At 35.9% G+C, this 72089-nt stretch overlaps 1 protein-coding gene across 1 annotated transcript; it reads left to right on the plus strand.

Annotated features, from left to right (window-relative positions):
• The first annotated feature begins 8026 nt into the window (after positions 1-8026).
• Positions 8027-55811, plus strand: LOC141665898 (uncharacterized). Its single transcript, XM_074471882.1, has 8 exons — positions 8027-8518; positions 8740-8965; positions 9353-9484; positions 9528-9719; positions 9890-10143; positions 10386-10625; positions 12295-12360; positions 55485-55811. Exons 1-8 carry the CDS (start codon positions 8027-8029, stop codon positions 55809-55811), a joined length of 1929 nt encoding a protein of 642 aa, XP_074327983.1.
• Positions 55812-72089: the final 16278 nt, after the last annotated feature.

Here is a 72089-nt window from a genome sequence, read left to right on the forward strand (position 1 = left end):
TGCATTAGATGAGTTAAAGTTAACTAGATACATATTTCCTTTTCTCACTCCAGTGAGAACCACTTTATTGCTCCTTTTATTTGTCACAACACAGGCTTCTGAATTGAAGGTTACTGAGGTACCCTTATCACAAAGCTGGCTGATACTTAACAAATTGTGCTTGAGACCATCCACTAGGGCAACCTCTTCAATGATGACATTGTCTTTTGAAATCAAGCCATATCCCACAGTATGACCCTTGCTGTCATCTCCAAAAGTAATACATGGGCAGCTCTCTCCTTGAACTCTGTGAGCAGGGTAGAATCTCCAGTCATGTGCCTTGAGCAACCACTATCCAGATACCAAAGATTCTTTATGTTTCCCTGCACACATCAAAATCAAATCAAGTTGATTTTGGTACCCAAGTTTTCTCGGGTCCTGCCTTGTTAGCTTTCTTCTTTGGTTTCTTAGGTTTGATCTCATTTGACTTGGGAATTTCTGATTCATCCTTAGTCATTTGAGTTGGACCTTTGAAACCAGTCACTAAAACAGAATTGTCATGCACATTTTGATTAACAGGAAAAGGCATGCTATTTGCAAACATGTTATTCCAGTAAGGAATGCTAAATGGCATTTGAGGCATACTAAATGCAGCATAATAAGGATTAGGTGCAAATGGCATATTAGAAAATTGTGCATTCATATTCTGTGTAGACATAGCATTCACAGGCATGGGAGATATAGCAGTCATGTTGGGAAAAGAGGGAGGTACAGACATAGGAGTAGGCATGGCAAGTTTGCAATTGACAGACAAGTGATTAACACTACCACACTTAACACAGATTTTTCTTGGTGCATACTTATCAGCTGTGTAGTTGTTATATTTGTTAATTCCTATTTTCCCTTTTCTATTATTTTTCTTTTTAGTTTCTATTTTAACCTCAATCTTTTCTAATATGTCATTCAATTGCTTGATGGACAGATGACCAACATTGACTTTCTTCTCCTTCTTCACATGACTTGATTCTTCTGGAACAAAGTTTTTGAAAAATGATCCATATTTCTCATTCAGCTTGGCAAGCTTAGCTTTGCTCACAGGTTTACTCATAGCCGACGGATGTGGCTCTTTGTCACTCGACGGATAATCATTTTGATTATCCGACGGATGATTTTCATCATTCGGTGAGTCCACATCTGTCAACAATCCTTCAACCAAATTGGATTCCAGCTTCTCCTTACTCTTTTTTCAGGCTGCATCACAAAAGGACTCAATACCTTGAAATTTAGTGATTTGAGCATGGACATCTCTGGATGATTTCCATGCTTTAATCACTTTATGTTCTCATTCAAGCTGCTTCTTTAAAATCTCTTCTTTCTTCAAGGACTCAGTTAATTCATCCTTAGCAATCTTACACTCAATTCTCAATTTTTCAAATTCAATAGACTGAGACTCTAGCACATTATTCCTCTCACTTAAAAACAAATTGTTTTCTTTAATTTTAGCATTTTCCTTAGTGAGGGACTTAAGTGTAACACGCAAGTGATATAATTATGTGGACATGTCATTTATGGCATCACTACACTCAGCTTTATATAAATGTGCTAGGTTATTGGTGATTACCTGATTACTTGAATAACTTGTTTCTGTTTTATTAGAATTGGCCATCAGGGCTAGATTGACATAGTTTATTTCTTCATCTTCATCCAAACCATCTACAGCCCAGTCATTCTCCTGTGTGATGAAATCCCTTTCCTTTTACTTGAGCAACTCAAAGTATTTATATTTATAATCAACAGGCTCAAACTTCTTCTTTCTAGAATCAGACTTTCTACATTCACTTGCAAAATGCCCTGCCAAGCCACATTTGAAACATTTAAATTTGGATTTATCCACCACATTTCTACTTGGCTTGGCTGCTCCAAAATTCTTTTTGAATTTGAGCTTGGCAAATCTTCTGGATAGGAATGCTAGATGTTCGTCAATATCATCCATGTCATCTTGGCTCAAATGATCTTCATTTTCAGCTACCAGCCCTTTACCCTTGCTTTCACAGACCTTTGATATAGACTCAACAGCTTCTACCTTCATCTCTTTCTCCTTCTCTAATTCAGCAATCAGTGCTATGGACCCTCCTTTCTTCCTTCCCTTCTCCATCCTCTCATCTTGCTCTATTTCAAGATCATAAGTTTTAAGGATGCCATACAGTCTCTCCAAGGTGAACTCCTTGTAATCCTGAGAATTTCTCAATGAGACTGTCATTGGCTTCTACTCTTTTGGAAGAGATCTAAGGAACTTGAGGTTAGAGTCTTCTGTTTGATAAACTCTTCCATGAAACTTCAGAGCATTTAGTAGCTTTTGAAATCTACTAAAAATGTCAGTGAGTGACTCATTTTCTTCACAGTGGAAGTGCTCATATTGTTGAATTAGCAGCTGCATCTTATTTTCCCTTACTTGCTCAGTACCATCACAAATAATCTGGATTGTGTCCTAAACCTCTTTGGCTGTTTTGCAGTTAATGATGTTATCAAACATATCACCATCAACTCCATTGAACAATATATTCATGGCCTTCTTGTCTTTCCTGACTTGCTCAATATCAGGATCTGACCATTCATGCCTAGGCTTGGGAACAGATGGTTCATTACCTGTTGCAGCTCTCATTGGTACATGAGGACCTCTCTCTATACAATCCACATAGGCCTCATCTTGGAAAAGAAGATGTAGGTGCATTTTCACCTTCCAGTGGTGATAATTATCTTTGTCCAGAAATGGAATTTTGACTCCAATATCCTTCTTGTTCATGTTGATGTTTGTTGTGATCTTTACACTCTTTGTACTTCAAAAGCTTGCTCTGATACCAATTGTTATTCCCTAACAATACAACAAGAAGTAAAGAAGGGGGGTTGAATATAATTTTGGCTACTTTTTCAAGATTTTAAACAATTCTTACTCGATAATATATAAGTGTTTGATTTGCAGAGTGCGGAATGAATGATTTATATGAATCAAAACATAAAGTAATAAAAACACAAGCTTTTAAAACTTTCTGGTGGATTTGAAAGTATCCACCAGATATATATATATATATCAAATGAGAACCCTGTGAAGCTTGAATAGCTCACAGCTTCTTACAAGTAGAACAAACAAACTACAGAGAAATTCTTGACAAGTACAGCTTTTTCTATCTCTCTTTGAAATGTGTTTGCTTAGTTTAATGTTCTACTAGATACACTTGGTTTATATATCACCAAGTTTACATGACAATAAGATAAGATAATAAAACAAACATATCTAGTTTAACTCCATGCTGCTTCTCTATTCCAGCATCTTTGAATATCTTCATAATAGCATGAAAATGGTAATGCTTCTTTGTTCTCAAATTCCTGCTTAACAGGTTGCCACATTCTTTTTGCAAAAACCCAACGCATGTGACTGTGTTGTCATTGTCAACAAATATTTGAATTTAATCATCTGTCGGGTACATGCTTGTCATCCGTCGGGTAGCTTTGTTAATTATCCGTCGGGTAGCTTTGTTGATCATCCGTCGGGTAGCTATTTGTCACTTGACTCCATTTCACTTATACAGAATTACAAGACATCTTATATTTACACTTAATCAACCTATTATGCATATCCACTAGTAGTCAACATGACTCATATGCTCCTACAAAATCTACACAAAGTTGTTTGCATAAATGTGCTACATATCTTATTTTTACATAAGCTACTCACCCGGTGGATGTCAAATCGTCATCCGTCGGGACTATAATAAATCATCTGTCGGGACTATATTTGATTATCCGCCGAGTGCTACAAAATATACTAAGTTAAATCTACTAAGGTGTTTTGTTTAATTTATCATCAAGTTCACAATATATTCCTAACACTATTAACACCTTATTTAAGGTAAAATGCATCAGTTTTTTGTACATAATCGATGTGTAAAGTTGTCTTTTACAACGGCTAACACCTGATGTTAAAGAGGGGTACATTTCACTACACCCATGAAGACATAGGTTCTTTTTTTCACATCAGCTTAAAACCGATGTCTACTTACGTTTTTCTAGTAGTGTAAACTTAAGGTCTCTGACGACACACCTACAAACTCTCACACACCTCCGATTGGTAGTGAAAACATCGATAAACTCTAAACCTTAAGCTCAATTATGACATGTCTTTTTTATTTGTTGTTTGAACTCAATTCTATTTTATCATTATTAATTAGAATTAAACCCTAATTTCTGTTTTTTTTTGTTTTGCACACATTGGACTTGACTTCATTTTTTTGTTTTCCTCTTAATTAACTAATTGATTCTATGATGCATGCGAGGAAGTTAAAGTATAGATGTATGCATAATAACAGCTATTAGTGCATTAGTCCCGAAAGAATTTTATTTTAATAAATTATTATTTATATAATTATTAATATATTTATGTTGTTCAATTCTCACGTAAAACTTGGTTCAATATTTGAATTAGGATTAAAGCAATTTCAAATTTTGTATTTTAGCATAAATTTAATATTTGATATATAAGTTTTGTGATACTTTGTATTAGTTGTGATAAAGTAATTAAATTGATATGTGTTTTGATAAGGTAACTTTGTACCATCATTTATAAATATTTACTGTTGATGCCATAACTATGTTAATTAACTAGTATTACATATATGCATGTGTCAGTCAGGTTTATGAATTTGATTCCTAGGATGTGTTTCTTTTCTTCTTTTTTTATTTATTGTCACTATATAAATTTGGTTGATCATAAATGTTTAGGATTGGAGATATGCATCACTTATATTTAACAACGTTCCGATCAATATTTTATTTATTAAATTTAGGTATGTTATCCTAGCCTATGTCAAGTTTGGCAACCGAGTATGGTATAAATCAATTTAAAAATATTGCTGGATGTATCTCATCTTAATCTGCATAAGTTATAAATTAATAATATGATGTATTAGTTAACATATTAGGAGCACATGAATTGTTAATACATGACCATGCTAAATAAATGCGCTAATGTATGAATTGAATAATATAAAAAGAATTTATATTAAATATAAATTGTATTTTTGTATTTAGATCACGGGTTAGGAATTTAGCGGCTCTTTTTCAGATTTTGTTAGTGTTGTATTTGCTATATTCGAGGTACAGATTTTGTCCCCTTTTTATTCAGCCCTACTACTCATATAAATTAAATATCTCTGATTTGTTCAATTCCATATTTCAATCGTTCCCTTAATATTGTTTGATCGTTTTGACTTCCAAAAATTATTTTAAAAACTGATTTGGAAAGTTTTAAATATCGGTTTATGTAGTTTTCAGAATTTATTTATGACACCCTCTATTTTGGAAATATGAATTACTTGTGACTGGTGATGTTTAAAATTTTGCGAGAATAATTTATTTGAACCCTTAGCGATATAAGGTATACCGAGTTAACCAGCTGCAGGGGTACTACAACCATGTTATTACGACACTAATGACATGACACTTCCATGACAGTGTGCTTGGTCACGACATATCCTTCTGTTAACTCTTGGGATGAGCTTTTTGCGCATTTGATATTTGTTTTAGAATACGTGGGTACACCCAGAGTTTGATTTGTGATTTATTTACGGTGACGTATATGCGGTACACGTCATTCGTTTTGTTGCACGCATTAGGTACCATATGATGTGTGTATTTGTATTTGTTCTGATCTCGGTATGAAATATCCTAACCACTCTTTGCTTCAGCCTTATTTATTTTTAAAATTTTTGTTTTATTATAAATTACAGATTATTTATTTCTGACCTCTTGAGTTATAAACTGTATTCCAAATCTGTACTGGGCATTTGGCTCATCCGTATTTTTTTCTGGCAGGTGCTTAGGGGGACTTGGGGCCGTGTGATGGAGAGATTTCCATTTCGTTCTTAGGATTCAGACTTCTATTATTATTGAGACTTAATTTTTTATTAGAGATTTTGAAATTTATATTATTGGTTTGAAATGTTCAAAGATTTCAGTTATAACTTTGGAGGTCTTTGGACTGCTTAATTTTTATTTAGAAAATATGTTAGCGCTCTGTTTGTAGGTTTTTGGATTTTAAGTAATATCTCCCTTCTATTTTAAGAAGGTGGTGTTACATAGATGGTATCAGAGCTTAGGTTCTTTCTTGTAGAAAACCTACTTAGGTTGACATGTGAGTTTGGGTAGACGATAAGATGGGTGTTCTATTTAATTTCATTTCATCCTGCTCTTTATCATTTCATTCAGCTTCATCATTTTGAAATATATTTGTAACTGCTCCATCACATTTATTCTCGTAATCTTCATCCGTTCGCTATCTTATATTATAGATGCCTCCTAGACGTGATCATTTTCACATTGACCCTGTTGAGCTTACTGCGATGATAGGGTAAGCAGTGGCTCAGGCTGTACAATAGGCTTTGGCAAACCAAGGAAATCAGAATGGAGAGGGAAATCAGAATGGATAAGGAAATTAGAATGGCAATGAGAATCAGAATCAGAATAGTCAGGGCTATCAGTTGGAGCCGTTTGTGTGGTTGGAGAGGTTTGTGAAGCAGAAACCAGACTCTATTAGTTCAACACCGACTCCTATTGATGATGAAAATTAGATTGTTCATCTTGAGAAGATTTTTGATGCACTAGGTTGATGAGATTCAGAAGGTTAGGCTAATTGTATATAAGTTGGAGGGGGATGCTCAGAGGTGGTGGAGATGAGTGAAAGCTACTAGAGGGGAGCAGTATGTAGAGGCTTTGGAATGGCAGGGATTCAAGGAGGTATTCTATGAGCAGTACTTCTCTAATGCTGATAGGGAGGCTTATTTGAGGGAGTTTCATTCTATTGCGTAGCACCATGATGAGAGCATTACTGTTTATATGGCGAGGTTTATAAGGTTGGCTGGATTTACTGGGACAGTTGCAGGGACTGCTGCACAATAGGCTGATAGATTTAAATGGGGGTTGAAGTCTTATATGAGAGGTTCCATAATCTTTTTAAATTTGATAATATGGAAGAGGTGGCTGATGTAGCAAAGGATATTGAAAAAGAGCGTATTGATTTGAGGACTTCCAGGTTTAACAGTGGTAGTAAGAGGACTAAGGATGATCAAGGTTTAGTATAGGGTAGACAGTGGTATGGAGGTCAGAGTGGTCAGCAGGGACAGTGGCACGGACAAAATCAGAATAGGGGTGGTCAGTCATTCCATTGCCGAAATTTATATGTTGGGCAAAATTAGAATCAGCAGTTTTAGTGACAGAAGCAGCCTAGGCAGTGGTAGAATCATCAACAGTGGCAGAGTCGTTACTCAGCGTAAGGGGGAAACCCCAATATGATTTCAGTGGCTCCTTGTGCTACATGTGGTGGACATCATCCAGGTAGAGCTTGTTACAGACATATTGGGGCTTGTTTCTTGTGTGGTACCATATCCCATAGGGCGAAGGATTGTACAGTGTCAAGCAACACTGGTAGAGGAGGAGCTGGTGGTGGTAGTGGCAGCGATAGTCAGCAAAATCCTACAGCCAAAGTGTTTGCATTGACTGCAAATCAGGCAGCAACTAATTTAGGTACCATTTCAGGAACACTTCTTGTTGGTAGACATGATGCTTATGTGTTATTTGATACTGGTTCGACCCATTCTGTTGTGTCTTTATTGTTTGTTCGTCATCTTGATGTTGCACCTTCATAATATTATATCCTCATATGTCTAGAGCTACCCCGATGGGGAATTCTGTTGTTATTTCTAAAGTGTATTGAGAGTGTCTGATAGCTATTAGAGATAGAAATTGTAAGGTTAACTTGCTTCCGATGGAGATGCATAACTTTGACATTATTTTAGGCATAGATTGGTTGAGTGAACATCGCGCCAAAAATGATTGTCAAGTAAAAAAGGTGATCTTTGGGGATGTAGATAAACCAGAATTTGTATACCAAGGGTCTTAGCCGAAGGGGGAGGTAAAAATATTTTCTGCTCTAAAGGCCAGTAAACCGTTATATAAGGGTTGTGCTGGCTACCTTGCTTTTGTGAAGGATACATCAATGGATGAACTACACATCAAGGATTATCCATTTGTAAAAGAGTATGCAGATGTATTTCCTGATGAGCTACCAGGTTTGCCACCACATAGAGAGGTGGAGTTCACTATTGAACTTGTTACAGGTGCTGAGCCTATTTCCAAGGCGCCTTACCTAATGGCACCAATTGAGTTGCAAGAATTGAATGAGCAGTTGCAAGAGTTGTTAGATAGGGGATGTATCAGGCCAAACGTGTCTCCGTGGGGTGCTTCTGTGTTGTTTGTGAAGAAGAAGGATGGTTCCATGAGATTGTGTGTTGACTACATGGAGTTGAATAAGGTGACTATTAGAAACAGGTACCCTCTACCACGCATTGATGACTTGTTTGATCAGTTACAAGGGGCGAAATACTTCTCAAAGATAGATTTGAGATCTGGTTACCATCAGTTACGAGTAAGAGAAGAGGATATTCCGAAGACTGCATTTCACACTCGTTATAGTCATTATGAGTTTCTCGTGATGTCCTTTGGGTTGACGAATGCACCAGTGGTATTTATGGATTTGATGAATTGGGACTTTCATGATTATCTGGATAAATTTGTGGTGGTCTTCATTGATGATATCTTGATACACTCCAGGAGCAGAGAGGAGCATGAGGAGCATTTACGCATTATCCTTGACATCTTGAGGGAGAATAAAATTTTGTAAAATTTTTAAAGTGTGAATTCTGGTTGGAGGAAGTGGCATTTTTGGGATATATTATATCTGGTAGAGGCATTAAGCTAGATCTTGCGAAAGTCGAGGCTATTACTAATTGGCCGAGACCAAGCAATGTGACGGAGGTAAGGAGTTTCTTGGGTTTGGCAGGCTATTCCAAGCATTTTGTGGAAGGTTTTTCATCTATAGCTTTTTCATTGACTCAACTCATGAGAATGGGCATTAAGTTTGAGTGGAATGATGATCGTGAGAAGAGCTTCTAAGAGTTCAAGAAGAGGTTGGTGTTCACTCCAATACTTGTGTTGCCATCAGGGAGTGGAGGTTTTCAGGTTTATAGTGATGCTTCTAAGAGAGGATTGGGGTGTGTTCTTATGCAGCATGGGAAAGTGATTTTTTACGCTTCTAGGAAGCTTAAACCCTATGAAGTAAACTATCATACCCATGAATTGGTGTTAGCGGCTATGGTCTTTGCTTTGAAGATTTGGAGGCATTATTTGTATGGAGAGACTTGTGACATCTTCACTGATCACAAGAGTCTCAAATATATTTTTACTCAAAAGGAGCTTAATATGAGGCAACGAAGGTGGCTTGAACTTCTTAAGCATTATGATACTAATATTCAGTATAATCCAGGAAAGGCAAATATAGTTGCAGATGCTCTGATTAGAAAGAACTTGGGGAGTGTTGTATCGCTCATTACTCAGCCGCACCTTATTTCAGATTTAGAGCGATTGGGTGTTGAGTTATATGTTAGAGGGTCAGGAGGTAGCATTACAAGTTTAAAAGTGAAACTGAATCTTGTTTCAAGGGTTAGAAGCTCAGAAGAATGATGCAGGTTTGGATGTTATTAGATCTGAGGTGGAAAGTGGCAAGCAAAAACATTTTTGTGTTGATGATGAGGGTGTGATATGGTTGGGTAGTAAATTGTGTATTCCCGCCGACCCGATAATCCGTGAGAAAATTTTGAAGGAGGCTCTTTTCATCCAGGTTCCACCCAGATGTATAGGGATTTGAAGAATCATTTCCGGTGGATTGGAATGAAGGGAGATATAGCTGAATTTGTGGGGAAATGTCTTACATGTCAACAAGTGAAGATAGACCATCGGAGGCCAAGTGGATTATTACAGCAGCTAGATATTCCTGTTTGGAAGTGGGAAAACATTACTATAGATTTCGTGACTCATTTGTCGAGATTCTTCAGAAAGAATGATGTCATATGGGTGGTGGTTGATAGACTTACTAAGTCCGCTCACTTCTTACCTATTAGAGAGACTACTCATGTTCATGAGTTGGCAGAGATTTTTCAGCGAGATATTGTTAGACTTTATGGTGTTCCCGTTTTGATAGTTTCTGACTGGAATACGAGATTTACATCGCATGTTGGAAGGGGTTCTAACAAGCTTGGGGAACGAGGCTTAACTTTGGTACAGTTTATCATCCGCAGACTGATGGACAGTCAGAAAGGATGATTCAGACATTAGAAGATATGTTGAGGGCATGTTCTTTGGAGTGAACAGGTGATTGGGATTAATATTTGTATCTGGTTGAGTTTGCATACAATAATAGTTGGCATGCAATTATTCGTATGCCACCATTTGAGGCTTTGTATGGTAGGAGGTGTAGGGCACCATCTTGTTGGGATGAGGTTGGTGAGAGAATCATTAAGGGGCCAAAGCTGGTTAGAATCACTAATGAGAAGGTGGAGAAAGTTAAAGAAAGTTTAAAGGAAGCTCGATCTCATCAGAAGAGTTATGCGGATCAACATCGAAAGTTTGGTGGATTTGAGCCAGGTGATCATGTGTTCTTGAAGGTGTCTCCTTGTAATGGTGTGAAGTGTTTTGGTATGAAGGGGAAGCTCGGTTTGAGATATGTTGGACCTTTTGATGTTATGGAGAAAGTTGGGGAAGTATCTTATATACTCGCGTTGTCGCCACAACTATCGCATGTGCATAATGTGTTTCATGTGTCTGTTTTGAGGGGCTATAAATATCATCCATCACACGTAGTTCAGTATCCATTGCATAAGATTAGAGAGGATCTTTCTTGTGAGGAAGAAGTTGAGGCTATCTTAACTCGAGAGGAGTGACTTTTGAGGAATAACGTCATTCTGTTTGTGAAAGTTTTGTGGAAAAATCATCCAGCGAGAGAGGCTACTTGGGAATTAGAAGAATCTATTCGTGAGAAATATCTGCATTTATTCGATTCAGGTACGAGTATTTAGTTTCGTTAGATTTCAGGGACGGAATCCTCTTTAGTGGGGTATATATGTAATATACGTGAATTATTTTAATAATAATAATAATAATAATTTGTTTTGAATTAGAATTAGAATATGTGATTAAATGAAATAGTCAGTTAGAAAAGAAAAAGGGATAATATTAGTAATTTTAATTTATTAAAATTATATTAGTAGTAAGATATTTAACTTAATCATATATATTCACATAAGAAACATAGTTTTTATAATAAAACCCTAAAATAGAGCCGTTGTGGAGAGAGTTTGAAAATGGAGAGAAACAAACAGAGTATTTATGCCTAGATTGTTGTTTCGGCCTTAGACAAAGTCGAGTATTCATATTCTTAATTGTTATGAAATTTTAGCACATCACCTTGGTGTTAATACTATTATTTTAATAATTGTCGTGTATAGCATGTGCTTGTCTGTATTGATTAGGGTCAAATTAAGTTTTGAGTTTTATTACTACAGTAATAGGTACACACGTCACATCTCTGTATTTTGAATTATTGTTTTATAATATTCTTTAATATTAGATTTCTTTTTTTCCCTCTTCATCAACTACCTGATTCTATGATGCATGCGAGGAAGTTAAAGTATAGATGTATGCATAATAGCAGCTATTAGTGCATTAGTCCCGAAAGAATTTTATTTTAATAAATTATTATTTATATAATTATTAATATTTATGTTGTTCAATTCTCACGTAAAACTTGGTTCAATATTTGAATTTAAGGATTAAAGCAATTTCAAAATTTATATTTTAGCATAAATTTAATATTTGATATATAAGTTCTGTGATTTACTTTGTATTAGTTATGATTAATTAATTAAATTGATATGTGTTTTGATAAGGTAACTTTGTACCATCATTCATAAATATTTTATTGTTGATGCCATAACTATGTTAAATAACAAGTATTATATATATGCATGTGTCAGTCGGGTGTATGAATTTGATTCCTATGGTATGTTTCTTTTCTTTTTTTTTATTGTCACCATATAATTTTGGTTGATCATTAATGTTTAGGAATGGATATATGCATCACATAAGTTTAATAAAGGTCTGATCAATATTTTATTTATTAAATTTAGGTATGTTATCCTAGCCTATGTCAAGTCTGGCAACCGAGTATGGTATAAATCAATTTAAAAATATTGGTGGATGTATCATGGGTTAATCTGCATGAGTTATAAATTAATAATATGATGTATTAGTTAGCATATTATGAGCACATGAATTTTTAATACGTGATCATGCTAATTAAATGCGCTAATATATGAATTGGATAATATAAAAATAATTTATATTAATTATAAATTGTATTTGTGTATTTAGATCGCGGGTCAGGAATTTAGCGGCTCTTTTTCAGATTTTGTTAGTGTTTTAGTTGCTATATTCAAGGTACGGATTCTGTCCCCTTTTTGTTCAGCGCTACACCTCATATAAATTAAATATCTCTGATTTATTCAATTTCATATTTCATTCATTCCCTTAATATTGTTTGATCATTTTGACTTCCGAAAATTATTTTAAAAATTGATTTGGAAAGTTTTAAATATCGGTTTATGCAGTTTTCAAAACTTATTTATGATACCCTCTATTTTGGAAATATGAATTACTTGTGACATGTGATTTTAAAATTTTGCGAGAATATTTTTTTTTGAACCCTTAGAGATATAAGGTATACCGAGTTAACTAGTTGTAGGGGTACTACAACCATGTCATTGCGGCATCAGTGACATGACACTTCCATGATAGTGTGATTGGTAACAGTGTATCCTTCTGTTAGCTCTTAGGATGAGCTTTTTCCGCATTTAATATTTGTGTCAGGATACATGGGTGCACCCAGAATTTGATTTGTGATTTGTTTACAGTGACGTTGTATATGTTGTACACGTCATTCATTTTGTTGCACGCTGTTATGGATTAAAAACTAAGATATATAATTGATGTATTTATTACTAAGGAACGTGAGCTTCGAGGCTCGATTTGACCGCTCTTGTGTTTCGTGACTCAATCTGCCTTAACAAGATGCCTACGTACCTTGCTGATTTACAGTGACGTTGTATATGTTGTACACGTCATTCATTTTGTTGCACGCTGTTATGGATTAAAAACTAAGATATATAATTAATGTATTTATTACTAAGGAACGTGAGCTTCGAGGCTCGATTTGACTGCTCTTGTGTTTCGTGACTCAATCTGCCTTAACAAGATGCCTACGTACCTTGCTGATTGCCAAGGATCAAGTCAAAAAACGTAGTTCTTGGTGATACTTTCCCTCGGGGCTATGGCGGCGAGGGCTCACCAAGGACGTAGTGACTTTCATGTCCTCCATGGACTAAGTCTAAAATGTAGTTCTGATTGGTGGGGTGAGGCCCCTTATATAGATGTTGGGAGTCATTGAATTGGACTTGGGTTAGGAGACTTGGTGAGCAAGTCTCAGAATTAGAATGGACTTTGGAGTCCTAAGTGGTAGGAAACTGATTCCATATCCTTTTAGGTCCCTTAGAGGCTAATCTACTAGGATTTATGTCCTTATTGGGACTCTTCTTAATAGCTGATTTTTCACTTATTAATTAATTACGAAATTAATTAATAATCAGGGTCTTGGGCCTCTTCTAATGGGCTTAACTGTCAGCCCAATGTCAATACAATTAATGCGATATTAATTACGCAATCATGGTTTATTTTATTCCCTATCATTTGCCCCCCAACTTCTGGGAAACCGTAAAAGATTTCGCAGAAGTTGAGTTCATTCGTTCCCTTATAAGGTATCGTTTTGGCGTAAAGTGTGGAGCGACCTACACATTTACAACAATTTGCCTTGTACACTGCTTCAAGGTTATTTTTTAGAACTTCCCTATCATTTTCTTACCTTTTTCCCTTTCTTTAGGAATTTTCTGGTATTTTTCTGAAATTTTCTGCCCTTTTTCGACTAGGATCCTAGTCGAAATTTCGACCTGAATCCTAGTCGAATTTTGGGGCAGGATTTCAATCCTGGTCGAAGGATTTCGACTAGGATCCACGCCCTGGATTTCGACCAGGATCCTAGTCGAACCTTCGACCTGGATTTTGGTCGAAATCTATGTCCTTCTTTATTTCCTGGTCGTAAGGTTTCGACTAGGATTTACGACCAGGATTTCGACCAGGATCCTAGTCGAACCTTCGACCTGGATTTTGGTCAAAATCTATGTCCTTCTTTGTTTCCTGGTCGTAAGGTTTCGACTAGGATTTACGACCTGGATTTCGACCAGGATCCTAGTCGAACCCTCGACCTGAATTTTAGTCGAAATTTCTGGCCTTGTTCTCGAAAAATATTGTGCTTGATTCAGGAATTCAACCTCAATCCTGGTCTTATTTACCTGGACTTCGACCTCAATCCTGGTCTGGACTTCGACCTCAATCCCGGTCTGGACTTCGACCTCAATCCCGGTCTGGACTTCGACCTCAATCCTGGTCTTTTTTAACCGTAATTTTCGGGTGTCTGTTCAAAAGAATTCGAATAGAATTCACGACCTCAAATTCGACCTCAATCCTGATCTATGATCTTTGGATTGGGCTTATTTTTGGGCTAATTTTTCTAAATCCTATTTGGATTCAGGCCTCGTTTCTGGCCTTTACTTTTCCAAATCCTTTTTGGATTTGGGCCTCATTTTGGGCCTCTATATTTCCAAATCCATTAAGGATCAAAATAAATCTTCGAGGACATTCCGGAAGGTTCTGGAATGTGGGCTTTTTCTTATCATGGTGATTAACATAATCGTCCCTTAAGACTATCGATTTGGGTTTAGCCTCAGCCAGACTTTTCTGATTATTTTCTAGTGAACGTTCTATTCTTCATGAAACTTGTTTTCGTGGATGTCCTAGTCTTCACGAAATTTGTTCTCATGGACTCTTTAGCCTTTGCGGAACTTGTTCTCATGGATGTTCTTCTCTTCACGAAACTTATTCTCATGGACTCTTGGTAGGCCAGAATCTCACCTCCGTGAGCGTCTTACTCTTCATGAAGCTTATTTCCCTCCGTAAGGGTTCTAGTCTTCTTGAAACTTATTTCCGTGGAAGTTCTTGTCTTCACTAGGAGCATCTCTTGGCTCTAGTTCATGGTTTTCTTGAAACCTTCTCTTAGGGGCCATCCCTATTAGTTCCAGACGTCTGTAGACGTTCCTTCGAGGACGTCCTAGTCGGCTTAACCCTCCATGTGGAGGAGTCAGCTTCAAGGACTCTTGGTCGGCCATAGAGACCAAGCCCTTGAGGCCCTGGTCGGCCGTAACCTTAATGTCTAGAGCTTCTTGGCCCTTCGGGATCTTATTTTGTGGAAGTTCTTGAACTTCAATATTCTCAATGGCTACTCGGCCTCCTCTGGTCGGTCAAGGGGAAACATTTTTGCTTTCTTGGACAACATGTCTCGATGGAGCTGGAACATAAACTATCACGTTCATGTTCTTGATAGGTTCTCATAATTCAAAGGAACCTTGTTAAAGCTGGCCTAACCCCTCTTATTTTTCCATTGGTTAAGTTTATTTCAATTAGGCGAACAGCTTCCTGAGGCGGGGATGTGTGGGGCTCATGCCTTGTATTTGGTACACCTATTCTTTTTAGAACTTTCAATACTTCACAAATTAAAGGAGGAGCCTGGCTGGCTTAAGGCATCTCTTAGAGGCCGGTCTGCTGGAGTTTGTAATGTAAACTTCAATTGACCATATACATTTCGTGAAGTTAGCTTTCTAATATATTTTTCTTATTTGGCCAATGCCTACTTCGCAGCTTCTTTCACTAGGAGTGCAAAATGAAGGAGGGAGCATATGGCCTTGGAGGCATTTGATGAAGAAACTTGAGAGAAAGCTTCAGAACTGGGATTCTAGAGCTCTCTTAGCGTTTATTGACGGTCAAAAGACTTATTCAAGATGATGGACACCCATGATGATGAGGTGCGCTCCGTTAATATGTCCCTTGGCTCTGTTCATAGCTCTTACCCGAATATGGTAAATTTGCAGGGCTTTCCTAGCCTTTGGGTTGTTTCTGAGGTTGCCATTATTGGCCAATCATCTGATTTTGGACTATAGATTGTTCTTCAGTGTTTAGGCCTTGCATGGCTTTGTTTGCCGTGTGTGGCTTTTATCTACTTGCGGTCCTTCATGGACTTGAACATCTTCAGTGTTTAGGCCTTGCATGGCTTTGTTTGCTTTTTCTACTATTTCTTTCAAGTACTTGTACTATTTTATGGGAGTTAGTTTGCTAGCCTTTTCATAGCTTTCCCTTATTTTTCCTCGTACTTGTACTAAAATAGATAAGCAAACTCAATTATATATGGTAACAACCAAACAGTTCTAAAACAAGTTTATGAAAACTCTTGGGATTCATCCCTTACACAATTCTTAATAATCCTCAAACTAAAACATGTAAATCCTAAGCAAGCAAAGCTTCAAGGTGCTTTTCAACCTACTTGTCATCTTGACAAGTGAGAATCGTACTCGATCATTTTACACGTAGTAAACCTTCAGGTTTTGTACATGCCAAGTTCTCGGGATTTCAAAACCATCCCTAGTCTCTAGCTTGTAGGTTCCTCTTCCCTGAACACTTTTGACCTTGTATGGCCCTTCCCAATTTGGGGCAAGCTTCCCTTTCTGCCCTACACCAGAAGCTTCCACCTTCCTTAAGACTAAGTCACCATGTTTGAAGAAACCTTTCTTTAACCCTCCGGTTGTAGTAGAATGAAGCCTTTTTCTGATATTCCACTATCTTCGCATGTGCCTCATTTCGCACTACATCAATTAGATCCAGGGAAGAGGAACCTACAAGCTAGAGACTAGGGCAGAAAACCAGAATTGAAAGCTTCCTCATTTTCCTCAGCATTGAAAGCTTGAATCATGGGGGAGGAATGTGATATCTCTACAGGAACAACTGCTTCTGCACCATACGCTAACATGAAGGGAGTTGCTCCAGTCATGACTCTACAGGTATTCCTATAGGCCCATAGTATTGGGAGTATTTCATCCACCCAGTTATTCCTTGACTTCTCGATCCTCTTCTTTAGTCCATCCAGGATTATTCGATTCGCCACTTCTGCTTGCCCATTGGCTTGCGGGTGAGCCACAGAGGTGAATCACAACTCAATTTCATTCTCCTCACAATACTTCTTGAATTCCTCATTGTTGAATTGTGTTCCATTGTCAATGACTAGGATGCAGGGAATTCCATACCGGCACATGATATTTTCCCACAGGAATCGTGCAACTTGCTTAGTTGTGATTTTGGCCAAAGGCTTGGCTTCAATCCACTTAGTAAAATAATCAATGGCTATAATCAAGAACTTCCTTTGTGCCATGGCCATGGGGAAAGACCCCAGTATATCCATTCCCCACATAGCAAAGGGGATGGGTGAGTTGATGGAGGTCAGCATCTCGGGGGGTTGTCTAACGACTGGTGCGTGCTTCTGACAGTGGTCACACTTTTTTACATATTCTTTGGCATCAGCCATCATTTCTGGCCAATAGAAGCCTAAACGAGTTATCTTATGAGCTAAGGCCCTGCCCCCCAAGTGTTGCCCACATATGCCTTCATGTACTTCTTCAAGAGCCAAGTGAGCCTCATCGAGCCTGAGACACCTTAAGAAGGGAACCACGAAAGATCTTTTATACGGAATTCCATCTATCAAAGAGTATCTTCGTGCTCGAACAGCCAATTTTCATGCTTCAGTGGCATCATTTGGTAACCAACCGGTTTGAATGTGAGCCTTAATGGGATCAATCCATGATGTCCCCAGGCCTATAGGAGCCACATGCTTAACATCAATGCTCCGTGTTTTCAAAACGTGATAGTATACACTTCCAGAACTTTCTTCCATCTCAAATGAAGCAAACTTTGACAATGCATCTGCCTTAGCATTTTCCTCCCTTGGAATGTGCTCAACATGGCATTCATCGAATTGGGTCATCACAACCCTTACTAGGCGGACATACTTAGCCATCGTATCATCCCTTGCCTCAAACTCTCCCTTCACCTGGGATATGACCAACTTCGAGTCTCCACAGACTTTTAAGTTCTTGACTCTAAGTGTCCCTGCTAAGCCAAGACCAGCTATCAGAGCTTCATATTCTGCCTCATTGTTTGTGGTTGGGAAGTCTAACTTTATGGCATACTCAATTAAGAACCCATCAGGGCTTTGTAAAACCAATCCTACTCCACTTGAATTTGTTTTTGATGCTCCATCAAAATAGAGAACCCAATATTCTTTCTCCTTATCATCCTTCTCTTTGTCCCCCTTATTAACTTCCTTGTCTTGAGGTATGGTATCTTCCTGCCCCCGACTTCTTGGTTGAGTATGGTACATTCCACCACGAAGTCAGCTAATGTCTGGGCTTTTATTGCCGTCCGTGGCTTATACTTGATGTCGAACTCTCCCAGCTTTATTGCCCATTTGATCAACCTCTCACTAGCCTTAGGACTATGAATGATATTTCTCAGGGGCTGATTTGTTAGTACCTCAATTTGATGAGCCTGAAAGTAAGGACGTAACTTTCTTGAAGCCATTACCAAGGCTAGAGCAAATTTCTCAATAGTTGAATAATTCAACTCAGCACCATGCATACTGACATAGTATAAGGGTTTCTGGATTTTTAGTTCCTCCTTAACCAACACAGCGCTCAAGGCACTCTCTGAAACGGCCAAGTACAAGTATAAAACTTCATTCAAAGATGGTTTGGCCAATAACGGGGCCTGGGCCATATATTTCTTTAACTCCTCGAAAGCCTTCTGGTTTTCCTTACTCCATACAAAGTCCTTAATGTTTTTTAGTGACTTGAAGAATGATAAGCACTTGTCTCCTGATTTGGAGATGAATCGTCCCAGCGCAGCAACCCTTCCTGTGAGCTTTTGAACATCCTTGATAGTTTTTGGTGGTTCCATGTCAAGGATTGCCTTTATTTTATCAGGGTTGGCTTTGATCCCTCTCTTGGAGACCATCAATCCCAAAAAAATTCCAGATCCTACTCCGAAAGCACACTTTGTAGGATTTAATATCATCTTGTGGTACCTCAGGACCTCAAAAGCTTCCCTCAAATGGGTTATATGATCAGTCTTTACTAGACTCTTGACTAACATGTCATCAACATAGACTTCCATAGTCTTGTCAATAAGATCCTTAAAAATTTTATTTACCAACCTTTGATAGGCGGCTCCTGCATTCTTAAGACCAAATGCCTTAACAAGATAACAATAAACACCAAAGTCAGTGATGAATGATACCTTTGGAATGTCATCCGTGTGCATCTTAATCTGATTGTATCCACTAAATCCATCCATGAAGCTCAGCATTTCGTGCCCAGCAGTGGCATCTATCAAAGTATCAATCCTTGGTAACGGGAAACAGTCCTTTGGATATGCATCATTTAGATCAGTGAAGTCCACACACATCCTCCATTTTCCATTGGCCTTCTTCACCATTACAGGATTTGCTAACCATTCTGGAAATTGAATCTCCTTAATGAAACCAGCCTCTAAGAGCTTCTCTACTTCCTGTCTTATAGCTTCTGGCCTTTCTGGAGCAAAACTTTTTTTCTTTTGTTTCACTGTCTTCCGATTTGGGTTCATATTCAGCTTGTGAGTAATTAGTTCCGGGTCTATGCCTGGCATATCAGCTGCTGACCATGCGAATATGTCACTATTTTCTTGGAAAAATTTCACCAACTTCCCTCTAAGGGGCTCCTCGAGCGTTGCTCCAATAAAAGTCACCTTCTCAGGATCTTCAGGGGCTAAAGGAATTGAAACCAAGTCTTCTACTGGCTTTCCTCTTTTCTCATCATTCTCTCGGATATCTAGATCTTCAATAGGAAGAACCTGCCCCCCAACTCCATCTGCCCTCAAAGAGATCACATAACAGCTTCTAGCCATTTTGTGGTCTCCTCTCTCTTCTCCGATTCCATCCCGGGTAGGATACTTCATAACTGAATGGTAGGAAGAAGGGACTGCCTTGAAGGCGTGTATCCCTGTTCTTCCCATGATAGCGTTGTAAGTCGAACTAGCCTTCACCACCACGAAGTCCAACATCTGAGTTGTTTGCCTTGGTTCATGTCCTATGGTTGTTGGCAACTTAATTATCCCTTCTACGGGGCACTCCACTCCCGCAAACCCATATATTGGCATGTTGGTTGGGGTTAATTGGGAGTCATTATATCCCATCCTAAAAAAGGTGTCATGGAGCAAGATATCCACTGAAGCACCATTATCCACAAGGACCCTTCTCACTAGGCTGTTCCCTATTATCGGGGTTATAACCAACGGGTCGTCATGGGGAAATTTCACACCCTCCAGATCAGAATCATCAAAAGACATTGTTACTCCTGTCCTGGCCCTCTTCGGGGCTTCCCCAACAATATGCATAACTTCTCAGGAATACGCTTTCCTAGAGTTCTTGGATAACCCAACAGCAGTTGGTCCTCCAAAGATTGTGTTTATCACAGGCCCTCGGGGTCGTGGTCCTCTGAAGATTGTATTTATCACCGGTCCCCTAGGCTGGGGATTCCGCCCCTGATCGTCTTGGTCCCTCCTACGATCTTTAAAGTTCTTTCTTCCATTGTTACTCATATCCCCTCCATCTCCAGTTATTTGTTCAATCTTCCTTTTCGAATGAGGAACTCAATTTCATCTTTCAGTTGTCTACACTCATCGGTGTCATGACCAACATCTTTGTGAAATCTACAATACTTGCTTTTATCTAGCTTTGCAGGATCAGCCTTCAAGGGCTTAGGCCAACGAATGTCTCTATCTTTCCCGATTTCCATCAAAATCTGGTTTCTAGGAGCATTCAGCTTAGCGTATTCAGTGAACTTTTGCCCAGGTCCTCCCTTCTTGGGGGTTGAATCAGGGTTTTGTTCAGTTCTAGGATACTTGTCCTTAGCGATATATTCCAGGTCAGTTTTCCGATTCTTTCCTACAGTGGGCTCATTACTCACTACGGTCTTCCTCATGCTCTCTTCCACCTTTATGTACTTCCCTGCCCTATCTTGGAGCTGCAACATGCTTTCAGGGGGGCGTTTGTCCAAGGACATCTTGAAAAACTCATCCCTAGTTCCTTGTTGCAGTGTTATCATTGCGACCTTGTCATCAAGGTCCGGGACTTTTAGAGCTTCCTTTGTGAAACGATTTAGGTAGTCTCTCAAGGATTCCTTTGCTCCCTGCACAATGCACATGAGGGATGCTGAACTTTTCTCATGCACTCTCCCACTGATGAACTGTTTAATGAAAGCCTGACTTAATTCTCTGAACGATCTAATAGAGTTTGGGGGCAAACGACTATACCACCTTTGAGCCATACCCGACAGGGTTTGAGGAAAGACCCGACACTTAATAGCATCATTCACGGGCTGCAACAGCAGTGCATTAGAGAATGTCCTAACATGATTAGCGGGATCTCCCGTGCCATCATAAGCTTTGATAGTTGGCATCTTGAACTTCCTTGAGATATGGGAATTCATTATTTCTTCAGTGAAGGACTGAGTAGGATCATTAGGATCTCCAAGGGGAAGAAGATTGCTTGGATCAGCCCTTGGGACAACAACCCTTCTCTGTACTGGACCATCCAGGTCTATGATAGGAGGAGGATTTTTCCCCCTAGGAAGTACTGGGGGTCTGGTGGTCTGGTGCGCCTCCAAGTCGCGCCTTAGCCTTTGAATCTCAGCCTCGTGAGCCCTGATCCTTTCCTGCACTTCTTGGGGATTCGTCCCTTGGGTGCTTTGAGGACATTGGTTACCATCAGCCATCGGCTCTTTGCCAGCACGTCTCCTTCTTGGGGCTACTTCATCATCCGAAGATTCGGAGTCTCTCTCAGTGTTAGGACCAGAAAATTCCTGATCCTCAGGGATAGGAGCCAAACCTCGTATGTATGGGGGCGATCACCCTCGCGTTTCTCTCCGTCTAGCATGTCCACTTCCTATAACCTCGGGGTAAAGGGGCATCCCATAAGGGGGGTTAGTAGTCACAACAGTTGAATATTCATACCCGATGGGTCGAGAATTCACAGGTTCATGTAGTTGTTGAACTTGGGGATTCGTACCTTGAGTAGCCGAGGGAATCGTCCCTTGTGGCTGAGGTTCAGTTGCCCCTATCTGGGCTTCTCCTTGCGTGGTTGCATAGTTTGAATGAGGAGGTACCTCCACAGTTGAAGAAATCACTTGAGTTGTCCCTGTTGGTGTTCCTCCTTCAAGGGCTCTAACTATTCTCCGTGTTTTCGTCATGGTTGTTGTTGTGCCTTTCCCACAGACGGCGCCAAATATTATGGATTAAAAACTAAGATATATAATTGCTGTATTTATTACTAAGGAACGTGAGCTTCGAGGCTCGATTTGACCGCTCTTGTATTTCGTGACTCAATCTGCCTTAACAAGATGCCTACGTACCTTGCTGATTGCCAAGGATCAAGTCAAAAAACGTAGTTCTTGGTGATACTTGCCCTCGGGGCTATGACGGTGAGGGCTCACCAAGGACGTAGTGACTTTCATGTCCTCCAAGGACTAAGTCTAAAATGTAGTTCTGATTGGTGGGGTGAGGCCCCTTGTATAGATGTTGGGAGTCCTTGAATTGGACTTGGGTTAGGAGACTTGGTGGGCAAGTCTCAGAATTAGAATGGACTTTGGAGTCCTAAGTGGTAGGAAACTGATTCCTTATCCTTTTAGGTCCCTTGGAGGCTAATATACTAGGATTTATGTCCTTATTGGGAACTCTTCTTAATAGCTGATTTTTCCCTTATTAATTAATTACGAAATTAATTAATAATCAGGGTCTTGGGCCTCTTCTAATGGGCTTAACTGTCAGCCCAATGTCAATACAGTTAATGTGATATTAATTACGCAATCAGGGTTTATTTTATTCCCTATCACACGCATTAGGTACCCTATGATGTGTATATTTGTATTTGTTCAGATCTCGGTATGAAATATCTTAACCACTCGTTGCTTCAGCCTTACTTATTTTTAAATTGTTATTTTACTATAAATTGTAGATTATTTATTTCTGACCTCTTGTGTTATAAACTGTATTCCAAATCCGTACTGGGCGTCTGACTCATGCCGTATTCTTTTTTCTGGCAGGTGCTTAGGGGGATCCGGGGCCGTGTGATGGAGAGCTTCCCTATTTTGTTCTTAGGATTTCGGACTTTTATTAGTATTGAGACTTAATTATTTATTAGAGATTTTGAAATTTATATTATTGGTTTGAAATGTTCAGAGATTAAATTTATTACTTTGGAGGTCTTTAGACTGTTTAAGTTTTATTTAGGAAATGTGTTAGCGCTCTGTTTGCAGGTTGTTGGACTTTAAGTAATATTTCCCTTCTATTTTAAGAAGGGGGTGTTACAGTTGCGTAGTGTTTTATTTATTTATTCGAGCCATTATTATTTTTTGGGTAAATTTAAAGCTATACAAGGAGATATTATGTACATATAACTTGTTGTTGTTCATTAAATTCCACACCTAAAATTTTCACCCTTGGCTCTAATTTGGTTTCCTAACTTCGATAATGGATTTTTATTGTTTGAATACAAGTTTTGTATGTATATGTATATGTATTGTATACTTTAAGATTTAAAAATGGTTTCGGACATTCAATATTTACTTTTCGTATTTTTAGTGACATAAATATTGGTTATTATCACTTGTAAGTTTGTTCATATCTGTATTGTAACATAAAAGTTGATTATTAGTAGAGTTCATTTTGTGGTTTAATTCTCTTTATTGTTTTAAATGTCATCCTTGTTAAAATAGTGTAGTATCCAGTTTTCTAATATTGACTTAATGTCCTATCACTGCTTGATACATGTTTTATTTATTAGTTATGAATGGTGACATACGCTTGTACATGTGGTGTCTTATTTGTACATATAGTGCCCCAAATCTATGTCTTAGTTTTAGAGTTTGATTTATGTTATTATATCGTCATACTATAAATATAATGTTATTGTCAGTCTTTAGAATTTTTTCATGGTTTAATATTTATTAAAAACAGACAAGGACTTAACATATGGCGTTGACATATGATGTTGACATACGATCATTTGGATATAGGGTTGAAGGATGCTCTTATGAAAGAAAAATTTGCTTTTGTCATTGATCGCTAAACATTTACTGATTAATAAGCTTCGTTTCCTAAATTAAATGCTCTGTAATTAATATATAGTCATTTTCTCACTTAAGTTTGTTTGTGTAGTAAAATTATGATGTTCTATTACAAATGTTATTAGTACATCAATAAAATAAAATTGTGATGCAGTTTGTGAATTATTTGCGGCACAAGCATTACTTATAATAGTTCAAAATAGGCTGCATTAGACAACCAAAAATCAAGGTAAAGATAATGAGGGATGTGATGAATATATTCTGGAAATCCAGGGTAAAGATGAAAATGATGATTTTGATGAGGTACATATAAAAATAACTTATTCAGCACTAATTTTTTTTCTTTATATACAAAAAACATTTGTAAACAAATTATATATATGGTCAAAACTGGTAAGTCGAAGAAATAGCTACCTGGACCGAAAACTCGTTCGTTAGCCATTACAACCATTGCAATTGAGAAGGACCTGGCATGTAGTGCCATTGCCACCTAGAAAAAATGAAAAAAAAATTGGCACTAAAAGGGAAGAGACAAATGCATATTGCTCACCAGTTTTAAAATGAACATATACCAATATATTTAAACAAGCAACTATGGAAAATGTTGTTTATTGGACGAGGAAGAGGTCGTAGATGAAGAACTCGAAGTAGGTAAAATTTGTAGTTATGAGTTTACTTATTTCCGGATGGTAACAATTGCAGTATTTTTTTTATGTTCAAACTTGGTATATTGAGATGTAATAAAACAACATTTGTGCCAAAAATTGAATAGTGATACTATTTTTTGGAAGAATGCAATTGTGCTATATATTGTAAAAGTATCCATATAACTGTTTTTTTTTGTTTTTAATTAGGCATCATAATGTTCGGTGGAATTATCAATTTCTTTTGCTTTTCTTTTTTTTATTTTACAATAATTTATAATAATTTCTTTCTTATTTTCTTTGGGCCAAGTTTATAAACTACAAGCTTCCAGAAAATTTGAAGGTTAGTCAAAAATAAGTGCGGTTCCTGCGAGGTGTTTTAACGACCCAGTATTACTTTAAATGAAAGTGGCCCTCCAATTTCTGATGATTAAAAAGTAAGTATATAGTTAAGTAATTTTCTCTGGACACTGGCAAAGGACAATGTGTCTCTTTCTTATGTCAATTGACACATTATTCCTTCCCAAATAAAGAAGCAAATATGGAAGAACACTTCGGTAAATTTCCATCACCCTAAACCATAGGTTAGGTGAATTTACATATTTATGCTTTGAATTTTTCAATTTACTCATTTAGTTATATATTTCCTGAATTGTAGGCTAGATAAGTTATTCCGGATAAAGGGTAAAAGTGGTCATGCATACAATAAATGAGTTTTGGAAGCAGTTCAAGAGCCGTGAGATAAGAAGGTACCATACAAATTATGAAACAAATGAGGAAAGGATTGAAAGAAGACCTGGAATAGTATTTTAAAATGCTTTTGATGCAAGCGCAATCTTACTAGACTAGAAGACCGTGCGTCGAATTGACTAGTAAAGATTGTAACTTGGTGATATATAAACCAAGATGTAGCAAGGTCTTCTTTGATAAATAAATATAGAGTTTTTTCATAGAGTTTAGTTAAAGCAATCTCTGAAGAGAAACACTGTAAAAAGTTTTCAATATATAACTCAGGTGGCAAGTTAAAAACAAACTGTAATATCCCATATTTTCAAATATTATTATTATAATTATTTGGAATTATTTATGTGATTTTAGGTGAATTATCTGATAAGTGGAATTGATGTTTGGGTGTTTAGATGTGATATTATTTGAGTATTTAAATTTTTATACGTCTAGAATAAAATATAGATAATTGTGATATTTTTCTGGTAATTTTTGGACTGTTAAATGATTTTATATTAATTTATGAATTATTAATTATTTTCTGAATAATTACCAAAATTATTTTATAAAGCCGGGAATCGTCCGACTTCAACCGTTTTTGCGTTTTTACAACCCGAAACTCTTCCGAAAACTCCTTCCTAACCTAATCTGGTAATTCCGGACATTTTTCGTGTTTTGACTTTTTCAATTCGGATTACGGTTTGACCCGTGCGCGGCCCGGCGCAATATTTTCGATACGATAGTTATTTCGGTAATCAATAAAACCCGTATTTTCGAGAGACGGGATATTTTTATATTATTCTCGTATATAGTGTTTTATAAAAAGCTCGGTTTTGATAATTATCCAATTTTGGTATTGAATCGGATCGTTATTGCAGTTACTTAGCGGCTAAGCAACTAATTTAATGATCCAAAACGATCCAGAACGATCCAATATTCCATAAATATAAATAGCCTATTTCTTATTTCGTTTATTCCGTTTATTCATTTGCAACCAGTTAAAACACCGTAAATACAGAGAAAAACCCGAGAAAACCGATACGTTCCCGAGAATCAAACACACGAACGAAGGCGTTATCGAACTCCGATTCGGGCGTGCAGCATATCAAAACGAAGCTCTCGGAATCCTCTATCTGAATCAATCATCAGTTTCTTTCCAGAAATCATAATAATTTTCTTATTTAATTATTTATATTCGAATTATTTGATAATTAAATTACAAATTTTTGTTCTTGATGTTGTTGATGTGATTTGATGCTTCCATGTTGTAGAGCATGTTTTTCTGGTCAATTTGGTATATTATACTTCAAAAATAGAGTTCAATATCATATAGAAATTAAGGTTTAATTTTCTGAAAATTCTCTGAAAAATTGTTCTTGGTGTTCTTGAGAATTAAACCCGAATTTGAAGGTGATGCTGACTTCAGAATTTGATGTTCTAGTAACCAAAACGAAGCCCTCGATCTGTTCTTTCATAATCCATCATCAGAATCATCAAACGATAGGAAAATTTTTATTTCGAATTTTAGGGTTCTTGACCCGAATTAGGGATTTTTGATTTAGTGATCGTTGATTGATTTGAATGATACAGTTAGCTTCACCTTGTTAATTGCAATCGATTGGCATACATAATTATAGTGTTTGATTCCTGGAAGTATCAACCCTAGTTCATGGGTTTATATATTTTTCGATTTGATTTTCTGAACTATTCTCGAATTGTTCGTTGATATAATTTACTGGGTTACATTCGTATGAATTCTAACTTTAATTTCATATATAGAACGTTAAGTTTGATGTAGGAATGAGACAACCCGTGTTTTCGCCGGATTGCTCACCGGCGAGGAGGCAGTGATCGTCGGAATCGACGATTTGATGCTCGTTAGTGATAATTGTTGTTGGATTGCTTCGCTTCTGAGAGTGCTGAGTTGAAACCCACCCAAAACGAGATTGTTTGAAGGAAATCGACGGTGACCTGCGTTTTGCCGTCGCCGGAAACTGGGCAGGGACCGCCGGGGTTCTTCCCGACCCGATCGGGTTGGGTGACCCGGTTACGACCCGCCTGGGTTGAAAAATATACCCGATTTTGATCTTATTTTACCCAACTTTGAAATCAAAAACCTGTTTCTAGATTTTCCTTATTAAAAATAATTCAAAAATCCTATTTTAATTTCTGAAAATTTATTTTTATTTTGAAATTCATTAATTTAATTCTGAAAATTTATTTTAATTCAAAAATAAATCAAAATTATTTAGTTAATTAATTTTAGTTGATAATTAATTATTTAATTAGTCAATTAATTTAAATATTAATTGATTAATTAATTTAATTAGTTATTAATTAATTTTAATTGATTATTTAATTAGATTTAATTATTTAAAATTGATTTAAAAATTCTGAAAAATAGTTTCGAGCTTTAAAATATTATTTTAAATTATTTTCCAAGCTCGATAATTCTTATAAAATTATTTTAGGGTGTTCGAACCCTATTATTTTATTATTAAATGATTCGGAGATTGTTTTAATTCCGAAAAATATTCAAAAATTCATATTAAATAAACCGTTCGTCCGTTTAATACGAAACAAACGCGTACAGACTCAGAAAAATATTCCGCTTTCAATAAAAATACTTTCGAGACCCAAATCCTTTTTGTTTCGAAAGGTCGTTTGTTTTACAAGTTATTCTGAGTCGATTATTGATCGAAGAATCATATTTTTAACCTGATTTCAGTTTTAAACATACCGAGTCGACCCTTCTGATGAACCGAGTCTTATGTGATATGAATTATGTGATATATGAGTTATGTGCTTATGTGTTATGTGAATTAGGTGTGTATGTGGATCAAGGGTCTTATGTTTGTCTGTTATATTTATGTGAGGGTCATAAGAATCTTGTGTTGGACTGTTTCTTTTATGTGCGGGTTATCGTATGGGTAGACGATAGGCTTTTGACGCGTAGTTCGTCGAGTGGTTATCGTTTAGACAATTAAAGTTCTATATTTTAATTATAGATGCAGATCTTTCGAGTTGATCAGGACAAGACGTTGGATAAAGAATAAGATGGAATGGCATTGGATATCTGGCTTCTAGCAATCGCAGGACCAGCATATCGGTGAAGTGTTGAAAAGAAAGACGGTGATACTTTAAGACAGAATGTCAGAATAGATGCGTGTTTGCGAGTGTGACTAACTGCTAAAAACCCAAAGGCAAGTACCCCTGACTTCACTTATCATTCAAGTGACGTTTATTTCGAATTTTATTATGCAAGTATTTCTATCATCACTTATTGTTCAAGTGATATTTATTTTGAATCGTATCATGCAAGTATTGCTTTTCCTATTCTCAGTTTAGAATTGATAAATGTTTTACATATCGCTGAGTTAAATAATTCTGTTTATACAAATACTCATCTGCTATTCTATATTCAGAATAGTCAAGTGATTTTACTTATCCAATTACTGGATTTATAAATGTTTTGGATTTTGAGAAAAGTGATTTGGTTGTGAATATTCCTACCCAAGTTAATGGGGGAATAAAATTATTTCGGGTGTCGAGTATTATGACCCCTTTTCAATAAAAGGTTTTGAGATTTGATGGTTACTGGTAGCGTAAGAGGCCGAGGCACCGGTCCAGCGTGAGCTATTATACGGAAGTGCAATACAGAAGTGTAATATCTTACAAGGCTAGTTATGCCTTTTTCTGGCGCCCTATAGGTACCGTATGTCTTCGGGATACGGGTAGTACCTATATTTACGGTATGGCTGCGGGATACCGGTGTTGTTTCATGACTGATCATCAGGAACAGCATAGTGCATAATTTGGTTCCAATCGAAATTATTATATTGATTTTGACATCTTACAAGGAATGATTTATTGAGTATTTTATTTTTGGATAAAAGATGAAATGTGGTTTTGATTCAGTTTCTTATTTTGCTGATACTTACGTTGTTGTTAAATATCAAAGGTGGTATTAGTATAGATGATTGATGTTAACTTCAGTATGGAATGATGTGAGCATCAAAGTTCGTATTGATATCTAATTTGATATGACAGCAAAATAAGTATTAATTTCCAGAGTTCGGTTTTGAATAAAGTTTATGATTCAATCCATAATCATTGTTTCATGTTATTGTGGTTTACGATATTTCCGTAAACACTGTTTTACGAGTTTTATTCTCGTTATGATTCAAAGTATTGCTGAAGCATTTCGCTCAAAAATATCAAAATGGTTTTGAATACGATTAAGGAATCAATTCTGAGGTTCCTCCACTAGAATTTTATGATTCAGCAATTATGATTTTAACGGTTCTGCTCTGATGCAGATGTCGGTTTTATATCAAAACGACCCTATATATGTTATAATTAACTTGCTGAGCATTTCTTTCGCTCATACTTGCCTGTTTTCAAATTTAACCTCCAGTGAGGATTAGCTTGCGCTATTTAGCTGCGTAATTCGAGGAAGCAAAGAAGAAGCTTTTGGAAGGTGGTTGGTCCAGGGTTTACGGACTAGTGTAAGTTTTATTGTATAAAGTTGTTTATATTATATTATATATAGTTGTATATTTTATTTGGGCCTAGTATACTTCATTTCGAAGTTATACTAGTGGGTTTAGTTTTGAGTTGGAATTTATTGAAAAGAGATTTAAAAGAAAGTGAAAAATTTATTTGTGGAATTTGGAATTCTTGTTTCTAGAACTGTAACCTTAAAAGATCTTGGATTAGTTGGGGTCATAAATGATAAATATCTTCCGCTGGCATTTATTATTTGATTTAACAGGTTATTTTGGATTGAGGTTTCATCGTGACGACCAAATCCCCTGACCCCGGATTTGGGGGCGTTACACAAACCACCTGAAATTTTTGTGTTTATATTTTAGTTTAGCAATCGTTCAAATTTGAAAAAGTTGAAATTATAATTTGTATTAAATCCCCCCCCCCCCTTTTACAAATTACTCAAGTATTGATTGTTAGTGAATAACATTTGCTATTAGAGAAAACCGTCAATTTACACAGTGTTTAAATATTTTGAAGTTATACAATCAATCAATGTTGGTGTGAACATTCCAATTCTGGACAAGGAATTATACCCTCACTGGAAAGTAAAAAAGAGGATTCATTTAATGTTTTAGGATGAGGGTTTTGTCAACCGTATTGACAATGGTCCTCATGTTCCGATGGAAACAATCACAGGACTTGTAGCAACTGATGGAATTATTGAATCTGACAAAATAGTTATAAAGAATCCAGATGACTACTCACCAGAGGATCCGGAAGAAGTCTGTTAGAAGAAGTTGATGACATCAGCTTATAAACTATCAGTGTTTATTATCAGTATTTGATATTAGAGTTTAGCAAAAGGTGACGTCATCAGCCTTTGTCATCAGCATTTGCTGATCAGTGATTGACATCAGTATTTGGTCACTTCAGCTGAAAGTCAGGAGATATCGAACAAGGAAAAGATTTACAGAAAACATATCAGTATAGGACTTTACTTCTTGTAGTAATCAATATATGGATATGTTTTAGGATTCCTTGTTATAATATAATATGATTCATTATTGATTGTGTAGTTGTGCAGTATATAAGCATATATTAGGTTTACACTTTATGTAGTAGCGAATTGATATATCTTTTTATGTAACCTAGCAGCTCTCAAGGATATATGTTTATCCTTTGAGAGATAAGTTTTGTAATTAGTTTTCATCAATTAATACAAAACTTTTTACACTATTGATTCGATTTGTCTACATAAACTATATTCACCCCCCTCTACAGTTGTATCAAGAACCTAACAATTGGTACAGAGCTTGCTATTGATATAAAAACAGTTTAAGATCTAAAAATAAATTTATAATGGCAGACAAAGAACCTCAATAAAATCCCCTACCTCCATCACAACCAATCAACCTCTTAATCATAATATGAGTAGATATGAGGCCATCAAGGTTCCAAAATTGAAGATTCATGAATATGCAATATGGAAGGTGAAGATGGCCATGTGTCTGGAAGCAACAGATCCTGAATATATGAATAGGATTTATGATGGTCCTCATAGTCCAATGAAGCTAGCTTTGGTTGTTGCTGGCCAAGAAGAAAAGATGGTTGATAAGGACAAGAAGGACTATACCCCTGAAGATCTTTCATCCATTATAAAAGATGCAAAGGTGAAACATATTCTGCATAACAGTCTTGACAATGTCATGTCCAATAGAGTTATTGGATGCAAAACTACCAAATAGATTTGGGACAGTTTGGAAGCCAAATGTCAAGTAAAAACTGATATTAAGACTAATAAGAGGACCATACTAACTCAGGAGTATGAACACTTTGACCCAAAAACTGAAGAGTCCTTGAGTGAAATCTATGATAGATTTTAAAAGCTGATCAATGAATTGTCTCTGGTTGACAATGGATATGATCTGGAAGACTCGAACTTGAAGTTCCTTCTTGCACTCCCAGAAAAGTGGGACTTAAAAGTCACATCAATAAGGGATAATTATGAACTAGATGACATATCTCTATATGAGATACATGGCACGCTGAAGACTCATGAACTGGAGATGGATCAAAGAAGCAAGAGGAAAGGACCAAGAGCAAGACAGGTTGCCCTTAAAGTTGAAGAGAAGTCAAAGGACAAAGACAGGAGAAAAATCTACTCCAAAGGCAAGTCTATGATTGCAAAGTCTGATACTGAGTCATCAAACTCTGATGATGACTCAAACTCTGATAGTGAATCAGATACTGAAAGTGATCATGACAATAATGAAGACGTTGAACAAATGGCAGCTCTTTTGGTTAAAAGTTTCAAGAAGATGGTCTACAAGAACTTCAAGAAAGGGAAGAGGTTTTCCAGGAAGGGCTCCATTTTCCTCAAACACTGATAAGAGGAGTTACAAAAGAAACTCTGATGTGAAGGAATCAAAAGCTGTAAAGTTTAACAAGTCAAAGGAAAACTGCTACAACTGTGATAAAGTAGGACATTTTGCTGCTGACTGCAGAAAGCCAAGGACTGGGAAGAAACAAGCCTTAATCATCAAAAAAAAGAACCAGGATGAAACATCAGATTCAGATGATGGTGTTTGTTAGATATATTTGATAATGTCATGGATAATATGATTTATGTTTAGATTTCAGATCTTACTTAATAGGACAAATCAGTACTTAACCATTAATCAGTACTTAAACTAGAAGTCAGGACTTAAGGATATCAGTACTTATATTATCAGGAGATAATCATCAGAAGTTAGATATCAGAACTTAAGTGCTGAAGGACGTTCGGATAAGGACAGTAGCTGATTAAAGGAAAGAAGATCGAGATAAACATAAGAAGAGATATGCATGAAGAAGGAGTTCCGTGAAGAATGGAATACTTGGAAGAAAAGATATCTGATTGATATATTTTAGGAAGCAGAATTATATTTCATATCAATTAGCGATTATCTTGTAACTGTGTAGTATATAAACACAGACATAGGGTTTACACTATAAGTGTTATCATATTCAAGAAGATTATTCATTGTAACCCTAGAAGCTCTCGTGATATTTGTTCATCACTGAGAGGTAACAGTTCCATACTGTAACAGAGTTTATTATTTCAATAAAGTTTGTTTTCTGTTACTTAAGATATTAAAGTTCGATTTGATTGTATTATACACTGTATTTACCCCCTCTACAGTGTGTGTGACCTAACAAGTGGTATCAGAGCTACTCTGTTAACACACATACAGTTAAAGATCCAAACACAATCATGTCTGACACAGAAACTCCAACTAAGCCTACAAAAACTGAAGAACCTCCAAAAACACAAATCCAAAGTCGGTATGAGACTATCAGAGTTCCCATACTGAGACCATCTGAATATCCCATATGGAAGGTAAGGATGACCATGTTCCTGGAAACAACAGATCCAGAATACCTTGATAGAATCAAGGAAGGGCCTCACAAACCAACCAAGCTCGCTGTTGCAGTTGCAGGTGAAGCAACAAAGATTGTACCAAAGGAGAAGAGTGATTATACTGCTGAAGATATAGCATCAATTGCTAAGGATGCTAAGGTACGACACTTACTGCATAGTGCCATTGATAATGTAATGTCAAACAGGGTAATCAACTGCAAGACTGCTAAGGAGATATGGGATGCTCTGGAAACAAGGTGTCAGGGAACTGACACAATTAAGAAGAACAGGAAGACAATACTCACTCAAGAGTATGAACATTTTGACTCAAAGACTAATGAGTCATTGAATGATTTATATGATAGATTTGTCAAACTTTTGAATGATTTGTCATTGGTTGATAAAGAGTATGATCTTGAAGATTCAAACCTTAAATTCTTGTTAGCTCTTCCTGAATGTTGGGATTTGAAGGCAACGACAATAAGAGACAACTACAATCTTGATGAAACAACTCTTGATGAAATCTATGGAATGCTCAAGACTCATGAACTTGAGATGGAACAAAGAAGCAAGAGGAAAGGAGGAAAGTCAAGGACAGTTGTTCTTAAGGCTGAAGAAGAATCCCCCAAAGCAGCTTCCTCAAGAAAAGACAAGGGTAAAGCTCTTTTCATAAAGTCTGAAACTGAGTCATCAAGTTCTGAAAGTGATGATGACTCAGATTCTGAAAGCTTGCCTGAGACTGATGCTGATGAGGAGATGATGAAGCTGTGTGCTCTTATGGTGAAAGGAATCACAAAGATTGCATACAGGAAGTTCAGGAAGGGAAAGAAGTTTTCCAGGAAAGGCATAAGTTCTGATAAGAAGAATTTCAGAAGATCTGAAGGCAGAGGAGGAAAGTCTGACAGAGGAGATTATACCAATGTTAAATGCTATAACTGTGGTGAGAAAGGCCACATATCTCCTGATTGCAAGAAGGTAAAAGGTGACAAAGGCAAGGCTCTTGTCACAAAATAGAAAAGCTGGACAGACACCTCAGACTCTGAAAGTGAGGAGAACTATGCATTGATGGCAAATACTGATAAAAAAAGTGTTGAGAGCAGTTCTGAAGCTGCTGAAATAAAGGTACCTCAGACTACTTATGTTTTTCATACTGATGATATTAATGAGTTAAGAAGATATCTTAAAACCATGTTTATTAGTTATAGAGATCAAACTTTAACATGTGAAAGATTAACTTCTGAAAATCTTGCTTTTAAGAAAAGAAATGATATCTTAGAAAAAGAGTTAGTCATGTTCCATCAAACTCAGAAGGATAGAGATGATGCCTTTTATGTTAGGGATGAAGTGCTAAAAATGAATGAATCTCTAAAAACTGAGTTAGAAAAGGAAAGAGAGATTATCAGGACTTGGACTAACTCTGGCAAAACAACTCAAAATTTGCTAAGTAGTGGAAACTGGAAAGAGGGCTTAGGTTATGGAGAGGATAAGAATGATAAAGGAACTGAAGAAATTAAGCCTGTTATTAAGCAAAAGCCAAAGCTAAAACCTGTTAAGTTTGTAACTGTAAAGTCTGAAAATGAGAAATCAGAAGTTAAAGAGGAATTAACTTCTGACAAACTAAAACAGGAAAAGACAGCTGAAGTAAACATAGGCTTAATGACAAAGAAGCAGCTTAAGCATAAGCTGAAAGATGTTAAGAATGCAAACAAGGTAAAATCACCTAGGAAAAATAGGAATGGAAAGGAAGGTGTGAATAAAAGCAATAATTATAAACCTGTTCCTGATGCTCCTAGGAAAACATGTCATAACTGTGGAAGTTCTAACCATCTGGCTTCTTTTTGCAGGAAGAATAAGAATATTAACTCCTTACCTTCAAAATCAGGAGTTAAGAGTCAGTCTGTTAGATACAAACCACAAAATCCTTGTTTTCATTGTGGTAGTTTATGGCATTCCATTTATACTTGTAAGAAATATCATAGTTTGTACTATGATTATTATCAAATAAAACCTTCTTTGAAGAAAGTTTCCATTGTTCCTTCTAGTGTAAATTCTGATTCAAAGTCTGATAGTGTAAGTTATGATAAGAAAAATGTTAACATAAACTCTGATGCTAAATCCGCTGCAAATGTTAACAAACTTAATAAGACCAAAGGATCCAAGCAAGTCTGGGTCCTTAAAACTAATAATTAGTGGTCTTTGTGATTGCAGGGCAACAGGAAACATATTCTAGTTCTGGACAGTGGATGTTCAGGACATATGACTGGAAATAAGGCCCTGCTATCAGACTTTGTGGAGAAAGCTGGCCCAAGTGTTTCTTATGAAGATGGCAACATTGGAAAAACATTGGGATATGGCAATATCAATCTTGGGAATGTCATAATTAAAGAAGTAGCTCTGGTCTCAGGACTTAAACATAATCTACTGAGTATAAGTCAAATCTGTGACAGAGGTTATCATGTTGATTTCTTTGAAGAACACTGTGAAATTATGAGTAAATCTAAAGGTAAAGTTGTTCTGAAAGGATACAGGCGTGGTAACATTTATGAAGCTAAGCTTTCAACAAGTACTGATGGTTCTGCAATTTGTCTGATGAGTAGAGCATCAATTGAAGAAAGCTGGAATTGGCACAAGAAACTCTCTCATTTAAATTTCAACAATATAAATGAACTGGTCAAGAAAGATCTTGTGAGAGGACTGCCAAAGTCAGTATTTGCTCCTGATGACCTTTGTGATTCCTGTCAGAAAGCCAAACAAAGAAAATCTTCATTTAAGAGCAAGACTGAATCATCAATTCTTGAGCCTTATCATCTACTACATGTTGATCTATTTGGTCCAGTGAATGTCATGTCTATTGCAAAGAAGAAATATGCGTTGGTCATAGTGGATGAGTTCACCAGATACACATGGGTGTATATCTTGCACATAAAAAGTGAAACTGCATCTATCTTGATTGATCATGTCAAACATCTGGATAAATTGGTCAAAGATTCTGTGAAAATCTTAAGGAGTGATAATGGCACTGAGTTCAAGAATTTGATAATGGAAGAGTTCTGCAAAAACTATGGAATAAAGCAGGAATTTTCTGCTCCTGGAACTCCACAGCAAAATGGAGTTATTGAAAGGAAGAATAGAACTCTCATTGAAGCTGCACGTACAATGCTTGAAGAAGCAAAGCTTCCAACCTATTTCTGGGCTGAAGCTGTGCAGACTGCTTGTTTTACTCAAAATGCAACACTCATTAACAAGCATGGAAAAACACCATATGAGATGGTGAAGAAAAAGAAGCCAAATCTGAAGTACTTTCATGTATTTGGATGCAAGTGTTTTGTTCTCAAGACTCATCCTGAACAGCTATCCAAGTTTGATCTAAAAGCTAATGAAGGAATCTTTGTTGGATATCCACTTTCCACAAAAGCCTTCAGAGTCTATAATTTGAGAACAAAAGTGGTCATGGAATCTATCAATGTCTCTTTTGATGACAAGAAGATTACTGGTCTTGAAGATTTCATTGACCATGATCAGCTGAGATTTGAAAATGAAGACTCAAATTCTGATACTGAAAATCCTGATAGTCTAAGTCCTGATACTGTAAACTCTGATGGATTAAACTCTGATGTTATTGAAACTGTGGTGACTACGTCAAAGGAAGATGCACCTATGCAGGGGGAACATACTCAAGATCTTACCACATCTCAAGAAACATCAGAACATAAATCTGGCTCTTCAAGTTCTGATTCGTCAAGTTCTGATAAGCCAAGTTCTGCTAGTGCTGAAAATCTAAATTCTGAAGAATCCAACTCAGAGAGCATAGTTTCTGGAGGAGCATCAGAAAATGAAATTGAAGACAGCATAGATCATGGGGGAGCATCCAGTTCTAGAGAAAACCTTCCATCTGCAAGGAAGTGGACAAAATCACATACACCTGATTTGATAATTGGAAATCCTGATGCAGGTGTCAGAACTAGAACAGGTACTTCAAATGAATGTCTTTACAATTCTTTTCTCTCTCAGACTGAGCCAAAGAAAGTGGAAGAAGCTCTTCAAGATGCTGATTGGGTGCAAGCAATGCAGGAAGAGTTGAATGAATTTGAAAGAAACAAAGTCTGGACCCTAGTGCCAAGACCAAAGAATAGATCTGTTGTTGGTACAAAGTGGGTATTCAGAAACAAAACTGACAGTGATGGCATAATTACAAGGAATAAGGCAAGGCTGGTTGCAAAAGGATATTCTCAACAGGAGGGAATTGATTATGATGAAACATTTGCACCAGTTGCTAGGTTAAAAGCCATAAGGATATTTTTGGCTTATGCTGCTCATAAAAAGTTTACTGTCTTTCAAATGGATGTGAAAAGTGTTTTTCTCAATGGAGAATTGGAGGAGGAAGTATATGTTGAACAACCTCCAGGCTTTGTAGATTCCAAACATCCAGATTATGTCTACAGGCTTGATAAAGCACTTTATGGACTTAAGCAAGCTCCTAGAGCATGGTATGAGACTTTAGCTCAATTTCTTCTGGAAAGTGGATTCAACAGAGGAACAATAGACAAAACACTGTTCTACCTCAACCATGGAAATGACTTACTTCTGGTCCAGATTTATGTTGATGATATCATTTTTGGGTCTACAAATGACAGACTTTGCAAGAAGTTTGCCAAACTGATGCAGTCAAGATATCAGATGAGTATGATGGGGGAACTTAGCTATTTTCTGGGCCTTCAAGTCAAGCAGAATGAAGAAGGCACTTTTATTTGTCAAACTAAGTACACCAGAAACTTGCTGAAGAAATTTGGAATGCAAGATTGTCGAAGTGCATCCACTCCCATGGCCACTGCAACAAAACTGGATAAGAATACTGGTAAATCAGTAGATATTACTGATTACAGAGGTATGATTGGCTCTCTACTCTATCTAACTGCTAGTAGACCTGATATCATGTATGCTACCTGTCTTTGTGCAAGATTTCAAGCAGATCCAAGAGAACCTCACTTAACAGCTGTGAAAAGAATTTTTAAGTATCTTAAAGGAACAGCTGATCTGGGATTGTGGTATCCTAGAGAATTAGATTTTAAACTAATAGGTTACTCAGATGCAGATTTTGCAGGTTGCAAAATTGACAGGAAAAGCACAAGTGGAAGCTGCCAATTCCTTGGAGGCAGATTGGTTTCTTGGTTCAGCAAGAAACAAAAGTCAATTTCCACATCAACTACAGAAGCAGAGTATATTGCTGCAGGAAGCTGTTATGCACAGATTCTTTGGATGAAGAATCAGTTACTGGATTATGGGTTAACATATTTCAAAATCCCTGTTTACTGTGATAATCAAAGTGCTATTGCTATGACAGGTAATCCAGTTCAACACTCTATGACAAAGCACATCAGCATCAGGTACCACTTCATAAGGGAACATGTGGATGAAGGTACAGTGGAATTGCACTTTGTTCCAACAGATCAACAACTAGCAGATATCTTCACAAAACCATTGTGTGAAGCCACTTTTACAAGATTGGTAAATGAACTTGGAATGGTTTCAGGTTCTTTTTCTAAATCTGCCTAGTTTTGTTCTGATGCATCAGACTTTATGATCAGTATTTACAGAATGTAATCTCTTTGTGTATTCTGTGATTAATTGAAATATGCGTTTAAGTACTGATTCTTGTCTGATATATATTTCTAAACTCTGATAAGTGATATGTCTGTTTAAGTAACTATTCAATCCTATGAGGATAACTGTGCTAGATACTGACCTAGTAGTCTTCAATAAACAAATGATCCCATGTAAGAAGTAATTATTTCTGTGGAAATCTTATGACACAAGCAAATTCTGATAATTGAGCATAGTTGAGTTTACTTTGTTTATCTTATTACTAAGTCACAAATTAGAATAATGCTACTCATCTGTTAAGTTCTGATACTAGTAAAACTGCTGAATGTACTAAGTGCTGATAAACCTCACTTATCAAAAGAAAAAGCAAAAGGATCAAAAAATAAAATCAGGTACTCCTTTGAGATCTAGAGTAAAAATGTGAAAGGGACGACCCAAGTGCATTGCTGGTATTAAGTAAATATGCATTAGAAAAGCAAAATATTTTCTTGGTGACTTTTCACACTCTATGATTACTGGAGAAATACTCTGATAATAGCATAAATTCTGATAAGCAGTCGTGACTCACTTACACTGAGAAGCCACTGTAAAATAGAATTTAAAAAGATGCATAAAATTAGCACAAAACAGTTGAGGTGGACTCAAGCATGAACTCATTATTCAGTAGGTTTCAGTATAATGACAGCTCTTTAGTAAAATTTTAGTTATGCCTTATTTCTAAGATGTACTGAAGTGAATCAGACTTTACTCTTCGTCTGCTATTTAGCTTGATGCACACACTAATCACTCCATTTGAATGATGAAAATTACTGTGGTGGTCTATGTTGTTTTAGATAAACAGTCATTGTGTCATTTTGCACTAATTCTGAGGACAAGTTATGGTTGCATATTCTGAAGATTAAGTTCTGAAGAGTATAACTCAGAACTTGTATGAGGATTTACTCCGATAAGCATTCCTTTTTCGAGTTAAGAAATTATGTTCTGATGACTGTTAAGTTCTGATATAAGTCTAAGTTATGTTATTACAGTCTAAATTCTTTACTTGACTTATCTGTGGATAAAATTTGATAACAGTCTCGGTTCAAACTAGAATATGTTGAAGTGGAAGATTAATAGTCACTATGGTTAGGGTTAATGGTATTCGTACTTGAACAGTCCACTTTTACTTATTTCTCGTGCGCATTAAACCATGTTTTCTCTTTCCAATGAATGTTATTCTTTTTCCAAGTCTGGGGAGATGAGGTAAAATTAATTCTACCTGTCAGCATTAAATTCCTTTGCGTCTCCTGACATTCACTTGCCTATATAAGCAACCACTTCACATCAGCCTTCCCATCAAATTCTTTCTCACAAACTTACCTTCATACCTTTTCTTTCAAAAACACAATGGTCAGATACAACATGTTTTTGAATTACCAAACATTTAATATGGAGCTAAGTTGTGCTGAATGGCAGCAGGAATGGCACGTCATGGCCATTCCTGAGGAGATATGGGACTCTGTCCCACAGGAGGTACTGACCCACCTCCTATTCTTCTATATGGATTACCATCGCCATCTGGAGCGATTGGAGGAGGAAAGGCTGGAAGCTCTCCGCCAGCAAGAGCGAATCATCCGACTCGCCATTCTGTTTGTCGAGAGTAGGAAGAAGAAATGATTTATTTTCTTCTTCCTGTTTTTCTTCATCATCAGCCTTGCCCTGCTTCTTGAGCTAGGACAAAGGTTGTTGATGTTAGGTTTAGTAGCTTAGGGAAATCTTGTATAAGTACTGATGTAATTTCAATTTCATGAATGTATTCTCTTGATATATTAATGAAATTTGTTTTTGTTTCAAGATTTTGTCTCTAAGTTATTTTGTAATGCATTGATAAATCCTGATAATTATTCATATTCTGATGACCATATAAATTATGTTTTAATTTAAGTTCTGATTTTTCTTTATCAGCACTTACTCATCTGATTTATCTTGGTCATTTTCACTTGATTTATTTTCAGAATATTAATGATGCAGTGAAAAATAATTAAATCAGTGGGAACGGTTTCAATTTTGAATTAAAACTGTTTCACCTTGATTAATGGAATATATGGGTAAGTGGAACGGTTTTTCCTTGAAAACAGGCAAGTGGGCAAGTAATGATTACTGTTTTCTCGCGCCCAGTAACTATCCGTTATTACTGCATGTCTGACAGGTGTCCCAACGGTTACTTTTTGTGTATAAGTAACAGAGAGAAAAGATTGTCAAATCTTTTATTTACTTTTCTCTTTTATCTCTCTCTCTTTACTTTCATCCTTTCTCATCTACTGACAATTTTTCATATAGACATTTTTTCAAACACAATACAGGCAACCGTATTTCTCTCAAATTTTAATGGCACCCAAGGACATAATCTTCCATGGAGCAAAGTTTGTTCCTAATAACTTCTCTGCTATACTCAACACGTCAGAGGCACCCTCTGAACTTCATTTCATTCAGGACTTTCTCACTAATTCTGATATTGGGTACGCTTTAACTGAGCCTGAATCAGTCTCTGGAGTTCAAGTACACTTCTGGAGGAGTGGAGTATATGATGATGGTGGTGCTCAAGGGTCCCCGAGTATTATCTTTTCATCAGTGAGTATGTTGTGACTTTGTCTACGGTTCGACAAGCACTGCACCTACCTGAGAACTGTGTTTATTCTACGGTTGACGAACCAGTTCTTCAGAACATGATGGCCAGTCTAGGATATGAGGGAACATTGGCAAAACTTGGAAAGTTGAAGAGATCTTTCATGAGGAGGGAATGGAGTTTCTTCTTTGACTGCATTACCAAGGCTTTCACCAATAAATGCTCAAATTTCGATGCAATTCCCATATTCAGCCAACAAATCGGGTATGCTCTTATAAATCAAACTGATTTTGATTATGCAAGTGTTGTCTTAGGTTTTATTGCGGATAGGATGACAGAAGATCGCAATATTGTATATTTTGCCAGATTTTGTCAGCTTATTTATAAGTTCTGTTGTAATCAGCCCCAAAATTTTGGTGATTTAATTCCATCCTTCAGAGTTGCTAAAAGAGCTTTCACTGACTTATTATCTACTGATAATAAGAAGGCTGTGTTAAGACCCCTCTTAATACCTTTATCTGTCAAACAAGCCTTAATCACCTATGACCCTGTTAAGTACACTACACTTTTTCCTGATGTTCAACTATCAGAACCTCATCCCTCAACACCTACTGTGAAGCCTTCATCTTCTAAATCTAAGAAGACAAAAATTGTTCCTAAAACAATTCAGAAGAAAAGGAAGATTGCCTTGAGAGATGAATCTGATACTGAGGACCAGGTTCCTTCTTCAGAACTTGTTGTAAGTGAAGCTGAGAAAGAGACTTCTCAGAAGGATTCTGGAATTGGGGGATCTAGGCTTATCAAAAGGCTTAGAAGAATGACAGTTCCTGAAACTCCCAAGGAATCCAAATCAACAAAGAGATACAAGAAATAGAGGGCTAAAAGGCCAGTTTCAGATGATGAAGAGGAAGTAGCTAAGGAAGGGGATCAGGAATCTCTGATCTCACAAGACAAGGAATTTGCTACAGTCATTTCTTCTCCATCAACTCCATCTAAAGAAGCTATTTCTGAAAAGGCTAACACACCATCTGTGTCTCCTGTTGATCCAGGCACAAGTGCTGATATTGATGTTCAAAACTTGGTTGTGCCTGAAGTAATTCTCTTAGAAGCTCCAACAGCAACTAATCTTTCAACAACACCTGTTATTGATGCTGCTCAAACTCCAGAGTTATCTACAACACCTTCTCTGCATCATGATGCTGATGATCAGACTTTAGGTGAGCATCAGGATATGGCTGTTGATCAGAACTTAGAACCAGATCAGCAATTAGAGGATGCTGAAGCCTCAATTGCTACACACACTGTTGTCTTATCAGAAGATACTGATTCATTAAGTTCTGATACTGCAAATGTTGGAGATACTGGTGATGCTGCTCCAACTGCAGATGCTGATGCAGCAGGTCCTTCAGGACATGTTCCTCAATAAACTATTCTTAAGTCTGAACTTATTAAGAAGTTTGTTACCCGAGAAGCACCAGTGCCTTGGAGTGAAACTCCTGCAGGACGGGAGTGGACTAAGGAATGGAACTCAGTTTCATGTGTTCCAAATGATATTCATCTTGCTGAGCACTTGACTAAAGCTGATGAAATGTTAAATTCTGATGATTTCAAAACTCAGCTTCGAGTCACTGCATTGAGTACTAAACATCTACAAGGTCTTCATTCAACTACTCATGCAGAGCTACACAAGATTCAGGAAGAATTTATTAAGCAAGGTGAAGTTTGGAAAATTGATAAGAAAAAGTTCTTCCAACCTACCTTTGACAGGATTGCTTCTATTGAGAAGACTCAAGATTATCAACAAGCTCAGATTGGTGATATTCTAAAAAATCAAGCTTCTCAGCAATCACAACTTAATGAAATCCAATCTTCAGTGGAATTGCTTGTCTCTCTTCTATTACCCGCTGATGCCAAAAAGGGGGAGAAAGTAATTAAGTCCAAATGCAAGACTGACAAGACACTGAAAGGGAAGGATGATGGAAAAGATGATCGAGAAAGCTCTGAAATGGGTAGAGGTCATAGTCAAGGTAGAGGATTCACATCAAGACAAGCTGAAATCACAAGTCACAGGACAAGTTCTGATACTGGGAAAAGAATAAGTTCTGCTACTGGTAAAAGGATAAGTTCTGATGAACTTTTAGATCTTGATGAGGAAATGTCAAGACAGTTATTTCTTCAGGAAAATCCAGGAATGGACTTGGAGAGTTTAATGGAAAAAGAAGCCAGACTTAAATCAGAGAAAGTTGCATCTAAATCTGAAGCTTCTGGTAAAAAGCCACTTCCAAAACTTAAAGGCATTGTGATCAAAGAAAGGACACATACTGAAGCAACATTGGCTAAATCACAACCGCAGATAGATCCAAGATCCAAGAGTAAAGAAAAGGTTGGTGAACCTATCAAGGTTTATTTGCCTCCTGAGAATGAAGAAATTACTGATGAAAAGGATGATCTTGCTCTGACTTCAAGAAAAGTTCTTAAAATAACCTCTGACATGGCTCAAGTTGTTCAGAGTCAAGAAATTGTAAGTTCTGATACTCAGAAGAAGCAAGTAACCTCTGACATAGCTCAAGTTAACTTGATATGACAAGTTAGACCAAAGACACTCCTACCAGGATTCACTAAAGCAAAATAGACTCAATCTTTAAAGACTGCTGCAAGTGGTTTTGAAGAAAGAGTAGTTACTGGAAAGGAAGCAAGAGATAAAACTGGATTGGGAAGTGCTGATGAAAGAAGAATACAGAACACTACCAATGATCCAACTTCCTTGAGTGAACCAGGTATTTGAGCAACTCCTGAGAGATTGAATCAACTAGAATCTGTACAAATGGTTTATCATACCTACTTGAAAGAATACATCTTGTTGTATTTCATGACAGATGGTAGGGTTTATCATATAAGACAAAATGCCATTCCATTGAAGTATTTTGAAGAATTGGAGCATGTACTATTCTTACTTCAAGTGGATGACAGATTGACAGGGACTGCTGCAAACTATTTGAAGGATCAGATTCAGAGACAGAAAAGGCTTTATTCTGTTAAGTCTGACAGCACATACGTTCTAAAGTACAGAGATCACAAGGGTGATATAGTTGAAATGAAGCCCAATTCTGCTCAAATTATAACTACCTTTCTAGGGTACAGGGCTGTGGAATTCAATCTTGAGTCTGATAAAGCTTATTTGATCAGACTGGATCAGGATATAAGAAAAGCAAAGATCAATGATCTCAGAGCTGCAATCTTTCAAATTGGTGAAGATACTGCAGAGCTTAAAGATGCCAAAAGGAGAATGATTGATGAACTTAGATATGCTGAGAGATGTTTGTTGAAGAACTATCTCAGAACAACTCCTGACATCAGAGAGATCAGATAATGAAGCCAAGTCAAAGATCTACATCTACTTAAATTCTGATATTTGTACAGACTGAAGTTGTTATCAGAAGTTAAATATTGGTAAAGCTTTAAGGACTGTAAGTTGTAGTTATCTAGTCTAATTCTCATGCATTTGTACTTAATGTTTTTGACATCATCAAATATCTGTTAAACTTGTATATTATGCTAATTTACAAGTTGGGGAAGATTGTTAGATATATTTGATAATGTCATGGCTAATATGATTTATGTTTAGATTTCAGATCTTACTTAACAGGACAAATCAGTACTTAACCATTAATCAGTACTTATACTGGAAGTCAGGACTTAAGGATATCAGTACTTATATTATCAGGAGATAATCATCAGAAGTTAGATATCAGAACTTAAGTGCTGAAGGACGTTCGGATAAGGACAGTAGCTGATTAAAGGAAAGAAGATCGAGATAAACATAAGAAGAGATATGCATGAAGAAGGAGTTCCGTGAAGAATGGAATACTTGGAAGAAAAGATATCTGATTGATATATTTTAGGAAGCAGAATTATATTCCATATCAATTAGCGATTATCTTGTAACTGTGTAGTATATAAACACAAACATAGGGTTTACACTATAAGTGTTATCATATTCAAGAAGATTATTCATTGTAACCCTAGCAGCTCTCGTGATATTTGTTCATCACTGAGAGGTAACAGTTCCATACTGTAACAGAGTTTATTGTTTCAATAAAGTTTGTTTTCTGTTACTTAAGATATTAAAGTTCGATTTGATTGTATTATACACTGTATTCACCCCCTCTACAGTGTGTGTGACCTAACAGTGTTAACTATTCTCTTATGGAAAATGCTGATATTAAGGCTGACACTACTGAATTAAAGGTACCTCAAACCACACTTGCTTTTGATAGTGATGATATTTGTGAATTAAGATTGTTTCTTAAAACTCTGCATGTTAGTTATAGGGATCAAACTCTTGAAAATGCTAGGATTAAGAGTAAAAACTTTGATCTTAAAAAAAGAAATGATTACCTAGAATATAAATTGATTTTCATGTTAGAAACTCAAAAGGAAAGAGATGATGCTTTGTATATTATAGAGAAACTGTTATAAAAGTATATTTATCTAGAAAAAAATAGCTAAAGAAAGAGAATTGATTAAGCTATGGACTAGTTCTAGAAAAACAACTCAGGGTTTAATAGAAAATGGTTGTTAGGGATAAGGATTAGGATATGCTGATAAGGCTAATTCTGAGAAGAGTAATAAAAAGGAATTTGAAAAAGTTAATCCAGTAAATAATGATGTTAAGGTAAAACTAAACCAGTCTCAGTTAAAACCTATTAAGTTTAACTTAAGTGTTAATGCTATTAAATCAGTTAATGAAAAAGGATCAGCATCTAAGTCAAATTTGAAAATTGATAAGTATGAACTTGTTCATAAAAAAATAATAAATGTTGGTTTAATGACTCAAAAGTAGCTTAAGCAAAAGCTGAAAGATGTTAAAATGAAAAACAAGGAAAAACAGCTAGAAAGAATAAGAATAGAAAAGAAGGTATTAATAAGGAGAAAAAATATAAATCTATCTCTAATGCACCTAGAAATGTCTGTTTTAACTGTGGTAGTGCTAATTATCTTGTTGTTGCTTGCAGGAAGAATAAAGGGATAAATATTATTCCTCCTAAATCAGAGTTTAGGAATAAAACAGTTAGATATAAACCACAGAATCCATATTTTTATTGAGGCAATATTTGGCATTCAATTTACACATGTAAAGAGGATCACAGTTTGTATTATGACTACTATGAACTGAAACCCTCTTTGAATAAATCAAAAGTAGATTTTGCATGTGTAAACTCTAATTTTAAGAATGTTAGCATAAAATCTAATTTAAAGTCTTCTGCTGCGTATGTTAATAAACTTAAAAAGGCCAAATCATCCAAGCAAGTCTGGGTCCTTAAAAACACTAATTAACTGTTAAATTTGATTGTAGGGTAACAGGAAGAATTTTCTAATCTTGGACGATGGATTCTTAGGACATATGACTAGAAATAAATCCCTGCTATCAGAGTTGAAGAAGAAAGATGGCCCAAATGTTTCTTATGGAGATGGCAACTTAGGAAAGACTTTGGGATATGGAAAGATTAAGCTTGGAAATGTCATCATTGAAAATGTAGCTCTGGTTGCAGGGATCAATCATAATTTGATCAGTGTGAGTCAAATCTGTGACATAGGTTACCATGTGAATTTTTATGAGGAACATTGTGAAATTGTCAGTAAATCAGATGGCAAGGTTGTAATGACTGGTGTTAGACATGGTAACTTAAATGAAGCCAAGGTCTCCATAAATTCTAATAATTATGTAACATGTCTACTCAGTAGAACATCTGTGGAAGACAGCTAGAACTAGCATAAAAGACTTCCTCATCTCAATTTCAACAACATCAATGAACTTGTGAAGAAAGATCTTGTGAGAGGATTGCCCAATGCAGTATTTACTCATGATGGTTTATGTGACTCATGCCAGAAAGCCAAACAAAAGAAAACATCTTTCAAGAGTAAAACTGAATCCTCAATTCTTAAACCATGTCACTTGCTTCATATTGATCTCTTTGGACCAGTGAATGTAATGTCTATTACAAAGAAGAGGTATGCACTTGTTATTGTCGATGAGTATACAAGATACACATAGGTGTATTTTCTGCACACCAAGGATGAGTCACGATACATTTTTCTTGATCATGTAAGAGAACTGGAGAAAGGATCAACTCACAAAGTCAAGATCATTAGAAGATGGAACTGAATTCAAGAATAACACTATGGAGGAATTCTGCAAGTACAAGGGGATCAAACAGGAATTTTATGCCCCTGAAACTCCACAACATAATTGAGTTGTTGAAAGAAAGAATAGAACTCTCATAGAAGAAGCAAGAACCATGCTTGAGGAAGCAAAATTTCCTACCTACTTCTGGGATGAGGTTGTGCAAACTGCTTGCTTTACACAAAATACAACATTGATCAACAAGCATGGAAAAACACCATTTGAGATGGTAAAAGGAAAGAAGCCAAATTTAAAGTACTTTCACATTTTTGGCTGAAAATATTTTATTCTCAAAACTCATCCTGAACAACTTACAAAATTTGATCTAAAAGCTGATGAATGCATTTTTGTTGGATATCCACTGTCAACAAAAGCTTTCAGAGTTTATAATCTGAGAACAAGGGTGGTCATGGAATCTATTCAATGTATCTTTTGATGATAAGAAGATTACAGGACTAGAGGATGCAGATGACCATGATAAATTAAGATTTGAAAACGAAGTACCATATGCTGAACAGTTAAATCCTGACAGCCAGATAGATTCTGATAATCTGATAAATACTGATACAACAAATCCTAACATCACTCTAAACTCTGATGAGCCACATGTCAGTGGTAACTCTGCAAGAACTGAAGCACATGTTGAGGGGGAGTAACATGATTCACATCAAAGGTCAAGTGATTCAAATCAAGAAACATCAGTAAATACTCCATCAAACTCTGATTCCTTATATACTGATAAAGCAAATACTGAAAGTAATGGAAATATTATTCAGGGGAGCATCAGGAGATAACAGTGGTACAAGGAAAAATAAAACAAGACTTCATGGATGAAGGGGAGGTTCTACTTCAAGAAGTCAACTTTCTTCTGCAATAAAATGGATTAAGTCACAAACACCTGACTTAATCATTGGAAATCATGATAGTGGTGTGAAGACTAGAAGAGCCACTGAAAATAAATGTCTCTATCATTCTTTTCTATCTCAAACAGAACCCAAAAAAGTTGAAGAAGCTCTTCAAGATGTTGATTGGATCACAACAATGCAAGAGGAGTTGAATGAATTTGAAAGGAACAAAGTCTGGACTCATGTACCAAGACCAAAAAACAGATTAGTGTTTGGTACAAAGTAGGTGTTCGGAAATAAAACTGATAGTGAGGCCATTATTACAAGTAATAAAGCAAGGTTGTTTGCAAAGGGTTATTCACATCAAGAAGGCATTGATTATGATGAGACTTTTGCTCCAGTTGCAAGACTTGAAGCAATCAAAATCTTTCCAGCCTATGCTGCTCACATGAAGTTCAAAATGTTCCAAACGGATGTAAAGAGTGCATTTCTAAATGGTGAAATTGAAGAGGAAGTTTATGTTGAACAACCTCCAGGGTTCATTGATCCAAAATATCTAGATCACGTCTACAAGCTGGATAAAGCACTCTATGGACTAAAGCAAGCTCCAAGAGTCTGGTATGAAACACTTGCCCAATTTTTGTTGGAAAGTGGTTTCAAAAGAGGTTCAGTTGATAAAACTCTATTTTATAAGTAACATGGTAAGGACTTGTTGTTAGTGCAAATATATGTTGATGATATCATTTTTGGCTGTACTAATGATAAACTCTGTGAGAGGTTTGGAAAGCTAATGTAGTCTAGATATCAAATGAGTATTGATGGGAGAACTGAGTTATTTTCTGGGATTACAAGTAAAGTAGATAGGTGGAGGGAACTTCATAAATCAAGAAAAATATATCAGGAATTTGCTCAAAAGATTTGGAATGCAAGACTGTTCAGTTGCAACAACTCCCAAGACAACTGCAACCAAGTTAGACTTAAATACAAGTTCATCAGTAGATATAACCAACTACAGACGTATGATTGGCTCACTCCTATATCTGGCTGCTAGTAGACTTGATATCATGTATGTAACATGTCTGTGTGCAAGGTTCCAAGCTGATCCAAGGGAACCACATCTATTAGCTGTGAAAAGAATTTTTAGATATCTCAAAGGAACCATGAATCTTGGATTATGGTATCCTAGAGATTCAGACTTTAAGCTAATTGGATATTCAGATGCTGATTTTGCAGGATGCAAAATAGACAGGAAAAGCACCTCAGGAAACTTCCAATTTCTTGGTGGTAGATTGGTTTCTTGGTTTAGCAAGAAATAATAGTCAATTTCCACATCAACTGCTGAAGCTGAGTACATTACTGCAGGAAGCTGGTTGTGCTCAAATATTTTGGATGAAGAACCGGTTATTGGATTAAGGTTTAGAATATTCTAAAAATCCTATATATTATGATAATCAAAGTGCTATTGCAATGACATGAAATATAGTACAACATTCTATGACTAAACACATCAACATAAGGTACCATTTCATAAGGGAACATGTAATGGAAGGTACAGTGGAATTGCACTTTGTGCCCACAGATCAGCAGTAGCAGATATCTTCACCAAATAACTTTTTGAAGCAACTTTAACATGACCGGTGAATGAATTGGGAATGATTACAGGACAGTTCTCAAATTCTGAAGGATGAAAAATGATCTGTTATAGGCAAACATGATCAGAGTGTGATATCTTTTACTTATGTATCAGTATTTCTTAAATTCTAATAACTGTGATAAACACTGATGCCATATATTTATGCTATTTTTATTAAATTTTGAAGTCAAGTTTAAATCCGGATAGCTACACTCTGACAGTAGTTGCATGATAAACTCTGATAGATAAGTTCTAATATTGGTCAAAGTTGAGTTGACTAATAAGTCCTGACAGTAGTTAAAATAAATATTGATATTAGTCAAGTCCTGATTAACTTTTTAATTCTAATAATATTTTGAATTAATTCAAAATGTATCTTTGGTCAGTATTTTTAATTATTGTGTTGAAGCAGTAATTTAGTGGGAAAACTCAATTAATTACAGTTAATATTTGATGGCGTGAGAATAGGTAAAACGTTTGAGTAATCTACCAAACATTACTTTTTGTAACTGTGCACGTAATAACTGTCATAATTGCATGCGTCCATGATTACGTTTCAATCAATAAACTTATGTCACGTGTCCCACAAAGGTGAAATGTTTCTGAGTAGTAGAGTAGTAAAAAAATCAATCTTTAATTTCTAATTATTACTTTATCAAATTCTGATTATCTTTCACTCTCTTACTCTCTTGAGCCTAAATTCTGAAACCCTAAATCAGTTTTTAAGCAAATTACTTACAGAAAATCATGTCTTCACTGATTCTTCTACACCTTTCAACTATGGCGGTGCCAAATTTGTTACAAATAATTATACTGCCATTCTGGACATGTAATATCCATGATATATCGTGTAATTATTATTATCAATAAATACTATTATGTGATTATTATATGAATTTTTAGTGAATTATCTGTGAAGTGGTATCTGTGTTTGGATATTTAATATGATAAAATTTGAGTATTTTAATTTTTATATGTCCAAAATAAAGTGTAGATAATTGTGATATTTTTCTATTTAATTTTTATGTTGTTATATGATTTGATAAATGATTTATGGATTTAATAAATTAATTTTCCAAGTAATTATAAACTATTTTGTATAATCGGGAACCAACCGACTTCAACCATTTTTACGTTTTTACAACCCGAAAGTTTCGGGAAAATTCCTCCATAACCTAATTACAATATTCCGAGCATTTTCCATGTTTTGACTTTTCGATCCGGAGTACGGTTTTCCCTGTGCAAGTCCCGGCACAAAAATTTCTATACAATATTCGTCTCGGTAAATCGATTAAACCCGTACTTTCGAGAAACAGGATATTTTGATTAAACTATTATATTATATTATCTTCTCGTAATTCGTGTAACCAAAGCGCTGAGACCAAGTCTGTATTTACAAAATATTTAATTTTCGATAATTATCCTAAAACCGGTACCAATTTGGATCTGTTTTATCAAATAAACGTTATATTTATATCCGATATGATCCAATGGGGTACCAACATTCCGTAAATATAAATAGCATTTACCGTATTTTATTTTGTATAGAAAATCATTTACAGTCAGTTAAATATATAATTTTCCAGAGAAAATCAATATATTCATATGTTCTTAAGAATGAAACTATAAATTGAAGGCGTTATCGATATCGGATTTTGGAGTTCTAGTAGTCAAAACAAAGCTCTTGAAACCTACTATCAAATTCTACTAACCATACTACTGTGGAATCAAAAGGTAATTTCTTATAAATTTATTTAAATTCGAATTATTGTGGATTAAATTATGAATTTTTGATTTTGATGTTGTTTGTGTGATTTGATGCTTGCATGTTATAGATAATTTGATTCTGGTCATTTTGGTATGTCATAATAGTCATTTGGAGTTCAACAACATGCTCAAATCTGTGTTTTAATTTCGAATTATGAAATTGGGGTTTATATGCAGTTTGAATGTTCTTAATTGAAATTTGGGGGTTTCTTCCCTAGGGGTTATTGATAAATTTGGTTGATACCATCGTGTTTAGAATGATTGTAGGAGTCGATTTATGTATTTTAAATCAAGTGAGGATTCCTGGATCGACCAAATTGAAGAAAACAAAACTCGCTGGCGATAGCGAGTTTCTTTTTATTTTCCGGCCAAATCTTTGATTGGTTTTGTGTTTTGATTGCATGTACAAATTCCTGGTAGCCAGTAGATCAATTGTGGAGAGTTTGGTGGCCTGAGGTGGCCAGAATCGTGTTCTCCGGCAACCTCCGGCGAAAACGGCGGCGACCCCTGCAAAATTGCAGTTTGGTCCCGAAGTTTTAAAGAAGATACGGTTAGGTCCCTGTAGTTTGTAAAATTTACAAAAAATAGGATTCCTTTTTTGAAATATTATAAAAATTATATTTTCCATTTATTTTGATTTCAGAAATTCGTTTTTAATTATTAAAAATTCGAAAAATCATTATTTTAATTCCAAAAATTATTTTTAATTCAAAAATAAATCTGAATTATTTAATTAATTAATTTTAGTTGATAATTAATAAGTTAATTGGTAAATTAATTCGAATATTAATTGATTTAATTAATTATTAATTAATTTTAATTGATTATTTAATTTGATTTATTATTTCTTTTGATTTAAAAATTCTGAAAAATAGTTTTGAGCTTTAAAATATTATTTTAAATTATTTTCAAGGCTAAAAAATTATTATAAAATGATTTTAAAGTCATATTTGGATATTCGAACCCTGTTAATTGTTAATAAATGATTCAACGACCTGTTTTAAATCCGAAAAATGTTTAAAAATTCATATTAAATATCTGAAAAATCATTTTAACCCTGAATCTTCTTTGAAAAAGTATTTTTATAAAATATCTTATGTGCTATGTGTTATATGTGATCTGATTGGTGTATGATATGCTTATATGTGTATTGTTTGACTATATCAATCGTAACTTTCAATTCGTAAGTCGGATTTGGGTAAAACGAAGGGTAGGTAGAAGCTTGTAACGAATAAAATAAGTTGAGAATAAGTATTGATAGATACTTGTGATATCTGAGCAGAAGAAGCGAGGTGTAGGAAAGGAAAGAAGATAGTCAGTGAGTAAGAGTCAGTGAACGAAAGTAATAGAAGTGTTAGCGAATCGAGATAAGGAAAGTACTTCTGAACCTTTCTCGAGATACATAGCAAGTGATTCCTAAACTATCTTGATACGTGTTTGGAATGTTTTATTTTGTATTGCAAGTGCTTTGAAGCACTTAACTCTGAACCCTGATTCTAGTTATTGATCTTTGAACCGTAAGCCTTATTCTTTGTAAACCATTAATTATTGAATACCCAAATACGAACCACAGATATATGATACTACTCCACAAATACATACAAACTAAATACCGATTACTGAACTAGAATTATTTAACATTCAAACCTTCACATCTTATACATCAGAAGACTAACCCTTATAACCACAAGATCTTGATTCTTCTGTTATCTGATTCTTTTACCGGCTAATAGCCAATCTTTGTAATTACCTTGTTATATCCTACTGATGATTGTAAACCACCTTATACTTGAAGACCAGGGTTGTTATAATTATGTTTAATGATTTACATTGTTTATTCTGTTATTGTTATAGAATTGGATTGTTTTATAAATGTGGACCAGATTAGTGGTAAGACCAGATTGGTGGTCATGTTAAGCCAATATGTGCCTTGGATCCAGTAATTAGAGCAGAACTGTGTGCCTTGCTCGGGGTTAGTGTGGGACTGATCAGGAGCCTAAAATAAAAATTGAATATCCAATTTTAATCATTGCTTATAAAGAAACTTGATAACCTAAAATCATTTCATTTGATCATTTTTTAACCTCAGTATTGTCACGGTGACTTGCCGAGCTAGTTAGCTCATTTGTGCGATTCTGTTTATGTTCTTTTCCAGTTAAGAAGGAACCTGTTGGTAGTGAGAATCCCAAATCAAGTTTTTGAGTTAGGATTCCAGGTTGAGCGGAATAAGGTAGCTGAAGACTTTTGTAATAGTTTAAGTTTGAAAGTTTGTAAGAATGTTTAATATTCAGATGTAAGTTTAAATAGTTGGGATTTGAAACGGTTGTATTATAAGTGAGTGTGGCTTGTGTGCATACTTTAACCTGTTACGATCCGTGGATGAAGGTAAGTAGGGTCACTGCATATTATTGTTATCTTTATTATTGTCATAAGCAGGTATATATATATATTATGCATGTGTGTGTATTGTGGACCCCACAATTCTGACCCGGGTTTGGTGGGCGCCATAGGATAATAATGGAATAAATCTTGATTTTCATATATTTTTAAGATTTTTTTAAGGTCGAGTGAGGTTAGGTATGCTCTCACAGCTCCAATAACTGTTTCTGCAGACCAGGTTTTAGCTCTATGACGAACTAGTCTATATGATGATGGAGGAGAGGCAGGAACCCCAAGCGTCATTTTTGAATTTGATAACCATAGGAGGGTTGTTACTCCTCAAACTGTTCATGATGCTCTTCATCTCCCTACTCCTACTTGTTATGCAACATTTGTGGGAGATGCTGGAATGAGAAGATTCTTCACATAGATTGGCTATGACAAAGACATGAAGAATCTTTGCCAACTAAAGAGGAATGGGCTGAGAAAGGAATGAAATTTCTTCTTTGATTGTATTACAAGGGCCTTCAATAACAAATTCACAAATTTTGATGCCCTTCCAATCATGACACAGCGAATTGGGTACTCTCTAATTCATGGTGAAAATTATGATTTTGGTAGAGTTGTTTTATGCTTTATAGGGGATAAATTAGAAGCTGATAGGAATATAATATATTATGCTAGATTTTGTTAGTTATTTTTTAATGTCTGTTTCCCAGATACCCCAATCCCTACTAATCAAATTGTGTCAGTTTTAAGCTCACCAATAGAGCTTTCTCTGATCGTATTTCTTAAGATTCGGAAAAAGTTATCCTTGCTCCTTAGAGGTTGCCAGTGATTTCCAGGGACTTGCTAATTGTAAGGCTTCATGTCACTTATGGTCTGTAAAACCAACAAAGTACTAAGTTGCAGAAAATAATAGTTAAAAACCCACCTGTAGCTCACCCCAGCACTACAACCCAAAAACTTACACATACACAATCCACCTCGGCTGCTTCCCAAAAGACACATGTTGTAAAAAGGAAGAAACAAGAAGAGTTGGCTGCTAGGGTTATTGTTTCTATTGAGAACCCACATGAAATAATTATTCAATCTGCTAGGCCTTCTAGTCAAAAAACAAGTGCTACAAATGCTGATGTAGCTCAGAAAAGAGATTCGGTACAAGCTTCTCATTCTTCTAGAACCTTCAGAATTTTTTAAGAGAAAGCTTATACTGGCTGAGTCAGAATCAGAAGATGAGGACAATGCTACCTTATCATCTAAGTTCAAGAAGCTAAATCCTCATTCTACTCAGAGTTCAGTTGTATTATCAACTAATGAGGGCACAATCATTGATGATGTTGTCCAAACTAAGTTAACCCCGAGACCAAGGATCAAGAAGAAGTTGGTCAAGACCTACCATGATCAACAACAACTGAAGATCAAATATGAGTTAGCTGATGAGACAACTACTGATGCTCGGCCATAATCAAATGTTGATGCACCTGTGATAATTTCTGGTTCTCCAATGAATCCTAACAAGAAAAGGGCGAAGGAGATCACTCATGAGCAAGTAGAGCAATCTGTCAAGAGGCTACAGAAGAAAGGATTGTTTCCTGTGCCAAGCACACAAGAACTTGTATCTCAAAGGGATACAGCAGCTACTGCAAATCCTGTACCTGTCCCACAAGAACCTGCATTTCAAAATAGTGCAGCAGACATTGAAGAAATGGAGCCTCTTGCTGAAAAATTCATTCAAGAATGGCATGATGAAGCAACTGCTAAGGTAACAGCTGAACCTGCCAAGATTAAAAATTTCTGCCAGTCTATTGAGAGGCATACTTCTAATCATAGAGCTGGTTTCAAACTTGGAGATGCACAGGAGTTAGAAACGGAATCTGAGGAGAGGAGTCCACAAGAACCTGAATGTCAAAGTCATCCAGCAACTCCTAAATCTCCAGCCCCACAAGAACCACTACCGCAAAGTGGTAGTGAAGGATTAACTCCCGATCTAGTTATCTTAGTTGTTGATCCTAAAGGAAGGGTTCATCCAACACCCACATCAGCTGAACTTCTCTCATTTCAACCTTTGGATATCTAAACAGAAGTTGATCCTTCAGAAGCACAAGGTATAAATATTGATTTATCTTTATCAGCATTTACTTTAGACCACTACAAGAAAAAAGGCTAAATTCGACCAGAAAAAATCAGTCGAATTTAGCTTAATTTCGACCGATTTTGAATCGGTTGTAATAAAGGGAGTCGAATTTAGAAGTTCAGTCGTATTTAACTAAATTCGACCGACTAATTACGACTGGTTAAATACAACCGCTTAAATTCAACCGTCCAAATTCGACCAAAGGCGGTCAAATTAAATTTTCAATTAAAATTTGAAAATCCCGCACAAAATATTGATTTTTTTGGAAAATTTAAAAGTCCCGCCCAAAAGTTAAATTCAACCGTATATGGTCAAATATACAATTTTAAATTCGACCGCTTTCGGTTAAATTAATTAAAAAAAAGTTTTAAAAAAAAATTCATTGGAAACCAGAAAATTTCCGTTTTCCAATTTTCCAGGCATATTCTGGCAACCTAATTTTTCGGGCATATGTGAATTTGAATATACGCACTTGTACAGCTTTACTCCACCTCCGCTCAGCTTCCCTCCTTCTCAAAACACTCAACATCACCCTCACCTTTTCTCTCCCGGGTTGACTCACCTTTTTATAAAAAAACCTGACTCAAAATCTACTCAAAACCTCCCCAGCCTCACACTCTAAAGATAAACCCCTAAGTCTCATATTCCCCTGACTCAGTGAGTACAAAGCCGCTAAACAATTATCCTGTGTCGACTCAGAATCAACTCTCCATAATTGGTTTTCCCTCCCACGCCTGGCCATATTACACAACACAAGTAAAACATTAATACATTAATAGCATTTTGTAAATTGAAATTTTAGATGATCCTGTGAGTATGCGGATGACATTACACTGCTGAAATGAAATTCAAATAAGTTCAACACATAATAAACACTCCCGCTAACTCGCACCAATAAACAATTGGCAGAGCTTAAGTAATTCAAACAATTAAGCTAAGGAGGAGGACCTGCCATTGCCGTCCTTATATTTGTTTGGAAATATCTATCTGATCAGCGATGACTATCCCAACTGCATTTCACCGGTTGATCACCATATACGTCAGCTAAAAAAGGTACGGTTGAAATCACGACATATGATTGTGAATTCAGTAACAGACTTAACAGAACTGTAAATACTCTGAGTTTAATCATCTTAACTCGGTTACTATGTATCAACGAGAGGTTGTAAAGCGCCAATGCCGAGTCATTCCGAATTCGCTCACTCTCCGACCTCAGCGCGTGTAACAACGGCTCCAACACGCCGAGAACTCCGATTGCCGTCGATGGTGGAGGAGTCGGGTCGACCGAGAGACTTCGGGTTGGAGAAAGCCGGAAAGACCGAGAGTTCGGAGAAGAATTGAAATAAATTTATGTAACATGATGAGGACTATTGAAGGTGAGGTGAGCGGAGGAGAAGATGGTGGAGGGGGGTGTTTCGGTGATGTGGGTGGATATAGATCCGCAGCCACCGCTTCAGGCTTCTGTTGTTATATAGAAAGTGGTAATTTTCTAGGGTTTTTCTTTCCATGGGCTGGGCTTTGATTTATTTAATTGCTTACCAATTATAATTTTTTAAAATTATTTTCATGATATCTAACTTTTGGTAAATTATTTTAATATTATAATTTTTTACAAGAATTAAAATTTTACAAAAATTTATTTTAACCATTATTTTAATAAGAACATAGAATCATTATTTCGATTGTTTATCATAAATCCGACCATTATTAGTGTGTTGTGGAATTTAGTATTAACTTTAATTACATCTTATTGGTAAAAAATAATGAAGAAAATATAAAAAATATTCCAGGGTTACGAACCCCTAAATCGAGTTTGTAAAACTAATTAAAATTCAATTATTTAAATTAGTTGATTTTTCCCGAGCACCCTTTACTTTTTAAAGTCAAACATCATTTTAAATAGTACAACTAATTAGTGTTTAGTCCTGAATTGGTATTTCGATTTTTTTAAAAATATTTTTCATCGATCCAATCGTACGGATATTAATAGATATATATTAGTGATACAATAAAAATTTCATATGAAATCAATTTTATTTGGTTTGCCATTTAAAAGTCAAGTATGAGTTTGACCAGTACAACTACTTAGTGTTTAATCCTGAATCGGTGTTTCGATTTTTTAAAAAACATATTTTTGATCGATCCAACCGTATGGATGTCTGTAGATATATATATTAGGGATGTAACCAAAGTTTCTAATCAAAATAATTTTATTTAATTTGTCATTTTTACAGTCAAACATCAGTTTGACTAGTACAACTAACTAGTGTTTAGTCCTGAATTGATGTTTCAATTTTTTTAAAAATATTTTTCAGCGATCCAACTGTATGGATGTCTATATATATATATATATATTAGTGATATAACCAAAGTTTCGGATCAAAATAATTTATTTAGATTGTAATTTTAAAAGTAAGGCATTAGTTTGACCAATACAGCTAATTAGTGTTTAGTCCTAAATTTGTGTTTCGATTTTTTTAAAAAAAATATTTTTCATCGATCTAACCGTATGGATGTCAATAGATATATATATTAGTGATATAACCAAAATTTTAAATTAAAATAATTTTATTTGGTTTTCCATTTTAATAGTCAAACATCGGTTTGACTAATACAACTAACTAGTGTTTAGTCCTGAATTGGTGTTTCGATTTTTTTAAAAATAATTTTCATCGATCCAACCGTATGGATGTCAATAGATATATATATTAGTGATATAACCAAAGTTTCATATCAATATAAATTTATTTGGTTTGCCATTTTAACAGTCAATCATGAGTTTGACTAGTACAACTAACTAATTCTTAGTCCTAAATTTGTGTTTCGATTTTTTTAAAAATGTTTTTTATTGATCCAACTGTATGAATGTCAATAGATATATTTTAATAATATAAACCAAAGTTTCATATCAATATAATTTTATTTGGTTTTTCAGTTTAACAGTCAAGTATGGGTTTGACCAATACAATTAAATAGTGTTTAGTTCTGAATTTGTGTTTCGTTTTTTTAAAAATATTTTTCATTGATCCAACCGTATGCATGTTAATAGATATATATTAGATATATAACCACAGTTTCATATCAATATCATTTATTTGGCTTGCCGGTTTAACAGTAAAACATGAGTTTGACTTATACAACTAACTAGTGTTTAGTTCTGAATTTGTGGTTCAATTTTTTTAAAAAAAAATTATCGATCCAATCTTATGGATGTCAATAAGTAAATATATATATATATATATGAGTTAATTTTACTTTGCATCCCTTTGGTTTCAGTATAATGTGAATTAGGTTTAAAGATGAAATAATTAAATAGAAAAACTAAAAAAAAATATTATTATTTTTAAAAAAGGTTTAAATCGATTTAACACTTGATTCAATTTTTTTTAAATTATTATATTTTTTAGTATCTTTTTCAATATTTTAAATTTATTAATATTTTATTTTAATATTTTATATGTGTTATCTCTGTTTTATCCCTAGTCAACTGAAACTTAACGGTCAAAATTGACAGAAAATTGGTTAAGGGGTGGTTATTGTAATAGTATAGAAATATAAGGAATGCATATTGCATATAATTACAGTTTTTAACCCAATTTGTATTAAGCTAAAACCGAAAGCATGCAAAGTTAAAATAACTATATATATGTTAGGTCACACTTTCACTGTAGAGGGGGTGAATACAGTGTTTATTACAATCAAATCAAACTTCAAGAACTTATGTAACAGAAAACAAACTTTATTTAAACAATAAACTCTGTTACAATCCGGAACTGTTATCTCTCAGTGATGAACAAAATATCACGAGAGCTGCTAGGGTTATATTAAATAATATTGTCGATAATGATAACACTTATAGTGTAAACCCTATGTCTGTGTTTATATACTACACAGTTACAAGATAATCGCTAATTGATATGGAATATAATTCTGCTTCCTAAAATATATCAATCGGATATCTTCTATTCCAAGTATTCCATTCTTCACGGAATTCCTTCTTCATGCATATCTCTTCTTATGTTTATCTTGATCTTCTTAACTTTAATCAGCTACTGTCCTTATCTGATCGTCCTTCAGCACTTAAGTTCTGATATCTATCTCCTGATGCTTATCTCCTGATAACATAAGTACTAATATCCCTTAAGTTCTGTCGTCCAGTATAAGTACTGATCAGTTAAGTACTGATTTGTTCTGTTCAAATAAGATCTGAAATCTAAACATAAAACATATTAGCCATGACATTATCAAATATATCTAACAATCTCCCCCAACTTGTAAATTAGCAAAATATACAAGTTTAACAGATATTTGATGATGTCAAAAACATTAAGTACAAATGCATGAGAAATAGACAAGATAACTACAACTTACAGTCCTTAAAGTTTTTACCAATTCAACTTCTGATAACAACTTCAATCTGTATAAATATCAGAATTTAAGCAGTTGTAGATCTTCGACTTGGCTTCATCATTTTCTAATCTCTCTGATGTCAAGAGTTGTTCTGAGATAATTCTTCAACAAACATTTCTCAGCATATCTGAGTTCATCAATCATTCTCCGTTTGACATCTTTAAGCTCTGCAGTATCTTCACCAGTTTGAAATATTGCAGCTCTGAGATCATTAATCTTTGCTTTTCTCAACTCCCGATCTAGTCTTATGACATAAGCTTTGTTAGACTCTAGATTGAATTCAAGCCCCTTAATACCAAGATATGTTCTGATCTGTGCAGTATTAGGCTTCATATCAACAATATCACCATTGTGATTTCTGTACTTTGGAACATATCTGCTGTCAGACTTAACAGAATAAAGCCTTTTCTGTCTCTGAATCTGTTCTTTTAAGTAGTTTGCAGCAGTCTCTGTTATTCTGTCATCCACTTGAAGTAAGAAAAGTACATGCTCCAATTCTTCAAAATACTTCAAAGGAATGGCATTTTGTCTTATATGATAAACCCTACCATCTGTCATGAAATACAACATAATGTATTCTTTCAAGTAGGTATGGTAAACCATCTGTACAGATTCTAGTTGATTCAATCTTTCAGGAGTTGCTCCAATACCTGGTTCACTCAAGGAAGTTGGATCATCGGTAGTGTTATGTACTCTTCTTTCATCAGCACTTCCCAATCCAGTTTTATCTCTAGCTTCCTTTCCAGTAACTACTCTTGCTTCAAAACCACTTGGAGTAGTCTTCAAAGATTGAGTCTGTTTTGCTTTAGTGAATCCTGGTAGGAGTGTTTTAGATTTATTTTCTGATATCAAGTTAACTTGAGCACTGTCAGAGGTTACTTGCTTCTTCTGAATATCAGAACTTACAATTTCTTGACTCTGAACAACTTGAGCCATGTCAGAGGTTGTTTTAAGAACTTTTCTTGAAGTCAGAGCAAGATTATCTTTTCCATCAGTAATTTCTTCTTCCTCAGGAGGTACATAAGGCTTGATAGGTTCACCAACCTTTTCTTTACCCTTGGATCTTGGATCTATCTGTGGTTGTGATCTAGCCAAAGTTTCTTCAGTATGTATCCTTTCTTTGATCACAATGCCTTTAGGTTTTGGAAGTAACTTTTTACCAGAAGCTTCAAATTTAGATGTGACTTTCTCTGATTTAAGTCTGGCTTCTTCTTCCTTTAAACTTTCCAAGTCCATCCCTGGATTTTCTTGAAGAAATAACTGTCTTGACATTTCCTCATCAAGATCTAGAAGTTCATCAGAACTTATCCTTTTACCAGCAGCAGAACTTACTCTTTTCCCAGTATCAGAACTTGTTCTGTGACTAGCTTGTCTTGATGTAAACCTTCTACCTTGACTATGACCACTACCCATTCCAGAGTTTCCTTGGTCATCTTTTCCATCATCCTTTCCTTGCAGTGACTTGTTGGTTTTGCATTTGGACTTAATTACCTTCTCCCCCTTTTTGGCATCAGCAGGTAATAAAAGAGAGATAAGTAGTTCCATTGAGGTCTGGATTTCAGTAAGTTGCGATTGCTGAGAAGCTTGATTTGTCAGAATTTGATCAATCTGAGCTTGTTGCTTCTCTTGAGTTTTCTCAATATAAGCAACCCTATCAATGGTATGTTGGAAGAACTTTTTCTTATCAATTTTACAAACTTGTTCCTGTTTGATAAAGTTCTCCTGAATCTTGTGTAGCTCTGCATGAGTGTTGGAATGAAGACCTTGTAGATGTTTAGTACTCAATGCAGTGACTCTAAGCTGGGTTTTAAAATCATCAGAATGTAACATTTCATCAGCTTTAGTCAAGTGCTCAGCAAGATGTAAAGCATTTGGAACACATGAAACTGAGTTCCATTCCTTAGTCCACTCCTGACCTGCAGGAGTTTCACTCCAAGGTACTGGTGCATCCCTGATAACAAACTCCTTTACCAGTTCAGACTTAGGAAGAGTCAGTGGAGGAGTATGTCCTGAAGGACCTGCTTCATCAGCATCTACAGTTGTAGCAGCCTCACCAGTATCTCCAACATTTGCAGCATCAGAACTTAGAGAATCAGTATCTTCTGATAAGACAACTGTGTGAGTAGCAATGGAGGCTTCAACATCCTCTAATTGCTGATCTGATACTAAGGTCTGATCAACAGCCATATCCTGATGTTCACCTAAAATCTGATCATCAGCATCTTGATGCAGAGAAGGTGTTAGTGATAACTCAGGAGTTTGAACAGCATCAGTAACAGGTGTTGTGGAAGGATTATTTGCTGTTGGAGCTTCTAAGAAAAGTATTTCAGGCACAACCAGGTTCTGAATATCAATTTCAGCACTTGTGCCTGGATCAACAAGACACATAGAAGGTGAATTAGCCTTGTCAGATTCAGGTTCCTGAGATGGAGTTGATGGAGAAGAAGTGACTGGAGCAAATTCCTTGTCTTGTGAGATCAGAGATTCCTGATCCCCTTCCTTAGCTGCTTCCTCCTCATCATCTGAAACTGGCCTTTGTGCCCTCTGTTTCTTGTACTTCCTTGTTGATTTGGATTCCTTGGGAGTTTCAGGAACCGTCATACGTCTAAGCCTCTTGAGAAGCCTAGAACCCCCAATTGCAGAATCCTTCTGAGAAGTTGCCTTCTCAGCTTCATCTACCACAGGTTCTGAAGAGGGAATCTGATCCTCAGAATCTGATTCATCTCTCAAAGTAATCCTCCTCTTCTTCTGAGATGTTTGAGGAACAGTCTTTGTTCTCTTTGGCTTAGAGGATGTAGGCTTCACAGTAGGTGCTGAAGAAGAAGGTTGAGCAGTCTGTGAAGTGGAGAGATAGGATTTGAGATAAGTTCTGAGGGTAGGTTGAGTAGAATGAGAGGTAGGGACTGAGGTTGATGGATTTTGGTTATGGTGAGTTGGTTGAACATTTGAGTAAACAGATTTGTAAGTAGCAGGATCAGCATTTACCAGAATCTGTTTCACAGACTGAGGAATCTGTAATTGTCTCACCATTGATTTCTTTGTGTCAGCATTTATCAGGTCGTTAAAGTACCTTTTTGCAACCTTAAAAGGTGGGGTTTGAGTGCTGACTAACTGGGGTTCAGCAGTACAATACGTATAAATAAGTTGACAGAATCTAGCAAAATAAACAACATCTCGATCCTCTGTCATCCTATCCCCAATAAAACCAATTATTCCAGTTGCAAAATCAAAATGAGTTTGATGGATAATAGCACACCCGATGTGCTGACTCAGAATTGGGATGGCATCAAAATTTGAACACTTGTTGCCAAAAGCCTTGGTGATGCAATCGAAGAAGAAACTCCATTCTCTTCTGATATTAGCCCGTTTCAACTGTCCAAGTTTCATCAGACTCTTTTCATATCCCAAATCAGTCATTAACCCCCGAAGTTCTGATTCCTCTGGTATAGAGAAGGTACAATCTTCTGGAAGATGTAATGCTCTTCGTACTGTACCAGGAGTAACTACATAGGATGAATCACCCACTTGGAAGATAATACTGGGAGTTCCTCGTTTACCACCATCATCAAAAACTCCAGTCCTCCAGAACCGCAGAACTTGTTGACTTGAAAAGAATTCAGGCTGAGTTAAGGCGTACCCAACCTCACTATGTGCAAGAAGATCTTGCACAAAATGCAATTCAGATGGAGCTTCAGCATGATCAAGAATTGCAGCATAGTTGTTTGGAACAAACTTTGCTCCATCAATAATTAAATCCTTTGGTGCCATGTGAAAAAATATTGAAATTCAAGTATGCCTGTTAGGTGTTTGAGATAATGTCTGTATGAAAAACCAACGTGAGAAAGAATGAGAAAGAGAGTAAAAGTAAGAAGAGAGATAAAGTATAAAGAAAATAAAAGATTAAAGAAATCTTCTCTCTGTTGTTCTTATACTCTGAAAAAAATGTTACCGTTGGACACCTGTCAGACATGCAGTAATAACGGATAGTTACTGGGCTCGAGAAAACAGGAATGATTACTTACCCAGTTGCCTTGTTTTAAGGAAAAACCATTTCAGTTATCAAGAGACACAGTTTTAATTCAAAATTGAAACCGTTAGCACTGATTGAATTATTTTTCACCGCAACATTAATATTCTGAAAATGAATCATGTTAAAAATGACCGAGATAATTTCGATGAATAAGTGCTGACAAAGAATCAGAACTTAAATAAAGACAACATTTAAATGGTCAGTAGAATATCAAGCAGGATTTAACAACACAAGAAAAAATAACTCAGAGACAAAATCTTGAAGTAAAATCAGTTTTCATTAATATATCAAGTCAATACATATATGAAATAGAAATTATATCAATACAAGATTTTCCCTAAGCTTCTAATCCTAACGTCAACAACTTTAGTCCTAGCTAAGAAGCCTGACAAAGCTGAGGATGAAGAAGAACAGGAAGAAGACGAGATTAAGTCATCTTCCTCTTCCTATCTTCGACAAACAAGATAGCGAGTCGAATGATTCGCTCTTGCTGACGGATACGACGAAGGTGAAGGTCTCTTCGAACGGCCACCAGATCACGTTTGATAACCTCTGGAAATTGAATCCAGAGATTGTGAGGGATGTTGGTGATAGGGTAGGGAGTTGAAATTCCATTCAAAAAGACATGCACAGTCTCATCACCGTAATTGTAGAACCAGCCAAATTCAGCCATTTGTGATAGTAAATGAAAAACAAGACTGAATTTGTGATACAAGTGTGATGAGAAGACTAATGTGAAGTGGCTGTTTATATAGGCAGGAGAATGCCAAGAGACGCAAATATATTTAATGCTGACAGGTAGAATTAATTCTACCTCGTCTCCCTAGACTTTGAAAAAGAATAACAGTCATTGGAAAAGGAATGTGCACATGTAACAAGAGTGAACTGTTCAAGGACGAGTGCCATTATGTTTTAACCATAGACTATTAATCTTCCACTTCAACATTTCGAAATTAATATGAGACTGTTACCAAATTTTACTCATAGATAAGTCAAGTAAAGGGTTAGACTGACAAATCAGAACTTAGACCTATACCAGAACTTAACAGTCATCAGAACATAATGTCTTAACTCGAACAAGGAATATCTATCTTAGTAAATACTCATACAAGTTCTTAATTATGAACGTCAGAACTTAATCATCAGAACGTGTAACTAGAACTTGTCCTCAGAATTTGTGCAAAAATGACACAATGACTGTTTATCTAAAATAACATAGACCACCACAGAAATTTCATCATTCATATGGAGTGATTAGTGTGTGCATTAAGCTAAATAACAGACAAAGAGTAAAGTCTGATTCACTTCAGTACATCTTAGAAATAAGTCATAATTAAAATTTTGCTAAAGAGCTGTCATTATCCTGAAACCTACTGATAAATGAGTTCATGCATGAGTCCACCTCAACTGTTTTTGTGCTAATTTTATGCATCTTTTGAAATTCTATTTTACAGTGGCTTCTCAGTGTAAGTGAGTCACGACTGTTTATCAGAATTTATGCTATTATCAGAGTATTTCTCCAGTAATCATAGAGTGTGAACAGTCACCAAGAAAAAATATTTTGCTTTTCTAATGCATATTTACTTAATACCAGCTATGCACTTGGGTCGTCCCATTCACATTTTTACTCTAGATCTCAAAGGAGTACCTGATATTATTCTTTGATTCTTGTTCTTCTTCTTTTGATAAGTGAGGTTTATCAGCACTTAGTACATTCAGCAGTTTTACTAGAATCAGAACTTAAACAGATGAGTAGCATTATTCTAATTTGGGACTTAGTAGTAAGATGAATAAAGTAAACTAAACTAAGCTCAAGTATCAGAATTTGCTTGTGTCATAAGATTTCCACAGAAATAATTACTTCTTTCATGGGATCATTTGTTTATTGAAGACTAGTAGGTCAGTATCTAGCACAATTATCCTCATAGGATTGAATAGTTACTGAAACAGACATATCACTTATCAGAGTTTAGAAACATATATCAGACAACAGTCAGTACTTAAAGACATTTATCAATTAATGCACAGAATATACAAAGAGATTAATTCTGTAAATACTGATCATAAAGTCTGATAACATAGAACAAGTTTAAGCAGATTTAGAGAAAGAACCTGAAATCATTCCAAGTTCATTTACCAATTTTGTAAAGGTAGCTTCACACAGTGGTTTTGTGAAGATATCTGCTACTTGTTGATCTGTGGGAACAAAATGCAATTCCACTGTACCTTCATCCACATGTTCCCTGATGAAATGGTACCTGATACTGATGTGCTTTGTCATAGAGTGTTGAACTGGATTACCTGTCATAGCAATAGCACTTTGATTATCACAGTAAATAGGGATTTTGAAATATGTTAACCCATAATCCAGTAACTGATTCTTCATCCAAAGAATCTGTGCACAGCAGCTTCCTGCAGCAATATACTCTGCTTCTGCAGTTGATGTGGAAATTGACTTTTGTTTCTTGCTATACCAAGAAACCAACCTGCCTCCAAGAAATTGGCAGCTACCACTTGTGCTTTTCCTGTCAATTTTGCAACCTGCAAAATCTGCATCTGAGTAACCTATTAATTTAAAATCTGATTCTCTAGGATACCATAATCCTAGATCAGCTGTTCCTTTAAGATACTTAAAGATTCTTTTTACAGCTGTTAAGTGAGGTTCTCTTGGATCTGCTTGAAATCTTGCACAAAGACAGGTAGCAAACATAATATCTGGTCTACTAGCAGTTAGATAGAGAAGTGAGCCAATCATACCTCTGTAATCAGTAATATCTACTGAATTACCAGTATCCTTATCCAGTTTTGTTGCAGTGGCCATGGGAGTGGATGCACTTGAACAGTCTTGCATTCCAAATTTCTTCAGCAAGTTTCTGGTGTACTTAGATTGACAAATAAAAGTTCCTTCTTCACTCTGCTTGACTTGAAGGCCCAGAAAATAACTGAGTTCTCCCATCATACTCATCTGATATCTTGACTGCATTAGTTTGGCAAACTTTTTGCAAAGTTTGTCATTTGGAGACCCAAAAATAATATCATCAACATAAATCTGGATCAAAAGTAAGTCCTTGCCATGGTTGAGATAGAACAGTGTTTTGTCAATAGTTCCTCTGTTGAATCCACTTTCCAGAAGAAACTGAGCTAAAGTCTCATACCATGCTCTAGGAGCTTGCTTAAGTCCATAAAGTGCTTTATCAAGCCTGTAGACATAATCTGGATGTTTGGAATCTACAAAGCCTGGAGGTTGTTCAACATATACTTCCTCTTCCAATTCTCCATTGAGAAAAGCACTTTTCACATCCATTTGAAAGACAGTAAACTTTTTGTGAGCAGCATAAGCCATGAATATCCTTATGGCTTCTAACCTAGCAACTGGCGCAAATGTTTCATCATAGTCAATTCCCTCCTGTTGAGAATATCCTTTTGCAACCAGCCTTGCCTTGTTCCTTACAATTATGCCATCACTGTCAGTTTTGTTTCTGAATACCCACTTTGTACCAACAACCGATCTATTCTTAGGTCTTGGCACTAAGGTCCAGACTTTGTTTCTTTCAAATTCATTCAACTCTTCCTGCATTGCTTGCACCCAATCAGCATCTTGAAGAGCTTCTTCCACTTTCTTTGGCTCAGACTGAGAGAGAAAAGAATTGTAAAGACATTCATTCGAAGTACCTGTTCTAGTTCTGACACCTGCCTCAGGATTTCCAATTATCAAATCAGGTGTATGTGATTTTGTCCACTTCCTTGCAGATGGAAGATTTTCTCTAGAACTGGATGCTCCCCCATGATTCATGCTGTCTTCTGTTTCATTTTCTGATGCTCCCCCTGAAACTATGCTCTCTGAGTTGGATCCTTCAGTATTTAGATTTTCAGTACTGTCGGTACTTGGCTTATCAGAACTTGACGAATCAGAATTTGAAGAGCCAGATGTATGTTCTGATGCTTCTTGAGATGTGATAATATCTTGAGTATGCTCCCCCTGCATTGGTGCATCTTCCTTTGATGTAGTCACCACAGTTTCAATAACATCAGAGTTTAATCCATCAGAATTTACAGTATCAGGACTTAGACTGTCAGGACTTGAGGTATCAGAATATGAATCTTCATTTTCAAATCTCAGCTGATCATGATCAATGCAATCTTCAAGTCCAGTGATCTTCTTGTCATCAAAAGAGACATTGATAGATTCCATGACCACTTTTGTTCTCAAATTATAGACTCTGAAGGCTTTTGTAGAAAGTGGATATCCCACAAAGATTCCCTCATCAGCTTTTAGATCAAACTTGGATAGCTGTTCAGGATGAGTCTTGAGAACAAAACACTTACATCCAAATACATGAAAGTATTTGAGATTTGGCTTCTTGTTCTTCACCATCTCATATGGTGTTTTTCCATGCTTGTTAATGAGTGTTGCATTTTGAGTAAAACAAGCAGTCTGCACAGCTTCAGCCCAGAAATAGGTTGGAAGCTTTGCTTCTTCAAGCATTGTTCGTGCAGCTTCAATGAGAGTTCTATTCTTTCTTTCAACAACTCCATTTTGCTGTGGAGTTCCAGGAGCAGAAAATTCCTGCTTTATTCCATGATTTTTGCAGAACTCTTCCATTATCAGATTCTTGAATTCAGTGCCATTATCACTCCTCAAAATTTTCACAGAATCTTTGATCAATTTATCCAGATGTTTGACATGATCAATCAGGATAGATGCAGTTTCACTTTTTGTGTGCAAGAAATACACCCATGTGTATCTGGTGAACTCATCTACTAGGACCAATGCATATTTCTTCTTTGCAATAGACATGACATTCACTGGACCAAATAGATCAACATGAAGCAGATAATAAGGCTCAAGAATTGATGATTCAGTCTTGCTCTTGAACGAAGATTTTCTTTGTTTAGCCTTCTGACATGAGTCACAAAGACCATCAGGAACAAACACTGATTTTGGCAGTCCTCTCACAAGATCTTTCTTGATCAGTTCATTTATCTTGTTGAAGTTTAAATGAGAGAGTTTCTTGTGCCAATTCCAGCTTTCTTCAGTTGAGGCTCTACTCACTAAACAGATTGCAGAACCATCAGAACTTGTTGAAAGCTTAGCTTCATAAATGTTACCACGCCTGAATCCCTTCAGAACAATTTTTCCTTTAGATTTACTAACTATTTCACAATGTTCTGCAAAGAAATCAACATGATAACCTCTGTCACAGATTTGACTTATACTCAGTAAGTTGTGTTTAAGTCCTGAGACCAGAGCTACATCTTTAATGATGACATTCCCAAGATTGATATTGCCATATCCCAAAGTTTTTCCAATGTTGCCATCTCCATAAGAAACACTTGGGCCAGCTTTCTCCACAAAGTCTGATAGCAGGGCCTTATTTCCAGTCATATGTCCTGAACATCCACTGTCCAGAACTAAAATATTTTTCCTGTTGCCCTGCAATCAAAAAGACCACTAATTATTAGTTTTAAGGACCCAGACTTGCTTGGATCCTTTGGCCTTTTTAGGTTTGTTAACATTTGCAGCGGATTTAGCATCAGATTTTATGTTAACAGTTTTCTTATCAGAACTTATACTACCAGACTTTGAATCAGAACTTACACTAGAAGGAACAACAGAAACTTTCTTTAAAGAAGGTTTTATTTGATAATAATCATAGTACAAACTATGATATTCCTTACAAGTATAAATGGAATGCCATAAACTACCACAATGAAAACAAGGATTTTGTGGTTTGTATCTAACAGACTAACTCTTAACTCCTGACTTTGTAGATAAGGAGTTAATATTCTTATTCTTCCTGCAAAAAGAAGCCAGATGGTTAGAACTTCCACAATTATGACATGCTTTCCTAGGAGCATCAGGAACAGATTTATAGTTATTGCTTTTATTCACACCTTCCTTTCCATTCCTGTTTTTCCTAGGTGATTTTACCTTGTTTGCATTCTTAACATCTTTCAGCTTATGCTTAAGCTGCTTCTTTGTCATTAAGCCTATGTTAACTTCAGCTGTCTTTTCCTGTTTTAGTTTGTCAGAAGCTAATTCCTTTTTAACTTCTGATTTCTCATTTTCAGATTTTTCAGTTACAAACTTAACAGGTTTTAACTTCGGCTTTTGCTTATCAACAGGCTTAATTTCTACAGTTCCTTTTTCATTTTTATTTTCTCCATAGCCTAAGCCCTCTTTCCAGTTTCCACTGCTTAGCAAATTTTGAGTTGTTTTGCCAGAGTTAGTCCAAGTTCTGATAATCTCTCTCTCCTTTTCTAACTCAGTTTTTAGAGATTCATTCATTTTTAGCACTTCATCCCTAACATAAAAAGCATCATCTCTATCCTGCTGAGTTTGATGGAACATGACTAACTCTTTTTCTAAGAAATCATTTCTTTTCCTAAAAGCAAGATTTTCAGAAGTTAATCTTTCACATGTTAAAGTTTGATCTCTATAACTAACAAACATGGTTTTAAGATATCTTCTCAACTCATTAATATCATCAGTATGAAAAGCATAAGTAGTCTGAGGTACCTTTGTTTCAGTAGCTTCAGAACTGCTCTCAGAACTTGATTTATCAGCATTTGCCATCAATGCATAGTTCTCCTCACTTTCAGAGTCTGAGGTGTCTGTCCAGCTTTTCTGCTTTGTGACAAGAGCTTTGCCTTTGTCATTCTTGGTCTTCTTGCAATCAGGAGATATGTGGCCTTTCTCACCACAATTATAACATTTAACATTAGCGTAATCTCCTCTGTCAGACTTTCCTCCTCTTCCTTCAGATCTTCTGAAATTCTTCTTATCAGAACTTATGCCTTTCCTGGAAAACTTCTTTCCCTTCCTGAACTTCCTGTATGCAATCTTTGTGATTCCTTTCACCATAAGAGCACACAGATTCATCATCTCCTCATCAGCATCAGTTTCAGGCAAGCTTTCAGAATCTGAGTCATCATCACTCTCAGAACTTGATGACTCAGTATCAGACTTTATGATAAGAGCTTTACCCTTGTCTTTCTTTGAGGAAGGTGGTTTGGGGAATTCCTCTTCAGCCTTGAGAGCAACTGTCCTTGACTTTCCTCCTTTCCTCTTGCTTCTTTGTTCCATCTCAAGTTCATGAGTCTTGAGCATTCCATAGATTTCATCAAGAGTTGTTTCATTAAGATTGTAGTTGTCTCTTATTGTTGTT

The sequence above is a fragment of the Apium graveolens genome, chromosome 6 (genome assembly GCF_009905375.1).
Source record: "Apium graveolens cultivar Ventura chromosome 6, ASM990537v1, whole genome shotgun sequence".
Lineage (NCBI taxonomy): Eukaryota > Viridiplantae > Streptophyta > Magnoliopsida > Apiales > Apiaceae > Apium > Apium graveolens.

What these genes read in the sequence shown, in the direction of transcription:
- LOC141665898 (XM_074471882.1), top strand. Translation starts at nt 8,027, where the DNA reads ATGGATGAACTACACATCAAGGATTATCCATTTGTAAAAGAGTATGCA. An exon ending in GGGAACGAGGCTTAACTTTG is followed by an intron (nt 10,144 to 10,385) that starts GTACAGTTTATC and finishes AGAATCATTAAG; the next exon opens with GGGCCAAAGCTGGTTAGAAT. An exon ending in TTATGGAGAAAGTTGGGGAA is followed by an intron (nt 10,626 to 12,294) that starts GTATCTTATATA and finishes TTGTGTATTTAG; the next exon opens with ATCGCGGGTCAGGAATTTAG.